The following is a 53,829-nucleotide window of genomic DNA, read 5'->3' on the forward strand; positions in this document are numbered from 1 at the left end:
TATAATTTGAGCATATTTAGGACATATTAAGGAGTGGATTTTTAAATATATATTTCATATATATTTATAGCCATTAAACATCAATTTTTGATATATTTTTGAAGGGCCAATAAGCGTGGATTTTTTTCGTGGGCTCTTTAAGGTCAATAAATTTACAGTTTTAAGATTTTTTTTCAGAAAGTCTTCAGGGCAAATAAATGTGGATTTTAAAGAATATTTTAAAGAAAAGGGCAATAAGCGTATATTTTACGGGTGTTCAAGGCCAAAGCCTTTTTTTGGGTTTTTTTTCGAGGATTATTATTAACAATAGGGTTGGATTTTTTAGGAAGTATTTTCAAATTAAAAACTTAAGACCAAAAAGACTGAAAATTAAAGATTATTTTCCAGACTAATATGCGTCCATTTTGTGAATATTTGTCAAAGAATCCCCATGGATGTTAGAGAAGATTACTAACATTTTGTAAAGGGTATCCTTGATATCCGATATTTAAGGGCAATAAGTGTGGATTTTTAAGAATATTTTTTGAAATATTTTAAGGCCAATAAGTGCGGATTTTGAAAATATTTTTCAAAGGATACTTATGGCCACAAAATATTTAAAGCCGCTATGCTTGAATTCTTTGAAATATTTTTTGACCGGTCTTGAAGACCAAAAAGCCTTAGTGTTTTTATAGTGTGTTTAAAAATATTTTCGAAAGAGTCTTTAAGTCTAATTAAAGTGGATTTGAAGAATATTTTTCTTAAGTTTTTTTCAAAGGAAACTAAGCCAATAAGCGTGGATTTTTTTAAAAAAAATTCTGAAGGACTAAAAAAGCCACTAAGGTTAAATCGTTTTAAAGACGTTCTAAAGTCATTAAGGTGGATTTTAGCTCTATTCTCATGGGTTCTTTAAAGGAAGTTTATGGTTTTGAAAATTATTTTGGAAAATTTTTTAGAAACAACTAATATTGATTTTTATGGATATTTCAAAGGGTGTTGAAGTCCAATCCATAAGATTTTTATGCATATTTTTCAAAGGACCAGCAATTTTTGAATTTTTGATATTTCTTGAAGGCCAATAAACGTGACGTACCGAAAGCCTGATAAAAAACATGTCGAGGCTTAACAAAAGCCTAGATTTTTAAATCTTTTACAGGTCAAATAGATGCGTTGACTTTTTAAATATATTTTTCAAATCCAAAAATAATTGCGTATTTTTATGGAAAATATTTTTACAAGGTCTACCAGGAACTTTGGTATCTTAGTGATTACTTTTCAATGCCTAAGAAAACAGCAGAATTTTTTAGAGAACATTTTTAAACCGGGCAAAAAGGTAGATTTTTAACGAATTTTTTTCAACACCTAATATATGTGTGAAATTTAAAGGAACATTCGAAGGCCCAGCAGTGTCACAAGAGCGGGGATTTTGACATAAGCCAACATTTTTTAAATTATACTTTTAAAAAAAGACCAAGCATAGGCACAGATTTATTAGAAATATTTTCTAAAGACCAAACGGAAAAGTTGATTTTTTTAAAGACTATTTTTTCCAAAGCATAACATAAACGAAGGTATTTTATAGCCTATAAAAAATTTGCAACAACTATGATCATTTAATTCCCCAAAAAGGTCTCCAAGGAAAACTATATTGCAAAAAGCCTCCAACTGCGTACAGAATTGACATTTCTGCAAAAAAATAAATCCATTGTTTCCATAACTAATGACAAAACGAGGAAAACAATCGAATGAAAAATGATCTGTAAAATAAAATTTATTCATTACAATTTTTTATGGTTTCGGTAAAGTTAAATGCTTTTCATAGAAATCAAACAAAAACCCATTTAATGTCAAAAACGTTTTGATGTCCCATTTGCAGTTGGCTCTGGTTGTCGATAACAACAACAAAACCAACACAACAACAACAACAACAACAAATTCACACAAAACTTAATTGAGCTTGACGTGGAGGACGTTTGACGGCTGACTGACATGAATCTGCTCATAAATAGAACAGAACAGGACACAGGGTTATCCTTCACAACGCAGTTCGGCAGTTCGAAGAAAGCTATTGACAAAAATATGAATTGTCATTAATCAAAGTGGTGGAATATGAAACGAAGCAACCAGCAAACGAACGAACGTTCGACCCAGGAGCCATGCGATTGCGAGCAAATAAAAGAAACAATAGGAAATTGCCAGGATTCAATGTCAAGCGGATGGTAGGTAATTTGTGTGTGTGTGCGAGGGGTAGTGGTGGGAACCAATGTGTATCGGATTGGAGGTATCGTCATTTTAAATTGGTAACATTCATTGACAACTCTAAAAAAGCAACAACAACAGCAGCACCAATAACAAGCTGTGATTAATGACTACAAATGCAGCACAGCACAGATACACACAACCTCACAGTTGGAACTCAACACCACTACAAATGCTTTCACCATTGATTTCCTCTTTTGCCTTGCCACACAAGCGAATAAATACCGAGGAAACGGAAACCAAAGGTTGTCTGCTCGATTGAGTTACACCGAATGAACGAACGATGATGATGATGTCGAACGGAATAAACACCACATGCCGGACGGCCATGAATCAATTTGATACTCGCCAGCAAAATTCCACGGCAATGAAATGGGTAAGGTTAAATTACCTCCACTTTTGGGGTCGAGCTCTTAATTTTTAGGATTTGTTTTTTGTTTCAAACGCGATTTAAACAAGAATTAGACGGATCAAATCATGTGAAATATGAGAGTAGATGTTTATAAATATTTTATTTTTTAGAAATATTTTTTCCAAAAGCACATATAGCCAGAATTTTTTAAAAAATATTTTTTCAAAAATTTTCTTTAACTTCGTAATTTAATCGAGACATATTTTATGACAAATTCCTAATCCTCCAAGAATTCGTAAGGGTTGTGGAAAGTTAAATTACATTTTTTTCATGTTCAAGCTTTTGACAAATTTCTCCTCATGATTCCTTTTGCCATTAATTAAATAAATTACAGAAATTTCACCTTCCGCTCATACTTAGAATACGAATATGAACGCTTTCGCTGTGATTTAATTACAAAACGCATATTTGTCAAACATTTTCCACAACAAAACGGGGGAATCATATTACAACAACACTGCAGCAGCAGCAGTCGTAGTAATTCTACTTCACGAACGGGAGTGGATGGATGGCTAAGTGGGTGTGGGCTGTGGCATGGCATCTAAACGTCGGCAATTAGCAACTTGAGAATTTCAAGAGGAATGCTTTTGATAAATCCTTTCGTTGTTGAGTAGCGCCAACGTCAACATTTGTAACCTGATGTCACTGACGAAGCTATGCCTTTGCCATCGAATATCCTTTTGCAAATCTCATCCCAGTCAGTCATCAGGGTTTGTAAGCAACAGCAGCTGATATTTCAAGATGATGACATTGTTGCTGATGATACTCCTTTGAAGTGGTTTCTTCAAAAATAATTTTTATCAACTTTATGTTTATAATTTATCTGAGTAAGACCATGGTGGTTTTTTTTTATTTTCAAATATTCAAATTAATTCAGTTATAGATTAGCTGCTTACCTTCAGGGCAGAAGAATTAATAAGGGTGAAATAATTGGGAAAGTATTTTATAATTAAGAAAAGGGTATTCTAAAAAAAATTATGAACAGATTTTTTAAATTTTTGCAAGGACAAGCTTAGCTTTTTTCAAGGATATTTTTTCCAATATCAATGTTGGTGGATTTTTTAAAGAAGTTTTTCAAAGGACCATAAGGCGTGGATTTTTAAAGAGTTCACCCATAAAAACTATTAAATAATGGGTTGAGGCGTCGGGTTAGTTGCCCACACTCGGAGAACCCCTCCTATGAAAAAGCAAAGGTATAAAAGACCACGATCTGCGAATCTGCACTTGGAATGTGCGCACCATGTACAGAACTGGCGCAATTTTCGCTTTGGCGGATGTACTCAAGAAGTACAAAGCCGATATTATTGCCATACAGGAAATGCGATGGAAAGGGATAGGCGAAATAAATCAGACGATTACGCACTGTATTATAGCTGCCATGAAACGAGACATGAAATTGGCTGCGGATATATGATTAACAGTAGAATAAAAGACCTCGTCTCTAGATTCACGCCATTAGTATAATCCGGATAAAAGCGAAGTGCTTCTACATCAGCCTTATTTGCGCCCATGTTCCGACCGAAGACAAAGATGAGCAGACCAAAGACATATTTTACGAGCGCCTAGAAACAGCATATGACCGCTTCTCTGGCCATGGCATTAAAATTCTGCTAGAAGATTTTAATGCAAAAATCGGAAATATCTTTGGCCCCACCGTCGAAAAATTCAGCCTTCATGAAGAAACATCCGGCAGCAAAAAACATCGTAGTTAGCAGCACCAGATTCAAGCATCTCGATATACACAAGCAACGAGAAATCAAATTGAACATGTTGTGATAGACGGAAGGTATGTATTACCTTGTAGCAGCCAAGGTTCGCGCTCGCCTTAATGTTGCAGCAAACATGTGATCTAACACAACACGGAAACTCGACGTCGAAAAGCTGCAAACACAACAGGTAGCCGAGGCCTACTCCGCTCAACTTACCCACCTGCTTGACGAAAGCACTTATTGTCCCGATAATAGCATAGAAGCACAACGGCAAAAAAATGTCCACTCCCTAGAAACTGCAGCAAAAGCAACACTCGATCGGGAGTGTCGCAATGCTATTGATGTGAAAAACGCAGCGTATAGGGCAACCCTGCAGACAGTAGCAACACGTAATGTGATGGAGAATTATCGGGAGAAAAGGATAGAGGAGAAACGTGTTTTCAGAAAAAAGAAGAAAGAACAAGAAAAACGTTAGCATGAACAAATCGAGATGTACAGGTGTCAGAATGAAGTCCGGAAATTTTACCAACGAGTAAAACACCAAACCGAAGGTTTTGTTGCAGGTACATCCTCCTGGACAAGGAAGGAAACCTGGGGACAAAGAAGGAAACCTGGGGACAGATACATAAAGCGTGTTTAAGGAGCATTTTGAAAAGCTTCTGGTATCAAATAGTGGCGGTGAAGAAGATACCCCAGAACCAATAAGAGATGACGGTATAGAATGTATACCACCTAGTCAAGATGAGGTCAGAATAGCAATTAAACGACTGAAGAACAACAAAGCAGAATATTATTGCAAAGGACAATAAGGCATTAATTTTTTAATGAATATTTTTTCAGAGGACAATAAGCATAAGTCGATAAATATTATTTTTTCAAGGACACCAAAGCGTGGATATCCAAAGTACGATTTCATATTCACTACAAAATATTAAATTTTCTTTCACAATTTTTCAAAATGAAAAATTAACCTGACACGACTGCTGGCAGAAGTTACAATTCTATTAGAGACGGTGATAAGAAATTGAACATAATTTCATATCATTTTATTCGATCGGCATGTGTGTTGGCCACAACCATTAGAAAACTATCATATACTATATTGTCTCAGGAACACCCTCACCCTAAAGTGGAAAACTAACCAATAACAACCTCTTCCCACCCTTGTTCATGGCTTGTGTTAGCAGCTAATAAAAATCATTGAAGACATAACGTTTTGAGCGTGTGTGTGTGTAACTAATCGATGAAGATGCCAGAACTAGTCGTCGAAGATATAAATCGCTGGATATTGGTTGTCACGGAAGGAAGGAAATGGATCCTTAAGGCACTATAACAAAATCCGCCACCAACAATACACATATGTAAACCACATCTAAGTCAGATTTCTTTTGCTAGCTGCTGGCGGAGGAGGAGGAGGAGGAAATATTTACCAGAATATCCTAAAGGAAAACAATCGTGCTGATACAATCATTATGAGCGTATTTTTCGAAATAAAGAATTATTGCTTTTTGTAGGGAAGTTTTCTTAGGGGGGACGAAGTATGGGAGCTACTGGTGTATGATGAGGATGGGCAAATGAATTGTTTGTTTGCTGGTTATCAGCAACAAAGAGAAAAACTTTTGTTTTATTACACACTTCGTCTTCGTTTTCTTCTCATTTTGATTCGGGGGTTTCCTTTGTCAAGTTGATGTTGTTGTGGCTGTTATCATTATTATTATGTTTGTAGTTATTGTTGTAAGTATGCGGATTTATGGTTGGAGGACATAATGTCGCCGCCATTTATAGAAAACAATGGGTCCCTCCCCAATTCAACACCCCACTACAACCGTTGTTTGTTGAGGATAAATGATAGTCCTTTGTTTACACGCACTTGCTGGTGTCATAATCAGAATTATATAAGTAGAATTTCATCCTGAGGAAAATATTGTCATTTACATGGTACAGTGGGCTCTAAGGATCCAAACTGAAGCGTGGATTTTAAAATAATTTAGAGAGACCCAAATCTAAGCATGGTTTTTTAAAATTATTTTTGAAGGGACCCAAATTAAATCGTGGATTTTTTTAATCTTTTTTGGAGGGCCTAAATAGAAACATGGATTTTTTTAAATATTTTTTGGAGAGACCCAAATAGAAGCGAGGGTTTTTGAGAATTTTTGGATTTTTAAAAATTTTTTTTTGGGGGAAACCCAAACAAAAGCGTGAGTTTTTGGATTTTTTTTTTAATATTTTTTGAATGAACCCAAATAGAAGCGCAGATTTTTTAAATATTTTTTTGGAGGAACCCAAACAGAAGCGTGAATTTCTAAATATATTTTTTAGGGACCTAAAAAACATCAAATTTTGATATATTTGTTTAAAGAGACCCAAGGTGAAATATAATCGTGACATTTAAACATTTTTTTCCAAATCCCAGGGATAAACATGTAATATTTAAAAATCCCAAGGAAAAACATGAAATTTTTAAACATTTTTTCTAAAGTCCCGAAGGTGAAGAGGAATATAAAAAAAATTAGAAACATAAATTTATTTTAACATTTTTCCAAAGATTTTTAAGAACTCCCTGTACCACTGTAACCAAATTTCTCCCGATAAATACACTTGACAATGCCATTTCTTTTCCACCGCAAAATTCAAAATCTTATCGCAACACACAATTTAAAAGTATTTTCATTGTCCCGATGGAAATGAAAACGTTTCAATTTATCATTGATCGAGATGTCGCCTTTATGACATTTTCTTTAACGGATATGCCAATCCAAAAAAGAACAACAATAACAAAATAAAATTACAATAAAAAAATTACAATTAAAAACTATGAACATAATTTTTTAATGTTGTCAATTTTATTTGGACTGTTATTTTCCCAAAATCAGAAAAAAAAGATTCCAATCTATTACATAAATTTCCCAATGAAAGTTTTTGACATTTTATTGGTAATAGAAAAAAAAACATGGGAAAGTTATTCAAAACCTTTGTAAAAATTTAGCGTTTTGGGCGAACAACCTAAACAATGTAAGCAACCCACAATTTTATGTTGTACCAAAAACTTTCAACCCTAAAATAAATTTGGAAAAAATAGACACAAAACAATTGCGGCTTTTTTAAAAATAAATATTTTCACAAACCAACAAGTCACAACCCCTATTTGTTGTGGATATCCACAAGCCGCTTTAACAACAGTTCAAGCGCATAAATAGTTTAGTAAATTATTTTTCAGAGATTTTTAAATTGTTTTTGATATTTACTTTCCTTGTGGAGGTTAAATAGTTTTCACAACTCTTCTTAGTGACGGATAATGAGTGGATTTAAAGGATCTGAATTTAAGAAAACAATTATGTTCATAAGGAAAAATTGTTGTATGAATACATTAAATTTTAAATAAAAGTGATATGCAAAATGGAACTCAAATTTCATTAAATATTTTACACATAAAGGTTATGTTTACGATTTTAATGTCCCTAGCCTTTCCAACCCATGACATATATCAGTATATTTCAAATTTAGAACATTTTCCATATTTTTTAATGTGTTTGTCGACAAAATATTTTCAGTTTCACAACCATATAACCGAGAGGTTATAGCGTACTCACGACGAAGTACACACGAACTCTCACGTCAACAAAAAAGCTTATACAAGCCGAATAGAAACACGTAAAACAATGAAGACACCAAGGTAGATATATAAGGTAGCCGCATCGGCGAATTGAGAACATGATATGTCATAATTGCAAACAAAGCGAATAATTATTAATTTGCCGTAATATATCAAATTTGAAGCGAGTACCAATCCACCAATCAGAACAATGTATTTTTGAACTATATAAAAATTGTTTACATTTTTGCTAAATTGTATAATTTTGTCAAAATCCTAAAATTATGAATTAAAAATATATTTAAAGATGCAAAAAGCGTTTGAAATACTATTAGAGAGATTGGACGGTACTAATTTTTGCAGATATCAAGAGGTGGATCAAAACTGAATATGTTTTTCGAGGTATTTCTTAGCCTCTCTAAATTAGACTAAATTGAGTGAGAATCAAAATTGTGAAATAATAACTAAATCATATGTATAAAAGATGATTGTTCTTAATGGTTTCAGGTCTTGTGGTATGCAAAACCACAAAATCGTCATCTAGGACCCCTATTAAAATCACTACAGAGCAGTTGGAGTCTTTAACCTTTCCACAGACATAACTTCATGTAGAATGGAATATATTGATCTGCGAAAGGCGCAGTATCGACAACGCCAATATTTGAAGATTATGACATTTAGTATTGTAAAAGGGTGGGTCGTCACCGAAACAGTCAATATTCACACAGATTTGGGCTTAGAGACTGTACCGTTCTAGTCAACGGAAGTCACTGTAATTAGCATTTTGAAAATGTCTTTTCTTTAAGGATATACCTTGTTCTTCTGTTTGCTGTTCAAGTCATATTTGTGTGCCCATCCATCGGTACTTTATTAAGTACCGATATTATGAAATGGACCAAAAAACTTTATTTCATTTTCTAGTGGCTATGGAAGTCACAACTATGGTATTGTCAGAGGCTGAAGTATGAGACAATCGCCTCATGGTTTTGAACCCGATCGGGATTATGCTCCGGAAAAAAAATTAAGTTCATTGTCCCAGATTTATATTAACGGCCCGTTTGGCTATACTTCTTTTTTCATTGTTTTTTTTTTTATTTATTCATAATTCATATTTATTCATAATTCATAATTTTGAACGCCTTGTTTTTTGTATTGAAGTTTAAAGACACTTTTTATCTACCTACGGCGAATTTAAATAACAAAAATTTATTTGACATATAATGTTAACATCAGCTGCCTTGATACGGTTACCTTATCAATATACCTTGGAAGACACTTTTTTGATATTCACAATTTTATATTTTCGACAAGTAAATTAATATTTTTATCACATTTCATTGAAAAACAATCATTTATCGATTATATTTTACATTGAAACTAAATTCAAAAAATAAAATTACTAAAATTAAATTTGCGATTAAAACTGAAACTTTTAACGAGCGACCGAATTTAAAGAAAATGCAAAACAGCAAAACAACAACAGTTTCGCCCTGCAAACTTAATGTCATTGGTAGTTGATGTATGTACATAGGATTAAGACTCGATCTCGATAATCCGGATTATCCGGACTGCATTTCAGTATCATATTGTTAAAGAGGCCACACAAAAATGCACCTAGTTTAGTGAAAATTGTACTTATTATTTTGAATGTTCATATTTTTGCATTGAATAATTTTATTTTTTAATAAAAACATAAGATTATTTAAATGATCTCTAAATTTAAACCAATTTATAAACATGGATAATCCAGAAAATTTGATAATCCGGATTGGCATCTGTAAGGGTGCACAAAAAATACAGCAGTTGCAGAGTAACTGAGAAAACAAAATATGAAATGATTCAAAATAAGAGAATGCAGACAACAATATTATGAATGCTTAAAAACAAGTGCACCAGTTCCCAGGCAAGAGCGGCAACATTCGACTACGATTTGGCAATCGTTGCTTATAAGCCATAGTTCCATATATTTAGACATATTATTATTTTACGTTATCTAAATTACAAGAACATTGCAAAATATGGACCTAAATTTAAAATTGTCTGAGAAGAAGTTTTTATTTTTCATAAACCCTTCGATTGGAAAATACGCAGACATCTAAATAACTAAAATGGACGTCCATGCTTTAAATGTATTGATTGATTTAAATTAAATAAGGAGACGAAAAAATTATAAATAAAAAAATAGTACTAGCTCTAGCAATGCAAAGCTTCACTCAAGAACATTTCAATGGCTCACACCATATTTTTCAAAATTTCATAAATAGCTAACCATCATATAATATGCGATAAATTAAAATTATGAAATTACTTCCTTAAATAGATTTTTGCAACCAAATAAGAATAAACTGAGATATAATTGGACATATGATAGGAGTTTACACATGCAACTTTAGTATGCAACTCTACTGCTGTTCTAAAAGACAATGTGGCAACTCACCTCTATCATTTTATTTATTTTCCAAACAACATTATGATTGATCCCTTTTAATACACGACTCCTCTCTACAACTGGCACAAAAACAAATACCCGTACACGGCGACGAAGCGCACACGAACTCTTGTACAAACGAAAAAAAAAACGTAAACCACTGTTCACGTAAACCACTGTTCGCTTTGGGAGAGTACCAATACAATCACAGTTCTGTGTTCGAACACAACATTATTCTCGACATCGAACTTGTCGTATGCTTTGCAATGCTTTAACATAGACGATCTGTACCGAGAGAGCGAAAATTACTCTCCCAACGGATCTATGCGTGTGTCCAACATAATCATAGCAGTTTGCATATGTATTGTTGGCTAACCCTGACGTAAACACACCGAACAGAGACACACAAAACAAAAATAACACCAATTTCTTGGCAATTTACAATTTGATTTTTTCGACAAATTAATTAATATATTATAGACATTTCAATGGAAAACAATAATTTGACAATTATATTTCACATTTTCACTAATTTCAAAACACAATATTACTTAAATACCTTTTAAATTAGCGATTAAAACTGAGACATTTGACGATCGACCGAATTTAATGAAAAATGCAAAATAACTAATTGAAATCAATTGTTCCAAAAAACAAAAACAAACAGATGGCTGGGTTACCATGTTTGGAAAATTATAATTAGTTGGGGGAGTTCATGTAAAGAAGTGGAGATCTTAAACAGGTAGGATTCTATAAATTTACTTAACAAACATTAATATAAAGATTGCTGACAATATTTATTTAATTTGTTCAGCTTCATACAAGTATTTATTTAAATGATCTGTTTCATTTTTATTTATTAGAATTAAAATAAATCATTTGCCGGTTATAAGTTACAACACGTCGAACACAGTATCACTTGTCCCATAATGAATGACATTTCGCTTTTAGCAAAACTGAAAAAAATATTTTGTGGCCTACATATTTAGTAATATTAAGACCACAAATTATCTTTCAGGTAAACTAAAATAGTATTGCAAATCATGATATGCACCCCTATTCCGTAAGTCGTCGTCGTTGTCGATGACGTTTCTTTGTCGACATCACTTCGCATCGACATCGTTATCACTTTGACACTGATTTGGTATTCTGTAACACTCATGCGACGATGTCGACTATTTATCGATAAAATCAGTAAAACAAAAAACACATCTCTAAAATTATGGTCAGCTGCTTATTTTATGTTTGATATTTTTGTGTAAAAATGTGTTTGCATTCTTCACCTCACTGTGGAACAGGGCATTATGTCTTGATACATGTGTTTGCAACATCCAAAAGGAAACGAGATAGACCCATATTTATTTTTTAGTATATACATAGAATTACTCTCTGAGTTTATTTATGCATGTCCCTCCGTCCATTTAGTATTTTGAATAAGATACATGTCACCTTTATGATCCCAACGGGATGAAATTTGGAAAATTCTATCCAATTGGGATGAAACTTTATTTGGCACATAAACGAGTCCTATTGATATTGGTCAAAATCGGTTCAGATTTATATATAGATCCCATATATTTCTTTTATTTACATTTTATTTTGCATTACGTATTGAATAGATTCTATAATGATGTATCTTGTTCTTGTCCGGTCATTTTTTTTTATTTTCTTAAAAAAAATGTTCCAACACTTGAGTCGTCAACTGAAACAATGACGAAGAAATCTTCGACATCGACGTCGTCGTCGTCGTCACACATTGTTACGGAATACCAAAAATGTTTCAATAGTTATCGATAAATGTCGACAACGACATAGGGAATACTAATTTGAAAAAGACGACTCTCTTCGACGTCGTTTTGTGTCGACGACGACACTCTCAATTTGTGTACGCTAATCTGCTATTATTATTATTATTATTATTATTTTTTTTTTTTTTTTGAATTTCTGTCCTCTTTCCATTCTTCTTACCTTCTTTCCTAAAAACTCAGCAGATGTAACACTTGACTATGCAAAAATGCAAATTATACGATCCAAGACAGACAAGATGGCAACTCACCTTCATCAATACTCCATCTATCATTTTATTTATTTTCACAACAACATTATGATTGTTCTCTTCTAATGCACAACTCCTCTCCACACAACAGACACAAAAACAAATACCCGTACACGACGACGACTTGCACACGAACTCTTGTACAAACGAAAAAACGACACATGCCGAACAGAAACACATAAAAGAAGGAAAACAATTTCTTGGCAATTTACAATTTGATTTCTTCGACAATTTAATTAACATTGTATAGACATTTCATTGGAAAACAGTAATTTCACAATTATAGTTCATATTTTCACTAATTTTAAAACACTATTTTACTTAAATACCGTTTAAATTAGCGATTAAAACTGAGACATTTGACGAACGACCGAATTTAATGATGAATGCAAAATAACTAATTGAAATGTCAATGTCCCAAAACAAAAAAAAAAAATAAACAGGGTTACCATATTTACAAAATTACTATTATTTTACGGGAGAGTTCGTGTAAAGAGGTGAAGATCTCAAAAATGTGAGATCTTTGACTCCGACAATCGTAAAAACACTGTTTCGAGAAAAACGCATTTAAAGTTTGAGAAGCACTCTTACCGTCGCTTAATGCTGACACAATAAATCGGCTATGTATTTAAGAGTTGTTACGATTTTCACTTGTAATTTTAATGAGACAATCTTGAGAAGTAATAGAATCATCTATACTAAAGAAAGAATAGTGATGGACTGATTGACTTACTGATTTGACTGACTTAACGATTCATCAACACCCAGACGAAACGGCTGAAGCTAGAATCTTGAAATTTTGGGTGAGGGTCACTCTTGGTCCAAAGGTGACAGATAAGGCTCGGTTTTTTGCAAATTCGAACTAGAACGGTGCGAAAAGTACTAAATGTGGCACCATTTGTATTTTTGGAACCCGTAGAGCTAGAACACTTAATTTTGAAATGAGGGTCACTGATGGAGTGTAGAATAGATATAGCAAAGGGATTTTGGACATTCAACTATAAGTATCCGAAATGTACTAAAACGTACAAAGATTGCTACAGTTTCGTAGAATCTAAATGTAAATAGAGATAAAAACTTGAAATTTGGAATGCGAATTAAGGTTGTGAAGTAGGGTCGATATAAGGAGATTGTTTTGAAAGCGTATACTCATGCGTACGAAATGAATTTGTTTCACAGTAAATGTATGTTTGCAACAGCGAATTTTTTAAATTTTGTACTACCTGGCCACCCCGAAATGAAATCCTGTGTACGTACGAAATGAAATCCTGGTACAAATTTACAGCCTGTTTTTGTAAAATTCCAAACGAACGAATTCGAGTGACTTACGACCAAACTCCTTGGTTTTGAAAAATATGTCATTTATTTTTGTTTTGAATCAGAAAAAATTTATAAACATAAATAAAGGTTTGGTCGTAAGTCACTCGAATTCGTTCGTTTGGAATTTTACAAAAACAGGCTGTTAATTTGGAGGTACAAATGGAACTGGAATCATGAAATTTGAAATTAAAATTACCGGAATGTATGTTGGTATATGTACGTGGTTTTGGAATTTTTTTTTTATATGTGTACGAAAAGTACTAAACCGTAATTGGTACAATTTGGGTGAACCGATAGAGCTGGGATCCTGAAATATAGAGTTAGGGTCACTGTCGTGGTGTAGGATTGGGATATGTAGAAAGTTTTGGAAATTTGTACTAATGTGTACAAATTAGTACCAAATGTGGATTTGGGTGAACCGATAGAGCTGGAACACTGAAAGTTGGAAATGAATGTAGTTTGGGAAATTCATACTTATGGGTACTAAATTTGGTACAATTTGAAATTTCGATGAACTGATAGAGCTGGAATTCTGAAATTTTTAATAAGGATTATTGTTGGGGTATAGGATTTGGGTATATAGGAAGTTATGGAAATTCATATAAATTTGAATTTGGTTGATAGAGCTGGTATCTTGAAATTTGAAGTTAGGATTACTGTTGGGGTATAGGATTGGGCTATATAGAAAGTTTTAGAAATTCGTACTAATATGTACTTAACGGTACCAAATTTTTGATTTAGATGAACCGATAGAATCCTGAACTTAGGAATAAAGATTGTTAAAGTAGATTGTTATGGAAATTTATAATAAAGTGTACTAACTGGTACTAGAATTGTATTTGGGTGAATCTGTATATAAAATTTTGATTTTTTTCGAAATGTGCATTTCAAGAGTACAACGGGTAATAAATGATACCAAATTTGGTATAGAACTAGATTTCTGTTGCGGTCAGTATTGGTGAGTATGGTTGTAATATGGAGGTAGTTTTGGAAATACGTACTATTTAAGAACTAAATGGTTCTAAAATATTAATAATGATCGGTATTGGGTTTTAAATACTTACCACAATCACTAACAAAAAATAACAAATAAAAATAGCAATAACTGGAAGTAACAAATAACCATTTAAGGCCCAACCCCCCCACACTCGGTTTCAAAAAATTAAATTTTGTATTTCGATTTAATTCGAACCTACACTAATTCAAGAATGTTCGTATCTCAAAAAATTTTGAACATATAGCCGATTTATTGTGTTATCATCAAGGGACAGCAAGAGGGTTTCTCAAACTTTAAAACAGTGTTTTTGCGAATGACGGGCACGATAACTCAAAAAACAAACAACCCAATCGATTTCAAATTTTGGGACGTTTCTCTGTGAGTGTATAGCTATCGTATGAACTAGGGATAAAGCCAATCGGTGAAGATCTTCCTTATTTTTAACTAAGTTTTTGGTCAAAAATAGGCGATTTACCAAAATTTTTTTTCAAAGTTCCGCCATTTTGTTCATTGTTGTGCGAAGTCAATAATCCTAGTTCATACGAGAGCCAGACATGTACTCTTTCTAACACCGTTGGAATTTTCGGATTCCGATGTTCCAGTGAGGAGTTATCATGGCCGCCATCAAAAATAAGGACTTTTCTTTGATCACTAAAAAACAACATTTTTTGTAAATTATTTTTCTTCTTTTTTAAATCTTCAAATATATATGTGCAAAGTTAAAAATCTTAACAAGCATTAGTATTTATTTACCAGCCCATTTAAAATCTTAAAAATAAAAAATCGAGAATTGAGAAGGGGTGCCCTTAAGCCAATATAGACATGGTACAATTTCTCCAGCTACCCTCTTTTTCATTTTCTATATTTTTTTCAGGAAAACATTTTCAACCGCAGGATCATATGAATTTAGTGTGGTGCACCCATCTCGATTCCGAACTGTGGTAAAGGTTTGCACAATTCACAGCAACTCTATATTTGCCCGTCCCGCCTGGCCTACTTAACTCGCTCAAGAGGTTATGGGAGTGGAATTTTGTATTTAAGTTCGTAAATGGTGAACCCTGTTTCGACACAAAGAAACTTAAAGTTGTGGCCAGTTTTCTTGCCCCCAACCCCTTCTTAATGAAAACGCATTGAATTAAATTTTCTAGAATAATTTTTATTTTATTTTTGTTTTTATTTTATATTTTGTTGAGTTATTTTTTTTTTAATTTTTGTATTTTGTTTTTAAATTCTTCATATTTTCGTATTTCAGTTTGTGTTTTTGTTGTAGTAAGAATGTAATACAATATTTTGATTTATTTTGACAAGTATTAATCTATGTATGACATTTTGTATTCTTATTCTTTGTTTTGTTTGTTTGTTTGTATCTATATATCGTATCTGTCACTTATAAATAAGAGTATGTCATTGCAATGATTGAATTGATAGATTGATTTTTTTTTCATCGGAAATAAAAAAATCAATGACACATACAATTACATATTTTCTTTTTTGTTGTTGTTTTTTTATTTTTAATTTAATAACTTTGGTTGTTGTTCTTATTCGTTTGTTTGTTTTATTTACTGCTACTTGAGCGTTTCTTGTTTTGTGGCTTAATTAATTAAAATGTTTGTGGGGGCAAGGGGATTTTCTGAGGGAGGGATGGGGATTTTCTTCTGTATGTAATATTTAAATACGGTATATGGTATATTTTGTAAGACATATTTTTTTGCTATTTTTTTGTAATTTATAATTTTAATTTTTTATGCATATTTAATAAAGGGGAACAAAATGGTAACGAAACAAACTGAATGGTTAACATAAAATATGACTAAGGTTGGAAGGTAAGGGCATCACACAATGTTTTTAAAACAAGTTCCTAACGGTATTTTTAAATAACTTTTGATACCCGGTTGTCTTATTTATGATTGACCCTTACCGTCCATATGGAAAATTTAACATATTTATGTTTGAGAGAGTATTTGATTTTTTATTTGAAAGGGAGGGAGAATTGCTAGAATAATGTTTTTTTAATGACTTTCAAATTAGCCTCACACTAATCTAAACTTAGGAAATAATCAACAATCAGATCGATTTTTTTAGTATTAATTTTTTTTTTAGTTTTCATTTTTTAATATATAAATTATTTATAGTTATTTAGCAGAACAAATTTTCTAAAATTAAAAATTATACATTATTATAAAAAATACAATATTTATGAGCAAAATGTTTTTTTTTCAGTTTTTATTTTTAGTTTTACTGCCAAGGGCAGTTGAATTATTTTTTTAATTTTTTCTTCTTATATTTTATAATAAATTAAATTAAACTATTTACAGGTTTTTTTTGGGGAAGTACGAAAATTGTTGTTTGTGTTTTTTTCTAAATCGTATTCTAAAATTAAATCGTATTCTAAAATTAATTATAAGAAAATAAAAAATAATTTACAAGTCTTTTATTTTAAATTATTAACAAAATTATAACAAAACTTAATGGTAATTTTTTAAAATTATTTATAAACATTTTTTTATACAGAGAGCGGTGAAGAGAAACTGTACACAAAAAAAAAATAATTAGTTAACATAATAGCAAAAAATTATTATAATTAATTGTCCGGAAATGTACAAAGCATATCGGTGGGAGAATGACTTTTGGAAAAAATATTAAAAAAATATGCAAAAAAAATTTTAAAAATATAAAAAGTAAAAAAAAAAATATATATTCAAAAAATATAAAAAATAAAAAAAAATTTAAACAAAAATTAAAAAAAAAAGATAAATTAAAAATTAAAACTCGAAAAAATAAACGAAAATTATAAAGTGCAAGGATAGAGCTATTGAAGAACCACACATTAGCCAACTTTATACTATATCAAAATCTCCACCGATTTCAAACATAGTTTTTATACGTGTTTCTAGACCCCAACCCATTGTCTGTGCAAATTTTGGTGTCAATCGATCAACAAATAACCCCCTAGGCGCGCCATTTATTTAAAATCGGAGGATATTATATATGGAAGCTATAGCCGAACATTGACCGATTTGAATTACATTTAATACATTTTCATATAGGCTAAATTTGGCAGTCTGAGAAAAAACTGTGTGTCGATCGGGCATATATAGCCTCTGTAGTACACCATTAACCTAAAAACTGACGAAGTTTTAGAGTGGAGCTATATTGAAATCGAAGCCGGTTCAAACCAAACTTAAAACACTATGTTCTGGACCCAATTCGAATCCCTAGGCAAAATTTCGTATCTTTCGAACTTAAGTGGCGTCATTGGTGCGTAATTTTCCTAAAATAGGACGAAATTATATATGACAGCTATATCCAAATATTAACCGATTTCAATTAGCACACGCTCTACTAAACAAAATTTGACGCACAATAAAAAATTTCGTGTCAATCGGGCTCTGCAGTGAACCATTAACATGCAATCTGACGAAATTTTACATGGAACCTATATCGATATCCGAACCGATTTCAATAAAACTTGACACATATCGTTCTAGACCCGATTCCATGGCCTATACAAAATTTCATGCCGATCGAACAGACATAGACTCTTCCGTGCATCATTTACATAGAATCGGGCGAAGTTATGTATGGGCCTAATATTTAAATGTGAATCGATTTAAACCAAACTTGACACACAACATTCTAGACCGAATTTAATAGTCTATGCAAAATTTAATGTCGATCGGATAGACATAGCATCCCAGGTGCATCATTTACATACAATCGGCAAAACATTTTATATGGGAGCAATGTCGATATCTATCTAGACCCTATTCCATTGTCTGTGCAAAATTTCGTGTCGAATTTGTCTACATAGTACATCATTTACACAAAATCGGATAAAATTATATATGGGAGGTATATCGAAATCTGAATCGATTTTAAATCAGAGTTAACATACGCTCTTCTAGGCAAAATAATATCGCCTTTGTACAATTCCATATCTATTGGACAGACTGGTGGTCATTTATACACGATTTACCTGAAATCGGAGGAAATTATATATGGGAGCTATATCGGAATCTGAACCGATTTGAACCAAACCTGAGACACAACATTCTAGGTCCATTTCCATCGTATATGCAAAATTTCTTTCTTACATAAGTACCCCAAAAAATTAACCACATCAAAATTTATCCCATCGAAATTTTAAGTGTTACCTAAATCATCAAAATCGGTTATAGGCAAACGGAAGGACATTCATCAAACGATTCAGAAAGTGAGTAGATGTGATTTATAAAAAATAAACGTGCAGTTTCTTTCAAAATAATTTTTATAAATTACAATATTTCATTCTTCAATCTAAATCTTCTCCCTTCGTCCCCTACTTTGCAGCGAGGAAACAAGGGTCGATTCTTTTGGCACAACATTTGTTTTTTTTATTTCTACTTTGAAATATCAAATTCCCAAAATAGAATTGCACATTTCATTATTTCAAACAAAACAGAAAATAAAGAAATTTGAGTCCAATTTACAACAAAAAATATAAAAGAAAAATAATTTACAAATTTAAAAACTAAAAAAAAAGAATTACAAAATAATTTTCAAACCTATTACACACAGCATTACTTATATGTATACATATATATTATTCCTAAAAGTCATTGTGTATTTAATTAACAAAAATAATACAAAAGAAATATTTAAACTTCGTTGCTTAACGGAAAAAAACCAACAGAAAATTTGAAACAAATTTCTTTTGTGGTATTTTTCATTAAATTCCATTATTTAGGTGTTAAAACACACACACACACTCAAACATATCATCAACACTCATTCTTTTTCTCACACACACACACTGACACATATGGAGGGGCTCTGCGCTGGGCTTAAAACATTTCTCTTTTCTTCTCCTTCTTCTTTCATTTGTCCAATCTTTCGTTTTGCTTTGCTTAAAATTTTCTTTGGTAATGTCCACGATTCATCCAATAATGCCGTCTATGATTGTGGCCCATGGAAGTTGTCGTTATATTTTAGCTTGAAGCTCCTAATGAATTTTTCATATGAGCTCCTGTGCCAGCACCAAAGGGTGAACTACCAGGACCTGTCTGGGGGCCGTTATTATTCAAATCACCAGGAGTGCGTGGACCATTTGCCCCAGCACCACCCATCATACCGCCGGGACCACCACCACTGGCACCAGGTCCACCAGCACCACCACTCGATGTATCCTGGCCTATGGAGTTGACATGCCGTTTCAGCATTGGATGATTGGCCATCGAGGCAAAGACCAGACGTTCCTCGTAGTCATACTCACAGAGTATTTTGTTTTCGCACAAATAGAAACGGTCACCAACACAGAATCTGTAATGAAAGAAAAAAAGAGAAAACAGAGAGAGAAACATAAGTTACATGTTACAAAGCAAATATATTTGTTTTAAAATTCTTAAATTTCCGCTTGCCGGAAACAGGATTTTTTATTCTGTCTTGTTTTTTTTTTTATTTTGGAACCAAAATGCATTTGAATGTTAAATGTAGGATTTTTTATTTTGTTTTTCTTTTTAAATACTTAAAAAAATAAGAAAAAAAACAATGTTATTTTTGGAATTAAAATATCCCCTGTTTTTTTTATTTAAAAGGAAATCGAAAAAGTCAACTCTGATGACGGTACTTGCATTTCTCATATCAACCGCATCTGTCATTGTTTTAGCGATGACAACTTCCTGTTATTGTCAAGGTAGTAGTGTATAAACATTGTACATATAATGTAGAAAAGAATGAGTTGGCAACGCAGAGAAATTGTAAGTAAAATGGGTGCACCTATTGTAAAAGCGTGCAGCAATATGTAAGCTTAATAGTAAAAATATGTAATATATGCGATAAGAACATATTCGTCCATAAAAACTTTTCTTACTTTGAGTATACTATTGTTAATAATTAATTAAAGCAGCATTAAATATGACTCCGACGGAATTTAATTATTCTTCAGAATTAATGTTGGCTACACAGAAGTGGGTGGTAAGTGGGTGCACCTAAATCAAAAGCGTGAATCAAAACGTATACATTGTAAATGTCACTATAAGAATTTATAGTTTAAATTTCATTTTATAAATTTAATATTTTTAAAATAAAGTACTATTTTGGAATAAAATTTGATGTTAACTTGACTCTAGGGATATAACAATAAAATAAAACAATCAATGGAATTTCACTGAAATAACGGTTGTTTATAGCAGTGTTGGCGTTCTAAATGTGTTAATACTAAATCTGAAACATAGCACAATAAATAGGTACTCCACGTAGCGCAGCTAACTATCCAATTAACTGTCAAAGTTCATAGCTTCTCCTTGAATTCAGCGTGCAATGTTGCCTACCATGAAAAATAGTACTAGATAAAATGTGACAGATGATCAAAACAGATGTTCTTGCTTTGCTACATCATCTTATTATTGCATCATGATCTGAAACAACATGCCAACCATGATGCAATAATGAGGTGATATATCAAAACAAAACCCCGTTGTTTTTGTCTCGACCATATATCAAATGTTTCTTTATAATATTTCACATGTTTGGCAACTTTGCACATCGAATTCAAGAAAAATTAACCACTTTGACAGTTAATCGAGACATCAGTTGCGCTAAATGGACTACCTATTTATTGTGCCATGATGCGAACCACTGGGATGTGATCATTTGGCTCTTGGAAACAATCATAGCTTAGGCATAAGTTAATACACGGCTAAAGTAATAATGATATGAATTTCAGTTAGTATGCAATATAATCAGACTTGAGAAGAAAACAGTCAATATTTCAACTCGTATGTTACTACTTAAACTAATTTTACTTAGAATAATCTCAAACACATAATACTTTCATAACTGAACTCTTTGTTCTAAATATGTAATTTGATCCACAGAGATTTTAAGTGATATTATATGGATCTGAAGCATGGGTACTTGCGCAAGCAGATGAAGCATTAAAAAAAATATCCGAATGATCTATGGGCCGATCTACGTTGACGGTGAATATCGCCGTCGAATGAACCATGAGTTGTACCAGCTATTCTCGGACATCGAAATTGTTAGACGTATTGAGCTGCAGCGACTACGTTTGTTAGGTCATGTTGTGAGATTGGATGAAGATGCCCCAGCCCAGAAGGCATATAAAAGCGAACCAGCTGATGGTTCACGCAGAAGGGGAAGGCCAAGAATACGTTGGAAAGATCAAGTCGAAGACAACATCGCCGAAATTGGTCTTTCAAATTGGAAAAACTGCGCAAAAGACCGAAATCTTTTCTAAGCTCAATATCAATCATCCAATATCAGACTACACACAACTATATTTTTCTATATATGCTTCAGAGTATATACAATAGAAACTGCATCCAAAAAATATCTGAACTTCAATTATGAACAATTCTAATATCTGTTCTACAGAAAATATGAATTGTGTGTTACCTTTGGCTGGGTCGGAACTCTAAGTAAACCGAAGCATCGACTATTAAAATAAATACCGAACAAAAGATTCGGTATCTGAAAAGCCGGTACAAAAAATAGACCGCAAGGCCGTAATCTGAACTAAGACTTCAGGATTTAAATGTCCCTATCCCATCCGATCTATGCGAATAGTGTAAACTTGAATATGGCTCCTAGGAGAAGTGCATTGTAATGCTGGCATTGGCTCGGCTCCACCATTATAAGCAGTATTAAATTTGACTACAATGAAAACCTTTTACTTCGATATTTGAATTTGCTCAGTTGTGGATGAAACAAATATTTAATGGTACTCAATTTTGAGAAGAAATTGAAACGTATCATAGTTTTCTCCTCCGTTTTTATTTATTTGTGAAAAAAAATCAAAGAAACACAACAATTTGTTTTATTTTATATCTGACGGAACAAGCCACTACATACAGGGTTGCATTTTGTTATTCACCTTCAATCAACAGTCGACGCCATAAAGTGTGCTTCAAAAACTAAAATTAGGGAAGTTAATAGCATATGCATATTTAGAGTCTAAACGCAACCAGAGAGTCACGAGTCAGTGTCATACTTTTTCGCCGGCGTGAAAACCAAACGAAAGAGTTAGCGTTAGCGGCACAAAATGTCAATTATTTGTTTTCATTTTCTGACAGAAAATTTTACGTTGTGCAAACCAAAATCAATTTATTATTTAATAAACAATAATGTCAAGGAACTTGGATAAAATTATCGAAAAAAAATATTTTTCTTCCATTTTATTATTAATTCGTTAAAAAACATCCACAATCATTGAAAATATTTGTTTTTTCAACAGCACTGCCATATGTTTTGATATAAATTCTCATTGAAATTTGGTAGCACTGTTGATTTTTACCTAAAATATGGCAACTCAATTGAGAGCAAGAGAGAAATTTTGAGTATGACGCTGAGCAAAAATGAATAAAATCTATTCTAGCGTCATGCCGCTAGACGCGAACGTCAGCCGTCGCGATTTCCCGTTGCCTATAAGAAACACACGGCAAACGACTGTCGCTGACTCTAGACTCTATGGTTGCGTTTAGACTCTTATCATTCGGTATGTGTTGCCAACACTACAAACAAATTGGCAAGTAATGCAATAATGACACAACGCATTGGTATTATGTTGCCCACGGCTAAAAATGGTAACTCGAAAAGATAATGCCATAAAAACTCCATATAATTTAAATATCATGGAATATTAAATTAAATGTGAGTTTAAATGAAAGGCTTCCGCTCGCGGCCACAGAGAAGAATTTGTATAGTGGACCCGGTAACAATTTAAATTTAAATATATTTTTTTTTAGTTTTATTTCATGATTTTATGCAGATTATTTTTTCTATTTTCAATTTCTCATGCATCGAACAAAACAATACCTTGCATATGTTTCCAAAGTTCAACGTATTTTGAACTGAACCGAAATATTACAATGAATTATATTCAATATGTTATCGAATATATATAAAATTTATAAGGTGTATTGAATTTCCTGAAGTGTTTACATGCCAGGACTATTGTTATTACTGGGCCAAAATAAAAGTAAAAAACAAAATAAACTGACTTTATAGCCTGGTAAAACCTCTGTGTCCACATATATTGACGAATGTCGTCTAATTAAAAATGCATTTAAAATACCTCGCGCTATGGATGCATACAATATGCATATGCATATTTAAGATATTTTGTTAAAAACAAAAAAAAAATAAAAAGAAAACTGTCAAATTGTTCAAGCGGATGTAGGGTTCGGTTCGCTGGCTGGACAGGTTAAAAAAGCCGCAAGCAAACCACCGAATTGTAGACAGTTTCGAATGGTTTCATATGTATATTTTTGAAGCATTGTAAATGTTGCAATACATATGCAAATAAATATGAATGGACTCCCATCCAGTCCATTTCCCCACCCGCATATATTTGTTGGTGGCATTGTTTGGTTGGAGAACTAATCAATTTTTAAAAAATTAATTCAATTGCCAAAAAATCATTGAAGCTTGCTGTGTCACCATTCTCCACCCACTTCAATTGCGGTACAGAGATTTATGCCACAGACGTATGTAAGCCAACGCACCTGGTGATCCGAATTGCCCAGACCAGAATGGAGCCCGAGCCTGCTGGCATTAAATGTTTACATGTTGTATGCAAATGTGTAAGAGACCGCCTGGAATGTGGGAGTAGTATTTTTTTCCTGCCTTGGCCAAAGGTATGTAAAATATGTTGAGCGGAAATGTGACGTTTGTGTTTATTATTTCCCCGCACAAAAAAGGCCATTAAAAAAGAAAAACCAATCTGAAAAAAACTTGAACCAAGACCATGAGATTGTTGTTGTTTTACGTATAGCCAGCCAATTCCCATTGACATTTGTGGTGTTTTTCATAATTTCCTGTTGATGTTGTCCTCTTGACGTTTTTTCCCACTCATCATTGTCGTCATCGTCATCATCAATGGCTACCTATCGCAGTTATCGATATCATAAAGTGTTGATTGAAATTTCAGTAAAACACATTGTGACTGCAGGCAACCTGAGGCCGAAGCATGGGGCATGTACGCCGAGCCAGTAGATAAGTTTTGGTGGCAGCAAAAAAAATATGGGAAACGGAAGCACCCGCAGCTTTATGCCGCAAACATTTTTCCCTGTGGCTGTGCTGCTATTTTTTTATGGTACTTGTTTCCCTCTACATGGTTTTTAAGGTTTAAAAAATCGGAAAAGTTACTTTTTTTTGAAAAACAAAGTCCTGAACAAAATCCTGCTGGATAAAATGCACTCTTTATCTGCTGTGTGAGTTTGTTACAAACTTTTTTGGTTTTTTTCTGCAAATAGAAGTAACTACGTTTTTGTTGATGTTCTTCATCCAGCCAGTTTGTGGTGTTGCCTGCCATTAAATTGCTCCTCTTCCGCTGTTAAACTTTCCGTTTTGTTGGGCACAGGTGCGTTCATTCGTTCATAGAAATGTGATTCCCTGCTCCTCCTCCATGATATGTTACATTATTTGAGTTGCAAAAGTGTTGTTATTTTTCTGGTTGACTTTTAGTTTTTCCTTTTTTCGTTCCATCTCTTTACATTTGGTGTTTTGCAAGATAAACACACATACCCACCCACCCGCACATATTTTTGGATGGATCAAAAAAAGTTGTAAATTGATGTTTCGGGAAGAGAGGGAGTTTGAATGGTTGACTTGGGTAAAGTTAAATGTTTACTCTATTGAAATCTGGCAGTTTTGCAACAAGCATAAATCACCAAAGACTAACAAAAACAATAACAACAACAACAACACACAATACAATTGAAATCCCTTTTGTAAGTCCTTGTTAAAGTTGATTGCTATACATGGCGGCAAATAAAACCGGGCATGATAATAGCCGAGTAGTAAATATTATTTGCAATTTGTTAAATTATTGGCCAACAGATTTTTTTTTTTGGCAGATTTTTTATGTGGATAAAAATTCAAAGGAAATTAAAATTTTAAAAATTAATTGCCTAATACTTTATATTGATGAAGTGTTTTATTAAAATGCCACGCAGCTATTTTTGCAACACAAGAAACATTAGGCAAATCTCTATTCAATTCTTCAGTTTTTCGTTCCCATATTTTGTTCATATTAATTTTTAGTCTGCGAGCCATTTTCGTATTATTCTCTTTTAATATATTTTATATTAAATAAGTATTTTTTTTCACTTTAAAATTTAAAGTTTAAATAATGTCGGGCAATGTAAATGTGGTTGTTTTTTTTTTTTTTGATTTACGTGGTAGTTTACTTCATTCAACAGTAGACGCCTTGAAGTATGCTTCAAATTATGAAATTGCAGAAGGGAAGATCAAATGACATTAATCATTTGGTATGTGTTGCCAAAACTATACATCAATTGACAACATGTGTATTAAAGGTTGTTAACCATTGATATTACGTTGCCAACACATGAAAAATGGTAACACGAGGAATTAAAACTATGCGCGCTTAAAAATATTTAATTTATCATAAAAATAAGTAACATATTTTATATCTTATAGAAAATTAATAAAAATGTGGGCTTTAATAAAATGGGAAATTTAAAAATAATTAGAATAATTAGAATCATTTAAAAGATTATAATAAAATTAAAAAAGTTGCATTAACTGCGCAACTATTGATGTTTGATTGCCAAAACTTAAAAATGGTAAATAAGTGCCAAACAAATACAGTATTATTACCCAAACTGAATATATAATAATAACGATGGAAACTATTAATTTTTTTTAACAAATTCTTAATGAGGACTAGGCTTTGAAGTTACATCGCAATCAGATATACTTGAATGTAAATCGTAATATAAGTAGGCTAAGTAAAAATTTCCCTGCTTAACTTCCTGAGTATCGCAACGTCTTTAATCATCCGAAATCTTGCTAGTTCATCTGTTCATTTCTGAGCAACTTCCAGTAGTCTGCATGCATTTAAGATTCATATTTGCCAAACGACCTGGTTTAGAAACTTCTTCTGCACCCATTTTTAATATCCCGAATATAAGGATATTTAATTTCACTGATTTTCATAAACTTATGGACAAAATTTCCCACCCAAACATGTGACCAGTTTTACTGAGGTTCATATATTCCCCTTTTCACAATCCCCCTATTCAAATCTTATTTTCGTTTTGTCCATTTTGAAACAGACTGAAGGACATTTTGTGAGGGCAGTAGCCAGAGATATTTGTGGTGGCTCCTAGAATATTTTATCCATGTGTCCTGTTATTTCTATACTGAGAGGACTCAAAGTGATTTCCTGCAAAGAAATCATCTCAGGTCAATACTATCCCAAGAATTAGCAATAGTTTTTTAACCGAGCCTTTTATATGGTGAAACCATCCCTTAAATACTAGAGATAGATCCTTCTGGATCTAAGTAGTCCAAGGGAATTATTCTGTAAAAGTGACAATCGTTACTAGATCCGGTTATTCCATTCATATTGTTCCTTTTGCTTCCAGTCTTTCCTTTTGGACCGAAAAAAACCGAATCGCTTCAGGTACGAGATTTTTGAACTCTATTATAAGTCACTCCGTACTTTTTGGACTCTATTAATGACGATAGACCTCCTCTTTTGCAACTATTATGGGAATCAATCAGAATTTTATTAATGACTTCTTAAGTGAACATGTGTTCTATGGCTAATGTTGCTGCCCTTGTTTCAGACAACGTTTATGTTTGCAGCTCAATTTTTTGAGTTTTTGGACTTTGGGAAATGTCGCCTTCTATCTGAGAAAATCCGCAGTTTGTTCGAATTCAGTCACAATATTTTTAAATATGTGTTGGGTGATAAAGACGGTCAGTTGCCGATTTTAGCTTCAATTTTCTGACAAGAGGATATGAGTTTATTCCGTAATTTGTAATGGTTTTGTTTGACAAGCTTGTTCATCTAGTTCATAAGTATAGTTTATTGACTCTAATTAGTTCGTTTTCAATTTCAAATATTTTTTTATTCGCAATTTTTGTAAAATGTGGCATTTTGCTAAAAACATGGATAAAGAAGAGTAAAACCATGGCACAATAAATATGTGGTCCACTTAGCGCAGCTGTTGTCTTGATTAACTGTCAAAGTGGGTAATTTCTATTTGGATTCGATGTGCAATGTTGCCAACCATGTGAAGTATGATAAGGCAAAATTTGTCAGATGGTCGAGACAAAAACAAAGGTTTTGGTTTATATACATCACATTATTATTGCATCATGAATAAAACGTTTAATATAATAAGCTGAACTAAAATGTCGATTGATTCTAGTTCGTATGCTCTTTTCAGTGAATCGTTCAATTGAACTAGTTCCTTCGTGAACTATATAACTCTTATCAGAAGGTGTTGGACAGCGTTGCCAGTTTTTTTTTTCTAACTCAAATCCCCAAATGAAGATGTGTATATATAATTTATCATCCCAAAAAAATTCCCTATATGTTTAAATTAGTTCTGCTCTATAAGCTACAACAATCTACAATACATCGAAATTGTATTCAATTTTAACATTATAACTTAGAAGAGGTGATCTAGCCAGTAGTAACATAAAATTGAAACTTAGATCAACAACTTGATAGACAGTACCGACGAAGTACATCTAGAATTTCCTACATATTGGCAATCAGGAATTTATGCCAATGTCACTCATTCCACTAGCGAACTTTTGGACTCTACGGTTCCAATTCAGGTTTTCTCGAGTTCATGGAAAGAAATTGTGTGTTCCTTAGGTTCCTAACAGTACTACAAAAAGTACTTTATTGGATTCCTTATATTTATTCCAACGTATGGCTAGTGCATACAATTTTATAAGATTTTAATTTTAATAAATATTGAATAAAAATAGCTAATATATTTTCCTCAAAATTCCCCAAATGAAAATAAAGGAAATTTATTTGCATTAAAAACACATATAAACAAACAATAAAGAAGAAACCAAACGATTTCCAACCCTGCAAAATAAAAATTTGTTCTAATAGATTTCGACATCCCCCTTAAAAAATACAACAAATATAGCAATTCACAAATAAAGGTTCATTCTGGCACTCGAACTCTCAAGTGTCGTTTAGGGTATTGACGGCATAAAAGATTAACCAAACAATAGACGATTTTTGTTGTTGTATTTTATCCCTTTTGCGAATAAAAAAGGAAACCTTTTTCATATAAAAGTAAACGGGTTACAAGATAACAAAAAGATTTTCCTCAAATGACAACATTAAGGTAATCTACATGACATATATTGCCAATTCTTCCTTTTGGAGGTAAATAAAAATAAATAAAACATGATTTTATTTTCATAAAAAAAATATTGTTTTGTTTTTATCAATAATATTCAATGTGTTGGCTGGCTAATTGTCTCCAAGGGTGTAATAAAAATAAAATTTTATTACTGGGGTTGGAATGGGGAGCTAATAATAAATTCCTTGCAGCCAAAGGGTTAAAAAGAAAATAATATCCTTACCTGTGATTACACTGTTGACAGGCAAAACATTCCAAATGATAGACATTTGTTCGTGCCCGCATGACCATTTCAAATGCCGGTATTACTTTACTACAGGCAGCACAATAACCAGTGTTGCCAAACAACCTACAGAAAAAAGGAAATAAAAATAAATTCCAAATTTAGTTTTATAAATTAATAAGAAGCCCTTTTCCATTTTTGAACATACCTTAAGTAATCTCTTTTGCAGAGCATTAAATTGCCCTTGGTGTAGAGGGTCGAACCCACCTCACCCAGCCGACAATCACAACAGCCACATTTCAGGCAATCCTCGTGCCACAGCATATCTAAAGCTCGTAATAAATATCGATCCTGTATATGTTTGCCACAGCCGGCACACAGTTGACTGCCATTGTTGTTGTTATTGTTGGCCGCTGCTGTTATGCTATTGCTGTTGGCGTTGTTCGTTTGATTGTTGTTGGTATTTTGTAAGTTATTGGGACCCACATTGGGTTCGGTTTTTGTTATATCCATAGTCATCATCTGGAAAGCGAAGAGAAAAATAAATGCAGTTTATTAGTAAAGTACAAAAAGTTCTACAATTTGTATAAAAATAGAAAGTAAGTGATCCAATATTTCAAAATATTTAATTTATTTTTAATAATAAAAAATCACGATTATGAAAGGCCATTATTAATACTTAAAAATAATACTAGTTATAAAAGCCCAAAATCTTTGGAAAAATATTCTTTTAAAAATATCTTTTTTTTAAAAAAAAAAATTTACTTCACATTTTAAAATTTACTTAAAATAATTTATATGCTTAAAACGGAATATGAAATATTTTTAATCGACTTTTATTTTGTAAAAGTCTTAAAAATCCTAGAAAATATATTTTTTTTTAATCCATGAAAAACGTTTTTAAAAATTCCTTTTTTGATGGAAGCTCATAAGCAATAATGATCCTTTCTAATAAAATCTTTTAAAATGTATTCCAAATTTTTTCCTAAAAATAAATAAATTTACAAACTTTGGTAATAAATTATTTCCCCCAAAAAATAAACGGAAGATAACAACTGGCAAATGATTAAGAAAACGTTTTGAAAAATTTAAAACTTTCGAAAAACGTTTAACTTCAAAAGTTAAAAACAAAGCAACAAATTCGGAACATGAAATGGCATGGGGACAGGGGAAGCTTGGGATTGCACAACAATGTTTATCATCATCAGCTAATGCAAATAAAACACGTCCTATTAATGCCCCAAAGGTAGCAGCAGTATGTAGTAGCATGGATGGTAGTTAAAAAATATAAACAGGGATAAGAAAGACATGAAAAGCACCATGGACACCAGCACGAATGGAAAACCCTTTCTGTACAAACAAGAAAATCGAAAAACACCAACCAAATGAATTATTAGCTGGTGGCAACGGTCATCAGCCAGTCGGCAAACGTATAAAGTTTCCAAAACAACATTTTCAAATTTCTCGCTTGACTACGTGAAGTAATAAAATAAAAAACAGAGATTTACAAAAAAAAAAAAAAATCAACAGGAAAGAAATAGGAAGCCAGAAGGACACTATAAACACCGGTCACAAGTATCCCTCCTTGTTGTTTTATTGATGTGATGAAAAACCCATCATTTTTTCCTTTATTCCTTTATTCCTTTACTACTTTAACACCACATTGCTAACCGCAAAAAACTAAAGCATAATTTAAGGCATCATGTTAACAAAACATTGGAATGTGGTGTGGCATCACTCTACAAACTAAATAAACACAACACACGACATAACAACACGTAGGCAGGCAATGGAAGAAGAAATGCCAAACAAAAAAACGAACAGCAACGACGAAGCACGTTTGCAAAAAAAAAACAAACACGAACTAACCAACCAGCAACAAGCCATCAAGCAAAAACAAGAACTCCACACAAACACCTCACTCTTACTTTTTCCCTGTTCATTTTTCCTTTCATACGGTAGAGAAAAAAATAACGGCAAAAGAATTACCACACACCACTCTCCGGCGAAGACCGGAGATTGATGCTTACTTGGGCTCGTCCGGGAATTGAACCCGGGACCTCTCGCACCCGAAGCGAGAATCATACCCCTAGACCAACGAGCCGATGTCTCGACCGTTGCCTAAATCGTTTTTTCAATTCAGGCAGTCACAAAGAACGAACACACACTCACCCCTCTTTTTGCTAGAACGAACCAAAAAGAATGAAATTGAAAACAACAACAAGAAAAACCAAGCAATGTTGTTAATACAATGAAGCATGCGAATTACCGGTGTATGCATGAAAGAGAGCGAGAGAGTGTGTAGTATACACAAGAGAAATGAGTTGTTAAGAGTAGTAAACAATGCCAGAGATGGGTAATGCCGTCAAAGTGTACTCTATTAGATGTAAGTAAAGGAAATGTTGGTTGGTTATAATAAATTACAAAGTGTTTATATTCTGGGTATTTTAAATGTTTAATCAAAAATTATAAATGTTAAAGGAGATCAGTTCTATGACTTACAATTAAGGTTATTTTAAGTAAATTAAAATAGTTCAATATAATTATTTTTTCGTTTTAAAAAAACCACCAACAAATATACTCTTCCACCACTAGTGAGTACACCAAAATAATCTCTCACGCAAAGCAATAACAACTCAGCAATGAATTCTTCAACGATAAGGAATTCTAAAAATAGACGGCAGACACACACAGAAAACAACAAACATGTGCAAAAAATCTGAAAATGATTTGCAAAGCCAACTCAAAAACAACAACAATTACGTCGAAAGAAACCGTTTAAAAACACATCAATATTTATTTTTAGCCACAAACAACAACAATTCTGAAATTGTTTACAGAATTTCGCAACGATTGCTTTCTCCAGAGTTCAGTAGAACAGCACACACACGATGCACACATATTTGTATTGGATTTTTGTCCAGCGGGCGTTAACGCCCTTTTAGCTCAGTGGTAGAGCACTGGTCTCGTAAACCAGGGGTCGTGAGTTCAAACCTCACAGAGGGCATATGACAATTTCTTTGCTTGTATTTTTTTTTTAATTTTTAAACAAAAAACTGTTAAATATACATCAGATTTTTTAGAAATTATTTTGTTATTATCTTGTTACCATTACCGATAACTGCAATCAAAAATATGACAAACTCAATTACACTTGGTTGGGTGTTTTTTCTTTAAATTTTTTTTGTGTGTCAGAGCGCGAAATTGCTTTGGCCTAAAGCTGTTTTGAATGAAATGACAATAAATCGATATGTGTGGGTGTTTCATTTTTTTGAAAACATGCAAACACTTGTAACATTGTTAAATTTAGTTTTTAATGGTTTCATAGAAATTTTATTCCAAAAATGCAATGCATTTTAAATTTGTTGTAAGAAAACAAAAACCCAAAATTAATAGTGTATGTATGATATGGTATTTTAATGGTATTTAGGGACAGTAAAGGCCAATGGAATTGGTCTAGAAAATTTGGATGATTTTAAAAACACCGGGAATTTAAAGTCAATCTAATATGGTTATTTTTTGAAGTTTAAAGGTAACTGTAAATAGCAAATATGAAAAAATATATGAAGTGTTTCTGGATTGTGCTGAAAATGCAATTTAAATTAATACATAACGCAATATTGTAAATAACAAAATAAAAAAACGAAATACATGACCTCAAGCTCAATATATATGTATATGTATATATAAATATATAAGAAGATCTTTAGGTCAGCAATTTTTTATATTTAGTTGTTCTAAGTTGCACCGTAGGATTAAATGTCTTATTTATTTCGTAAACACTTTCAAAGAAAATATTGGCTTGTTTAATTAAAATAATAAATACCAATAGCATTAAAACATAGTGAGCTCTTAAGAATATATTAAATTAAGGCCAAAAACTATGACACCTAATATATTTATGAAATCTTCTATAAAAAAAATAAATTAAATTCTGACTAAAGTTTTAAAAATAAATAAATACTAGTTTTTCCAAAATTTATATTTTTCAAGAATCTTCTAAATTCAAATAATAAAAAAAGTTATTGTAAAAATTTCCAAACAAAATTAGTAAGTAGAAATCGCCCTTTTTATTTAAGTTGTTGCAAATAAAATATATTTTTTTTGGATTGGCATCGACTGTGTGTATTAAACCGAATTACTCAGAACAGATTCCCGCTGGGATATTATTTTTTCCATTCTATATTCAATTATAAGTATGACGCTCACTATAACTCAGTTCCGATTCTTACATTAATGTTCTAGAAAGAGAAAGTTCTAAGGGACCGACCACTTTTATTTTCCAACTTTTAGGAAATATTTTCATGTAACAAAAGACTTGCCGGACACGCCTTCTTGCAAAGTCTCTCTCTGCGGAGAAACTCGACGATTAGACCGTGCCACTAATTGGGCTCGTCCGGGAATTGAACCCGGGACCTCTCGCACCCGAAGCGAAAATCATACCCCTAGACCAACGAGCCGGTGTTAGAATGGGTTTTAAAATTTATATAAAAATTAAAAAAATGGTATATAAAATAATAACAAATAAAATTTATACCACCGTAAAATTTTAACACTAAGACAAATAATAATAATAAATAATAATAAAAAATAGTATAATATTTTTTTAAGTATTCTAGTAGTTTTTAAAAATATTCTAATATATTTTTTTAATATTGGAATATCGTTTAAAAATATAATATTTTTTATTAATTAACGTGTTTATTTTTTTAGAAAAAATTCGCAAATTTCAATTCAAACATTGGCATACTTTTAGAAAAAAAAATAATATTTAAATATTTTAATAATTTGTTATTTACAAAAATTTTAATTAGATTAATAATTTTTTTTAATAAAACTTTTTTCTGAAAAAAATATTTTCTAAAAAATAACAATATTCTTAATAATATTTACAAATTATTCAAATCTTTATATATAACAATCACATATTCTACTAAAATAATAGTAAAAAATTATTCAAATATTCCAACAATTTAAAAAAAAAAATACAAATATTCAAATATTTTTAAGTTTTTAAATGTGCTGCTTTAAATAAAAATTACTTTTAAAAATCCAGCATTTTTAAACATATACAGTAAAATATTTAAACATATTGTTATAAAAAATTTAAAGTGTATTTTTCAAAAATATTTAAAAAAGTGCAGTCATCTGGATTTGAACCTGGGACCTTGCTTTTGTAAAAAAAAATTAAATTAAACATAAAAAAGATGTTTGCCTACGTTGGGATTTGAACCCACGAACACAGATCAGTGTATTCAATGTTACGTCGCTTACCACCTCATTCATTGTAAAACGCCGAATATCACCATGAGTTCGTTAAAACGAACACTCAATGTTGACTTCATATTAATTGGCTATTATTCTAAAAATTTAAAATCACCGATTTCTAAAAATATTTTCAATTTCCTGGTCATATTTATGTTTACCATGACTGTATCTCTCCCTCTCCTCCATTCACCTTCTTAAATGATGATTGAACGATTTAGGCAAAAGTTCAACAAGCTAGACGAGCAACTAGTCAATTTTTACAAAAACAACAACGACAGCAATGCCACTGCAAAACTCACTACTGACTGACCGACCGACCAACCGATCAATCGACCACATATTCAATTTGCATAAATTGATTTGATTAAATTGAATTTTTATTAGGGAGATTCCCTATGCCAGGCAGAACCATATCCAGTGTCTGATGGGGAGGAAATTGTGGTCAGTCAAAAATAAAGTGCCACAAATAGGAAACACATCGAGTTTGAAACTATGTGCCACACATTTCGAAACTAATTTCATTTCTGGTGGCAGCAAACAACAAATGAATATTCATTTGTTTACAATTTCAGTTCTTATAATTGAGATGATATCAAAGTGATTTCAAAAAAAAAAACCAAAACTATTCTCAAAAATTGCAAACGCTGACTGCCAGGGGTTCATAGATAAGGTCTAAAAATTCTCACTAAAATGAAATAAATACCCCTCCAAACCAGCTGTGGTTCGCTGGCTGACTTATTTCCTCCTTTTTCTATGGCCAAAGCTAATTATATTTCATAATCTATCAAATTGCAAACACTCTGGAATTTCCAAAAAACAATGCTTGAGGGGTGTGTGTTATGGGAGGCAAGTGGCTTGCGGTAATAAAATCAGCAGACGTATTCAGTTTTTGTGCGTATTTTTATAACAATTTGAATTCCAAAACACCCAAGCACAGCAAATACTAGTTGCGGTTTTTGGGGGTATTCAAAAAGAATGTGAGCTGCTACAGAGAGTGTGTATGTGTGTGAAATTGTACAAATATGAGATAATTGCAATTACAAATAAGGTTCAGAAATTGGTGACAGTGGCTTCAAAAAAGTTATAAAAAAAATTAGGCATCAGGATTTGAACCTACAACCTTGCTTTGACAAACAAATAAAAATAATAAAATTAAGCTAAACATAATTTGCATACGTTGGGATTTGAACCCACGAACTTAGATCCATTGTAAAAACGCCGATGATCACGACTGCATATATATATATATATATAAAATAAATATTTGCTTAGCTGGCTTGTGACAGAACTTTCGTTCCATAAGCCGAGCTTAGAAAAGATTTCCAGGCGCGTCGGTCTTTTGCGCAGTTTTTCCAATTGGAAAGGCCATTTTCAGCAATGTTGTCTTCGACTTGATCTTTCCGTCGTATTCGTGGCCTTCTTCTTCTGCGTGAACCATCAGCTGGTTCGCTTTTATATGCCTTCTGGGCTGGGGCATCTTCATCCATTCTCACAACATGACCTAGCCAACGTAGTCACTGCATCTCAATACGTCTAATAATGTCGATGTCCGAGAATAGCTGGTACAACTCATGGTTCATTCGACGGCGATATTCACCTTCAACGCAGATCGGCCCATAGATCTTTCAGAGAATTTTTCTCTCAAACACTCCAAGAGCTGCCTCATCTGTTTGCGTAAGTACCCATGCTTCAGATCCATATAACAGTACGGGTATTATCGGCGTCTTGTAGAGTGTGAGTTTGGTCTGGCGGGAGGTGGCCTTGCTTTTGAGTTGTTTGCTCAGACCATAGGAGCATCGGTTGGCCATTACTATCCTTCTCCGAATTTCGAAACTGATGTCATTCGTTTGATTTAAGGCGGCACTAAGGTATATAAAATCTTTGACTACCTCAAAGCTGTAGTTCTCAAGTTCCACAGTTGGTCCGAGTCTACTGGACGTCTTGCGCGTTGATACCAACAGCTTGGTCTTCTCGCCGTTTACTGCCAGATCCACTTTGGCAGACTACTTCTCAATTTGTTCAAATGTGGCTGTCAATGTTCGATCCATTATGTCGATGTCACCGGCGTAGGCGAGTAACATGTGTTGTTTGGGGTGCAGTGTGTGCCATTTCTGTTCACTTTTGCCTCTCGTATAACATTTTCCAGCAGGATGTTAAAAAGGTCAGACGACAAACTATCACCTTGTCTGAATCCTCGTTCGGTATTAAAGGGCTTCGAGAGGTCCTTTCCGACTTTAACTGATAATTTTGTGCCAGTTAAAGTTATTCTGCATAGCCATATTAATTTTGCAGGAATGCCAAACGCAGACATGGCTTTAAACACCTCTGAACGGATAGGGCTGTCGAATGCGGCTTTATAGCGTAGATATGGGTGGAATGTGTCGAAGTGGTTTTCATGGGTTTTCTCAGGATTTGGCGCAGAGTGAAAATCTGGTGTATTACCAGGTCTGAAGCCACATTGGTATGGTCCAATAATGTCATTGACCATTGGCTTCAGTGGTTCACACAGTACACTGGATAGCACTTTAAATGCGATGGGAAGGAGACATATTCCTCTATAGTTGGCACATATCGTCTTGTCTCCTTTTTTTGTGCACGGGACACAGGATGCTGAGGTTCCAATCATTGGGCACGCATTCTTCTAGCTAAATTGTACTAATCAGCTGGTGCATGCTTCTTACCAGCATCTGACCACCAGTCTTGAATAATTCGGCTTGTAACCTATCGGCACCTGCTGCTTTATTATTCTTCAGCCGATTGATTGCTATTCTGACGTCATACAATCTATACCGCCATCTATTATTGCCTCTGGGGTATCTACTTCACTGCTACTATTTGATACCAGAAGTTTTTCGAAGTGCTCCTTCCAGATCCTCCTTCTAGATATTTAAAAAAAATAATTTTTTCTAATTATTATTTTGATCTTTTAGATTTTAGTCCCTTTTCTATTTTTTGTAATTTTTTAATATCATTTTTAGCCACTGTACAAATAATGAAAACTCCATGCAACACTACCATTTCAGTCTCATTTGTCATAGCGCCACAACAGCAATTGTTTGTCATTCGATGACGGAATTTCATTCATGAAATATCACATATAAGGGCATAGTTTGCATAAATTGCAAAAATGTTCACACAACACACAAACATACATACACAATATATATCACATTATGTAATACAATAGGTGGCTGACTGTGCCGGCAACATTCCTCTTCTGCTTCTTCTTCTTCTTCGTCTATTTTTGTGAAAAATCATAATTTATATGACAACAATTTCAAATTACAATTTATTGGTAATTGTTTTCTAAACTTTTGTTCAATCAAAACAAGAAGAAGCAGAAGCAAACAAATCCATTCAAAACTATATTGGAGGATTGTGATTTCTGCCGCCGCCAAATGCCTGTTTAATTTATGACGATAATGGTTATTATTACTATTTTTATTGTTGCTGCTGCCTTTTACTAATGGCTTCTATTTTATTGCAACAACTAACAAAAAAAAAATAAATGCCGATGAATGAAGGCATTTTATTAAAAACCACAACAAAAGCTGCAGTATGCAACAACACAAACAAAAAATTGGTTTCAAATAACTGAATAATAATTGCAATTGTTTAATAATTTTATAATCATACAGCAATTGCTTTGCTGATGATCCATGGCAGGCAGCTGCGAGGAAAAAAACACGCACACAAAATAATATGTGAACGTTAAAATAGTTTGGTAATATTATAAAAATTAAAAAAAATATTTTTTTAATTAATAAAAAATTAATTTAAACATTTGAAATATTTTTTTCTAGTAATTACAAAATATTTCTTAAAAGCGTAAATATGGCAGGGCGACCCATGAAAGTCAGAAACTACCTTGGTTTTCCTTTGGTATACATGGACTAAAACCATTATTATTGCCAATTATTCACATTTTATGAGTTTAGAGATTGTGATTGGTGCATTTTTAACATTATTTAATACTCTAAAACGTTATTTTTGTGATAGTTTATATACGTATACCAATTTAGGATTGTAATAAATAAAACCAAGGTAGTTTCTGACATCCACTAGTCGCCTTGATGGCCCCATGTTGTCTAGGGTCACAAAAAATAACTAGAAAAACTTAACCCATCCGAAAGCTATAACGAATTTACTATGATTGTTTTAGATAGATTATAATTTAAGCATGGATTTAAATATATATTATTTAAATGTATATATAATTTTTTGTTCCTACATGTATATCAGACCCATGTAGACTAATTTAAAAAAAAAAAACCTTCCCCAAAATTTGATCCAAATATCTCCATTATTAAAAATGTTATAGCATTTTTAATAAAAAAAGTACAAATTTACCCGGTTATTGACCGTAGGGTTAAATTCAATTTTAAATATTATTTTACGTAAAATGGGAAAATTTTTATGAAAATCAAATATTTATAAAACATTTTTACTTTTTATAACCTCCAACATAGTATGGAGGGTATATTAATTTTGTTTTTCCGTTTGTAACTCATTGGAATAATCATTTCCGACCCTATAAATATATATATATTCTTGATCAGCGTAAAATTCTATGACGATATTGCCATGTCCGTCTGTCTGTCTATTGTTCGAAGATGGGCTTTATCGGGGTTCTTTTGGGGTTCTTGCGTTTTTCAACCGAATTCGCTGAAATTTGCTACATTGGGTTCCTATTGGGTACTAAAAAAATTATAAATATAGGTCCACTTTTTCTGGTAGCCTCCATATAACGGTTCCTCCTAATTTGCAGTATTTTTGATCGTATTTTTCCGCCGAATTAGCTGTAATTTTGTACTTTGAGTTCTTAACAGGTACTAAATCTCTCCACAAAAAATTATGAACATAGGTCAATTTTTTCGGATAGCCCCCATATAAGGGTACCACAAATTTTCGGTATTTTGGAGTTCTTGAGTGCGATTTTTAATGAAATTTGCTGCAATTTGATATTTTGTAGTCGTATATGGCAACGAATATCCCTACCAAAAATTATTAATATTCGCCACCTTTCTTATACTAAAATAGTTATCTGGTTTGGTCCGCGTTTTGAGTTTGGTTCTAAGACTTTGTTGTAAGCATTTCACCTGCGGAGGATAGCGAGATAAAAAATTAGAACTTAAAGTTCGATAATGAACTATAGTCGCATTTAGACCTAGCTCCTGTGTGGAGGTTCCAGAACGAGTGGACCGATATTATCCATCTTCGAATTTGAACTAAGTTTGGAAGAAATAATAAGAAAGTTTGGATGAGATCTAAATTTTCTGAAACGGATTTGGTCCAAAGAAACATTGGGTCTGGAACCAATATTTTGATGAGGCACATTTTCACCGTGATAAAATGTATACACCCTAATTAGCCATAAGGCTGAGGGAATAATTATCCATTAAAAATTTCTGAAATTTGTATTATGGTTTATATAATCCATTATTAGAAATGTCGGTATAGGTCCACTTTTTGGTATATTCCCTATATTTTCATTTCTAGCACCTGTCAGTATATCTATCGTGGAGGGTATCCAAAGTTCAGCCCGGCTGAACTTAACGCTTTTTCACTTGTTTTAATTTAAAACCAGTGAGCGGATCAGTATAGCAGGACGGGACCGACCATATAATACTCTACACAACATCTACGAACATCTAACTTTCTGTGGAAATACATTCTGAGCTTGGGCAATAGTTCACGATATTTGCACCCTCTTGACCCACTATAGTTCAAGAAATATTACATATATTCTGTACAACTCTCCTAATTACTTGTCCAGATTCCCTTCACCGTGGCCTATATATCGACTCAAAAAAAAAAAAAATAAAAAAAAACAAAAAAAAAACTTTTGGGCCACTTCATTCCAATATTATTATCTGATCATCACCGAAAATTATAGGCATTGTCCTTGACCATACATGTATCCTCAAGGAAAATTTCAAAGCGATCATTACATCCAGTGTGGTAATGGGTTACTAAATAATATATGAATACGTAAGCACCTGTAAGTATTTAAGTGTAACTCCCACATCCTAGTACATACGACATTATAATTTAAAGGCCAACCACCCCTCTTGGATATACTATCAACTTCTCGGCTCTATGTCCTTCAGGGGTAAATATATACGTCATAGAACACAAATTTTGTAATTTTTCACACAAAGGTCAGGGTCCACTTGACCCGCTAAATATTGACGAATCTTTATCAAAAGCAGGCACGATTAATATTTAGCCCGATACCGTTCTCCGCGATGTTCGGACCATAATTGCGGCCTCTGGAGCGACCAGAAAAACGGACAAAAATTAAGTATTTTTGTCCATTTCATTCCCTAAATATTAACCGATCTTTACCAAAATAGGTGTCTTTATTGGCCAGAACCCATCATACATGCAAAATTTCATGAAGATTGGTCCATAACTGTGGCCTGTATCGTGTTTACAAATTTTAATGAACAGTCGAACGGATGGCCGTATACACATGTCTACATCGACTCAGCTAGTCGAGATATGACGATCGGTATACTTAAAGGTGGGTCTAGGACCAATATTTCGCGGCGTTACAAACTCTCGGGGCTGCACAAAGCTATAATACCCTGACAACATAGTTGTGTAGGGTATAAATATTCAAATAAAAAACATCCGAAGGGCCCAAAAAAACTTTCATCACGAATGTTTTGCCTGAGCCGCGGGGTATGATGCATCAATTGCCGGTTGAAATTGCGCTGGTTTGACCCGATGTGTAGCAGATAAATGTATTTCTAATATTTTTTAATTAAATTAAATTTTAATATATTTTTTATAAATTATTCCGAAATTTGTTTATATAGAAAATGAACCTTTTTTATAAAAATTCTAATTTTTATTCTCCGAACACTTCACAATTTTTTTTAGTTTGAAATAAATAGTTTGATCTAAATCATTGACCTAATGACAGTCTGGTTATTATTGTTAAAATAACAACAACAACAATCACCTGATCTCCTTATTTCTCTAAATCAATTAAATCATTTCAACATAATCGATTACCTTGGTGGAGGTGGAGGAGCAAGGAGGTGTTCATCAAAGACATTTCAAATGTCTAAAGAATTTCTCTTTCTCCATTTTCAGGCAAAGAGAACATGTTTGGTTTGCTTCGTGAAAATGGAGAAAATTCCTTAATATTCTCACGCATCGGCGGAGAAATACCGTAAACCCATAAACTACTGCACAAAGTAGCGAATGGCCGACTGGCTGCCCGACTTTGTGTATTGGTCGGTCGGTTGGTTATCTTAACTGGAACTTTTAATTAACTTGTAATTGACGTTTTGTGAATGCACACACTACGACAGACAAACGAACAAACAGGCAGACAGACAGTTAGTCTGCTGGTTAGGCCATACTGTGTGTATGTGTGTGTTCGGCTGTGTATGTGTGGAAAATGGCCTTATAAGTTAATGCCATGGAATGTCAGTATTTACTCGAGATATGCCAAGGAATTATAAATCGTATCAAATCGAATCGGTACGTTACGTTTCATTATATTGGTCATATGTCTGTCTGTGGTTGGCTGGCTGTGCTTTGGTCTGGTTAAGCAGATGAAACGGATTTTCAAACATCAACATTCATTAACCAATATTTTCGGTTTTGAAGCAAACAAACCAACAAAAAAAGCAACAGAAATGTCTAATTAATTGTCTAATCAAATGAAATAAATAACTAAACCAAAACAACAGCAACAAAGAAGAAAAAACCAAAATGCAATGAATTTTTAAATTAGTTTTAATTAACTCGAATATGGCAATGACGAAAAAATCTAAGCCTCCAAATGTGTACGTGTGTTCGTGTGTGTGTGTGTACAATTCGTTTTAAAGGCTTCCACTAAATTTCTCACTTCATTTGGAGTTTGAAATGTTTTTTTTTCAGTTGCGATTTTTTTCTCCTTTTGGCCCCACAAAAAAACGTGCGTGAAGGGGAGCATAGCCAGTCAGCCACTCGAATGTGTAACTTTTGTAAGGGTAATTATCGTTGTTTTACCACTTGCGGTAGTGATTTATGAGGCACACATATTTACCCGACAAATACGGGAATGCCTCGTTACAGCGAAATGCAGCATTATGGCCATATACAATGTGGCAGTGGCAAATGCTATACATTTGGTAGCTCTTTTTTGTTGTTGCTGCTCTGCATTTGTTGCACCTCTCACTTAACTGCTCTGCAGAGACTAACCGGACAGACAGACACACAGCCGGTATATTTGGGCGTATGCGTGCAAAGTAATAATATTAAAATTCAATTAACTTTAAAATGATTCAAACCATGATCCGCATGGTTGGTCCGTCCGTCTGTCTGTCTGTCGGATTGTCGGCCTGCTTCGTCTGTGTTCCCTGCAAATATTTACTGTGTGAAATGCAACAGAACTGCAAATGCAACAAATTAACTGTTGGCATGAAACAATGTTATTTTCGTTCTCTCGGTGTCCCTCTCTCTTTCTCTCCTTCTTCTCTCACTCTTTATAATTTTGGTAACAATTGCTCTTGAAGTGCAAATGTAACAAGGTACCATAAGGTTGCGTGCTTGCAAGTACAGTGGTTAAAATGGCACGATACGTAATGAGTAATTGTCAAACGCAATCAGCTGTTTATGCCAAGGATTGTTTATTAGAATAATATTTCGTTTATTATTCTAAATGAAAATTCTAAGATTTTTTAATGAAAAACATGGAGATTTCTTTAAAGAAAAATGTATAGATTTTGGTAAAGGAAAAAATTTTATAATTTGTTTAGAGACAAATTAATAGATTTTATTTAAAAAAAATCCTGAAAAATATTCTTTACAATAATGGAAAATAATTAAAATACTTGAATATAGTCCTAATATTCAACATGTTTGAAGAAAAAAATTCATCTTTATTAAGTTTGAAAAAATATTTTTTAATTTTTTTTTAATATTTTTATACAATAATTATCCAAAAAATAATATTTTTTGTATTGGATAATGTAGAAATTTTTTTATTCAAAAATTAAAATTTTTTGGTAATAATTCAATATATTTTCTATAGATATTTTTAATATTATTTATGTAGAACATATGAATATTTTCCCAAAAAATATACATATTTAAAAAAATATTTTTTCAAGAAGTTGGATTTTTAAAATTAAATTTTGAAATGAATTAAAATATATTTTTGGTTTTAATATTTTATTTTGATGAGTAAATTTGTGTTGTCATTTAAAAAAAAAATATTTTTTTCAAGAATGTAAATTACAAAATGCAATCATTTTTTTAGGATTTAAAGAGAAATGTTTTCATGAACGAGTTTTTTAAGAAAACGAAGATTTTTTTTAGAACGTAGCTTTTTGAAATTTTTTTTAATTTTCGGGGAATGTGAATTAAAAAAAGGTATTCTAAAAATATTTCTTTAATAAGTTGGAAATTCTAAATAGTTCCTCAATGGTTTATATTGAGTGGATCTTGGCCGGCAATTATTTTTTTTTTATTTTTTAATGTTCAAATGACCTAATTTTTTTAGAAGGTCTTTGATTTTTGATTAGATTTAAAACAAGTTTTTATAGGAATATTTCAAACGCTTGCATTTTTAGATTATTTTTTTTATTTTGGGAAGATTATTTGGAAATTCAAAGGCTAGGATTTTTACACGTAGTTTTTTAGAATTTATTTTTTTCAAAATTTTATTTTTTTTAAATAAGTTTTCCTAGTCTGGAATTTGTTATATTTTTGATAACATTTTTTAAATTATCCTTTTGTAGCTGGACATTTTTAAAAATATTATTCCAGTAATCTGATTTTTATACCCTCCACCATAGTATATAGGCTATATTAATTTTTTTATTCCGTTTGTAACTCATCGAAATATTCATTTCCGACCCTAAAGTATATATATTCTATATATATTCCGTCCGTCCGTGCGTCCGTCAGTTGTAAGATAGGGTGCTGAAATTTTGCATAGTTTTGTCTTTTGTCTGCAGGCAGGTCAAGTTCGAAGATGGGATATATCGGTCCACGTTTAGGCATAGCTCCCATATAACGGTAACCCCCAATATTCGGTATTTTGCGGTTCTTGTGTGCGTTTTTCATCCGAATTCGCTGAAATTTGGTACATTGGGTTCCTATTGTGTACTAAATGTCTCCACAAAAAATTATATATTATATAGGTCCACTTTTTCTGGTAGCCTCCATATAACGGTACCTACTAATTTTCAGTATTTTGGGGGTTTTATCGTATTTTTCCACCGAATTGGCTGTAATTTTTTTTAAGGGTACCCCCAATTTTCGGTATTTTTTGGGTTCTTGAGCGCGTTTTTACCGAATGCGTTGGAATTTGGTGTTTTTAGTCGTAAATGGTAACAAATCTCCCTACCAAAAATTATTAATATTCGCCCCCCCCCCTTTTAGGGGTTGTCCCCATATAACCTCCTTTTTTACATTAAAAAAATAGTTATCTGATTTGTTCCGCGTTTTGGGTTTGGTTCTAAGACTCTATTGCAATCATTTCACCTGCGGAGGATATCGAGATAAAAAAAATAGAACGTAAGGTTCGATAATGAACTATATATGAAATATAACCTGTATTTAGTCCTAGCCCCTCTGTGGGAGTTATCAGATGGAGTGGACCGATATTACCCATCTTCGAAGTTGAACTAAGTTTGGAAGAAATAAAAATTTTCCGAAACTAATTTGTTCCAAAGAAACATGGGTTCTAGAATTAATATTTCGATGAGGTTCATTTTCACCGTGTCAAAGTGTATACAACCTGAGGGTATAATTATCCATTAAAACTTTCTGAAAGTTGTCGATATACCTACTTTTTTCTATTTTTTTTCTAGTACCTGTAGGTATATCTATGGTGAAAGCCGTATCAACACCACGTTAACGCTTTTTAACTTGTTTCTAAATATTTTTTTCCGATGAATAAATTATGTAAAAATATTTTTCAAAGATTAAATTAATTTTCGAATTTTATTTTTTTTAATTATTTTTCCTAGTCTGGCATTTTTAAAAATTAAAGTTTTTTATATACTTTTTTGAAGTTTAATTTTTTAAAATATTTTTAAATTTTTTTAATTATTTTCCCAAGATACAGATTTTTCAAATGTTTTGTTCTTTTTTAGATCTGGACTTTCCTTAAGATTTTGCATATTCGATAATTTTAAAACGATAATTTCAACCTCATAATATTTTTTAAGAATATTTGTACAAAAATATTTAAAAAATTCTTTAAGCACTGTATCCACCTCCTTTTTTGAAAATAATTGTGGATAATGTGCGGGCCGTTATTCACCCGCCTCCGAACAGAAAGAAAAAAATAAACCCCCAGCGACAATGAAAATGAATTGTCGACATTGGTAAGCTTTTGAGACGACATGCAGAGCTTGATGTTGTTGTTGTATTTTGAATGTAAATAATTTCCATATCAATGAACAGGAGGCACACGAGAACCAGGGAATGAGTTGTGGCAGTTGTGAAGGGCCCTTTACACTCTCTACCTCCCTCTCAGAATATATTCCAAATACAAGAGCCGAACTGTCGGGAGTTTAAGCTGCGTTATCTAGGTTCGCAATGTTTGCTTGGTGGTTTCCACTCGGTTTAACATTAAAATAAAAATTGCCTTTGTTGGGAATGATTTTCATTCTCCTTTTTCGCTTTTCAATTTCCATTTGGCATGTTAAACTGCTGGGTTATGTATGTAGGTAACCTGCGAATGTTCAGCAATAGGCTGGTTATTCTTGTGTCCATATGTATGTATGTGCGTATATATAAAAGTAAATACAGTGTAAAATACTGATAATGAATGATTCATTGGCCAGAAAGGATTTGGCGGAGAATTGATGTGGTTAAAAGAAACGAAAAAAATAAATAAACGCTGCAAAAGGAAACCCGGTTCGGAGAGATACCATAAATATGATGACCATTATCATCATTGTGGTCGACGTCGTAGTCACTGCCATATGCACTTCATTATCCAGTGATGCATTCATGATGGGTAGTTTTTCTTGTTGTTGTTGTTTTTTTTTTTATTTAAATGAAAACACTCGAGTTTTTAGACACAGTTATTAAAAATAAGAAAAAAGTTATAGGTGTTTATTAAAAAAATTTCGGAGGTGTTGATTTTTTCAAAAAACGTGTTTTTTTTTAAATTATTTCAGATTTTAGATAAAAAACTAAATGGTTTTCAAGAATATTTTCAAGGCCGTGAATATTTCAAGAGATTATAAAAAATTCACCATCAACGATCATTTTAATTTCCATGGATTTAAATATATTTAAATTTTTGTTTACAAACATTTTTCCTCGAGTGTAGTATTTAACTTATATTTTATCTTTCTCCATGAGTACACATACCGAACGGCATGCCGGCCGGCTCATTTGTGTTCCTGATGTTTGTGCGATTTTTCTCTTTTTTTTTTGCTGTTGTTGTTCTTTTTGTTTTAAATGTCATTAACGCATTGTCAATTTAAACGTTCGGTAATTAAACGTAAACTCAAACTGAATGCTACAACATGAAAAGGCGAGAGCAAGAGAGAAGGAGAGTGTGGGGAGGCCAGGAGAACGAGAGCGATAGCTGTGTGATGCCACAGAGATTTAATAGTCATTTAATCGTGTATAAACATTATTGACACATTTCCCCAATGCTCAGACACAGGGACCAGGCACATGACCAAGTTGTACGTACTGGTAAGGAGGAGGATGAGGTGGAAGAGATTGGAGAGCGTCAAAAGAACTCTATTGGATTGCAAAGGAAAAATCAAAGACGACATTTGCACGACATCAGCAGCCTCTTTGGCCAACAAACAGCACTGAGGTATGCCGCCATTCCAAAGCAATTAATGTTAATCCCCGGACAACATGTTTATCGCGCTAATATCCATTTAAAACTTAAATTTCTTAATCATCAAGGCCAAGGGGTGAAGGAAAGCAAAGCAGGAAAAAAACGAAAGAAAGAAATCATGGTCATCATCATGGCCCACCAAACAACCATTTGAAGGGAAGAGTTACAAATACGAAATGTAAACCAAGGCAACCATCTAGGGGAGAGGAGGGGTCATGGGAGGTCTGCCAGTATGAATTTTTAGCATATTGATATGAGACACGTCATTATTGTGTAAAAATAATTAAATTTTTCGCCATCATATGTCGCCGGGTATTGTTGTTGTTGTTGTACGTGTGTTTGTTTGACATGCGTGTGGTGATTTTTTTGTATGCCGGGGATTTTTTCGTGTTTTCATTATTTTAAGCCTATTTTGGGCATGCTGTTGCACGGTCATCAAATGTCAGAAAAAAAAACAAGAACAAATTCGAAAACATGAAATGTCCACTTTTATGTCCAGAAATGTTACCATCACTTCTCCACAAACATTTGAGCCATATCATGTTTTCTGTTTCGAAGCTGGTATGGAAAATGAGAGCAGACACAGGAAAAAATGGGTGACATTTAATTTAACAGCTGTTGTTTACTTGGGTAAATTTATAGGGTGACCATATGCTTAAAATCTACGCCTATGGTAGAATCATAAAAAATATTTAAAAAATCTACGCCTGTAGTGGAACCATAAAAAATATTTTTAAAATATAACCTAAAAAATTATTTCAAAAATCTACGAATACGGTAGAAGCATAAAAAAATTATTTAAAAAATCTACGCCTATTTGAGGTCTCGAAAAAAATATTCAAACAAGTAAAAAAGTGTCAGTCAGTGTTGCCGACAGATATATACCCTTAACCTATGGATTTATAAATATATTCTGCACAGAAGGAGTTGACCAATGGGTCCCATCTTAAAACTTGATGTAGGTTTGGTAAAGATAATAGGTTGTGCAAAGTTGGGTTCAAATCGGACATTCCATTAGCCTAATATTGGATTCATAAATATTAAAAATGTTTACCCTTTGTGGGTCCCAATGGGTCCCATCTTCAAACTTGATCTAGGCTTGGTAAAGATAATAGGTTGTGCAAAGTTTGGTTCCAATCCTACATTCCATTAGCCTAATATTGGATTCATAAATATTGAAAATGTTGACCCTTTGTGGGGGAGGTACCAGGAGGAGTGGACCAATAGGTCCCATCTTCAAACTCGATCTAAGCATGCTAAAGATAATAGGTTGTACAAAGTTTCGTTAAAATCGGATAGTCCGTTTGCATTTTATTATAAAATTCATCTTTAGCTAAATTTTGACCATTTTGTGGGGGAGTACCAGAAGAGTGGACCAATGGGTCCCATCTTCCTACTAGATCTAGGCTTGGCAAAGATAATAGGTTATGCAAAGTTTGGTTTAAATCGGAAATTAAGTTAACCTAATATTGGATTGTGGAGGAGTTACCAGGAGGAGTGGACTAATATGTCCCATCTTCAAACTTGATGTAGGCTTGGTAAAGATAATAGGTTGTACAAAGTTTCGTTAAAATCGAATAGTCCGTTTGCATGTCATTATAAAATTTATAATAAGCACAACTTTGACCATTTTGTGGGGGAGATACCAGAAGGAGTGGAACTTCTTCGAACTTAAACTAAGTTTGGAAGAAATATTAGGATGTGCAAAGTTTGAATCTAATCGATTATTCCTTTAGAGAGTTATCGTGCGAAACAGCCAGACAGATGGGCAACGGACGGACATGTGTAAATCGACTCCAAATTTTCTGAAACCGATTTGGTCCAATGAAACATGGGGTCTAAAACCAATGTTTCGATGAGGCACATTTTCACCGTACCAAAGTGTATATATATATAAATCTACGCCTATTGGAGGTCTTGAAAAAAATATTTGAAAAATCTACGTCCATGACAGAATAAAAAATATTTAAATAATCTACGTCTATGATAGTAATAAAAAAATAAATTTTAAACATCTACGTCTATGGTATAAGCAATAAACAATTAAACAATTTATTTAAAAAATCTACGCCTGTGGTAGAAGCGTAGAAAATGTATTTCAAAACCTTCGCCTATGTTCGAATCCTAAAAAAAAAATTATATAAAAAATCTAATAATTTGTTCATTTTTAAATACTTTTTTCACAAGCTAGGGCATTTATTAATTTTTTTTTAATATTTATGACTATTTTTTTAGAAGTCCTCAAAAAGATTTGTAAATATCCTTGTGGATGTCAATATCCCATAGTTCTGAAGATATTTAAAAAACAATCCTAATAAATTAACTTTTTTATGACTATTTCAATTTCGAGTGTAACTCCTTTGTAAAAATATTATTGTGTTTGTAAAAATCCTTTCAAAAATATAAAAAAATTAGGCTTATGTGTGTGAAGTTTCTTTGAAATATCACCAAAGATTTTAAAAATATGTTCTTTAATCCACGTATCAAATAAAGTATAATTGTAATAATTCTGACTTTTTTATTTGTCAATTGTAAAATAGTTTGTTTACTTTAGGGACCTAGTTTTTAAATCAATATTTTTCAAAATCCATGATATATTTCAAATACTGCTCCGAATATTCATTTTATTTTTCTCCTTAAATTTTGTCAATGGCCACTCCAAAATTCTAATCAGAATACAAAACAGAGCATTTAATTTTGCCTGGAAATTGAGGCTGATGTTTTTCCTGTTACACTAAGTTACCAACAACAACAACAACAACAAAATAACAACACTTCTCACTAATTTGTGTCATTACACAGACGGCTCTCGGCTCTGTGACAACATGTGCCGACGATGATGATGTTGGCGACGACGACGACGATTTAGCGAACAAAAACTGTCATTGCCACGTTACACGGAAACATAACAAAACACTCTAAAATGCAGTGGGAGAAAGAGGGGGCAGAGGTGCAAAATTGTTTGTGCAACCAAATATGTTTGTCAACACAAAAGAGAGTTTTAGACGGAATGCAAACAAGCAGACACACACACACTCACATACATATGTAGGTGGATCCATGTAAACAGCTAGAATTTCAAACCTAACAAAAATTGTGCACAAATTGTTAAAGCAAAGGCTTGAGCAATGTTTCCCCATTTCTTTAAAATTCCGGAGAGCACCAAAATGAGGTGCCATTTTATTCTCACCCTCAATGAAAACGAACGCAAAAGCCGCTATTAAATGCATACGAGATTTAGCAATGCCTTTGGAATTACAACACTGCTGCTTGTGACAGTTAAATGACAGGAGGAGTACGTAATAACATGAAGCAAAAGAAATGTCAAAGAGGGTGGTAAGGGGTTATTGGCAACATATTACACCCACGCCTATTCGTCTCCTCTCTGCACTGTAACAACCAAAAATGTTGCTGACGATCATGTGTCAAAAAACGAACGCGAACGGGTTAAGCTTACACCAACAATTACCACATTAGTGAGGGCCACCCATATTTCAAAAGGGAAAAGGGAGGAAGGGGGAGGTCAAGCAAAATAGGCATGCAAACATTTAGGGGAGATTTTTTTTTTTGATTTTTTGACGGCCAATAGCAATTGCATGTCTAACGGTAATTTTACACTTGACCATTTTTTATGGTTGGTCAGCCAACATCACCTTAAAGGACATTTGTGACGACATTGTCAAATGAAAGGGTTTAAGACGTGGTTTTCTTTCAATTCCTTTCGTTTCTTTTGGGTTTTCCCCACATTTTTCGTAATTCATTTGTTAAGACATTGTGTCCTGGCCTGGAGTCGTAGACCACTCACTGGCTTGACCAACCACGTAATGTCTGAATATTGATTAAACCTTAATGAGTTACTCCCAAGGTGGATATGGAGGAACGAACTACTGGCAGTGGTCACTTTTTTGTTGTGGCTACGGCCACTGACGAATTCATAGACGTATTCGTTGAAAAAGGAAGTTACAACGGAAACGGAAATACAAACGCGCCAAGCAAACAATCAAGCCAAGGCATGTTGGAAGGCTTGATGGCCGATGCAAATGGGCATGCATGTCAAACCCCTGCACACCTCATTTACCTAGCGGCTGGTTTTGTTGTCGTTGATAGCGAAATGAAGTGATTTTTTTTCTCTCAAGTTGTTTTTGTTTCTTGGTTGTATTGCTGTTTTTGTTTTGCTCTTTTAATTAATACGAATATAAAAATGTAAATTGAATATGAGTTCTCTCCCACTTCGAACCAGCCATGTTTCATTGCTGATGTTGTTACTGTTTTTTGTTTTCATTTTCAACAAAGAAAAATGATTTTATGTTTTTTTTTTATTATAAATTTATGGCCAAGTTATGAAACGTCACGAAAAATAGGCATTTCCATTTTTCATTTCAAATGCAGTCGTAGACTTCAAACGAAGGAACAACATTTGAGAGGCATGAGAAATATTTAAAACAATAGTCGTCGTCATCATCATAATAATTTGTTTTATAGAGGGGGTGCTTCAAAGGCTTCTTATGAAGGACCCCGGGTAAGTAGAAAAAAACAATAAAATTATTTATAAAAAAGTCGTAGAAAAACTTGTATTTTTTTATTACAACAATACAAAGTTTAAATGCAAAATAAAAAAGTTGTTGTTTTTATTGTTTCATAATAATTCGTAGAATAGAAAATAAGAGTCCTTGTAGAGACAGAGGAGAAAAACGTGAATGTAGCGGGATAAACATAGCACAGTGTTATGAGGCCTGTATTTTTATTTTTTGCAATTTTTTCGAAGGACATTATAGCTGTCAGATTTGTTATATCGGAAATTACAAAAAAAAGTAATTTGTCATTAAAAAGATTTCTACAGAATTATTTTTAGGGTTTATAGCTTAGCTTTATAAAGTATTTTTGCGTAATGAAGATCGTTGTTAAAAAAATAGGAGTTTTTACAAATGAATATCCGCTAGGATGTTATTTTAATTTTTTTCAACGGTTCATATCATGCTTATGCTCTCAGCTTCATCGAAGTATTGATTTTAGACCGCATATTTCCGTTTCAGACAATTTGGAGTCGTTTATTCGTTTGTCTGGCTGGCTGTTGTGCATTATAACTGTCGTAATGTAATGTTTCTTCCTAACATATTCGAAGAAACGATGGGTCCCGCTTCACTCGTGATACGTCCCCACAAATTTGTCTAGAAATTAATTTTACAATATAGAGCGAAAGAAAAATCCGCTTAACCAAGGCGGTATAATGCTTGTAGATGGGGCTTATAGGTCCACTCCTTGTAGTAACTATCCACAACGAAATGTTGAAAATTTGTATATCAAACGATTTCATTCAACCTATATCTAGTCCAAAGATGGGGTCCAGTGGTAAACTCCTCTGCATTATGGCTAATGAGGGTTTATTATACACTTTGCTACGAGAAAAAATTTTTTTCATCGATATACTATTTTTAGACAATTTGGAGTCGATTTACAAATGTTCGTCCGTTCGGGCGTGTGTCCGTCTGTCTGGCCGGCTGGTGCGCACGATAACTCCCGAAGGCTGTAACCGTATTTATCCAAACCTTGCACATCGTAATATTTCTTTCAAAGATGGGGAATATTGGCCAACTCCTTTTTGTACCTCCCCCACAAAGGGTCAAAATGTTCAATATTAGGCGAATGGAATGTCCGATTTGAAACAAACATTGTACAACCTTTTGCCTCGACCAATCCTTGATCATGTAGGAAGATGGAACCAATTGATCCACTCCTTCTGGACCGAAGGTGGGAACACAAGCTGGGACCCATTGGTCCACACCTTCTGGTACATCCCCCACAAATGATCAAAATGTTCAATATTTATAAATACAATATTAGGCAAATGGAATGTCCAATTTCCATTATTTTTACCCATCCTAGATCAAGTTGGAAGATGGGGAATATCGCTCCACTCCTTCTGGTATCTCCCCTACAAATGTTTAAAAATTTCAACATTTTTTTAATCCAATATCCGGCTAATGAAATGTTCGATGTGAACCAAACGTTGTGCAACTTATCATCTATACCAAGCCTAGATCAATTCCGAAGGCCAGACCTATTGATCCACTCCTTCTGGTACCTCACCCACAAAGGGTCAACATTTTCAATATTTCCAAATCCAATATCACGCGAATGGAATGTGCAATTTGAGCCAAACTTTGCACGAGCTATTATCTTTATGAAGCCCAGATTGAGTCCGAAGTTAGGACCCGTCTGCCCTCCCCCAAAAAGGGGTCTATATTATATAGACTTGTAAATTTTATTTGAAGCGAATTCGATCAACATTAAATCCGAAACCTCTTTGTTAAGAACATATACCTTATATGAAGCGAATAATAAAACTTGTGTGTAATTCTGTAGCGACAAGACCGTCAAGTAACGTAAAGCTGTAAAGTAACGTGCAAAGTAAAGTGTGTCAATAAACTCATTGTAATAATCGTAATCAGAAAGAACCCGCGTTTTATTTGGTATATCGGGAAATAAAACAACGTCCCCCCGTATAAATCCGAAACCTCTTTGTTAAGAACATAAAAGACCTCCGCAAAACATAGGTTGAGGGTATATATCAGCCGGTAAAACATCTGACACTTGTTTACATGTTTTAATATTTTTT

General features: G+C 33.0%; 1 protein-coding gene and 3 non-coding genes across 4 annotated transcripts; 1 reads left to right on the forward strand and 3 right to left on the reverse strand.

Moving 5' to 3' along the window:
• Positions 1 to 19,645: 19,645 nt before the first annotated feature.
• On the reverse strand, positions 19,646 to 29,649 carry LOC133338023 (rhombotin-1). Its single transcript, XM_061546210.1, has 3 exons — positions 29,331 to 29,649; positions 29,123 to 29,248; positions 19,646 to 20,050 (listed from the first exon to the last, which is right to left on the reverse strand). The coding sequence occupies exons 1-3, from the start codon at positions 29,642 to 29,644 to the stop codon at positions 19,720 to 19,722; spliced, it is 771 nt and encodes a 256-aa protein (XP_061402194.1). The 5' UTR covers positions 29,645 to 29,649; the 3' UTR covers positions 19,646 to 19,719.
• A 1,505-nt stretch (positions 29,650 to 31,154) lies between these two features.
• On the reverse strand, positions 31,155 to 31,226 carry Trnap-cgg (transfer RNA proline (anticodon CGG)). Its single transcript has one exon. It is a non-coding gene; the product is annotated as a tRNA-Pro (tRNA).
• Positions 31,227 to 32,057: 831 nt separating this feature from the next.
• Trnat-cgu (transfer RNA threonine (anticodon CGU)) lies at positions 32,058 to 32,129 on the forward strand. Its single transcript has one exon. It is a non-coding gene; the product is annotated as a tRNA-Thr (tRNA).
• Positions 32,130 to 33,510: 1,381 nt separating this feature from the next.
• On the reverse strand, positions 33,511 to 33,582 carry Trnap-cgg (transfer RNA proline (anticodon CGG)). Its single transcript has one exon. It is a non-coding gene; the product is annotated as a tRNA-Pro (tRNA).
• Positions 33,583 to 53,829: the final 20,247 nt, after the last annotated feature.

The sequence above is a fragment of the Musca vetustissima genome, unplaced genomic scaffold (assembly GCF_032173495.1).
Source record: "Musca vetustissima isolate MV318-11 ecotype Yass unplaced genomic scaffold, APGP_CSIRO_Mvet_v1 utg26122, whole genome shotgun sequence".
In the NCBI taxonomy this organism is placed as follows: Eukaryota; Metazoa; Arthropoda; class Insecta; order Diptera; family Muscidae; genus Musca; species Musca vetustissima.

Excerpts from the sequence above, each read along its gene's own strand:
- LOC133338023 (XM_061546210.1), bottom strand. The coding sequence starts at position 29,644 with ATGATGACTATGGATATAACAAAAACCGAACCCAATGTGGGTCCCAAT. Across the intron at positions 29,249-29,330 it reads TGCAAAAGAGATTACTTAAG|GTTGTTTGGCAACACTGGTT; the intron begins GTATGTTCAAAA and ends TTTTTTCTGTAG. Across the intron at positions 20,051-29,122 it reads TGTCAACAGTGTAATCACAG|ATTCTGTGTTGGTGACCGTT; the intron begins GTAAGGATATTA and ends CTTTCATTACAG.